The following is a 72089-nucleotide window of genomic DNA, read 5'->3' as shown; positions in this document are numbered from 1 at the left end:
GTCTTGACTTTTTCTTTGACAATATTTTGATTCTGAACTCTCTCTTAAAGTTCTGTATTACTATTACATATATAGTACATATGTGTCTAATATTATGCATTTGTACATGTGTATGTATGTGTATGTGTGTGGATGTATATATATGTATGCATATATGTACATATAAACGCAAGTGCTTCAGTAATCTACTAACCTAGGACCCTGTTATTTAGTATTAGTTTGTTTATTATGTTTGTTTGCTTATCTTGCACTTCTCTATATAAGTATGCAGTGTAAATTTAATACATGAAAAAAGGACAGCATGATGTTATTTAAGAGAAATATCCATGATCCTATACCAGCACCAAGACAAAGAAGGGTTCTTGTCAACATTTTTTTTCCATTGGGCTAATAAATTTCCAATACACCCTTTTACTGACTTTTTAAAAATTATCATTATTTACATTTTAGATAGGAAAGAATTTGACAGAAACAGATAATGAGTAAATGACTAATGAAAATTGCAAATGAGTGAGGAGCTAATTGCACTGAGATTCAAAAGAGGCCTAAAGCACTGGAATCAAGTGCCAGGATGCAGAAGTAGGTTTTGCTGTTTGGAGGGTAAACAGACCTTGCTCTGAATGAAGCAAAGAAGGGGGAATCGTGAAGATAGAACAATTTTGCGGGGGGTGGGAGGGGGGAGTGGGTGTTGGCAAAAGACTGTGAAAGTTTATGAGGTTTAGCTGTTCCTCACTCTTAAAAGGAGCAAAGTGATTTTCCACTGGAGCGAAACATTAAGGCTTTGGGCAGTAGTTCTTTACTTTGACTACACATTGGAATCACCTCTAGAGTTTTAAAACTACTGATAATGGGTTCCCATTCTCAGACTTACAAATTTCATTCATCTATGTTGTGTCCTGAGCATTGAGATTTATAAAAGTTTCCTTCCCAGGTGATTGTGAGGTGGAGCCAAGGTTGAGAGGCACTGGCAAAGGAGGCTGAAATAAAGTTTGAAAATCAATTTATGCATAAAGAGATAAGAGGCCATTTGTGGTAGATACGGGATTGCTGGGCAAAGTGAAAACCTAATTAAAACTGGACATGTCACTTTGTAGCATTTCTAACCAGCATAATGGTCTAACACTTTAAACAATGTTGACACGTAGTCACACAACTAAAGAATGAAAACTGGGGGATTAATAGTCTTAGAACCTGGAAATAAATTACAACCTACTTCTCCAAATATCTGTATACCCAAGGTAAAAGTGACTACATGAATTGTCCAAAAACTTTTCTTTGGTAATATAGATTTTACCTAACCCATATCTGTTTCACAACAAAGTCTTCATGTGAACCACAATTTTATCCATGCACTGAATACTTCAAAGTAAAGTTAATGTATGTGGCCAAATTGAACTTAATGCTAACACTCTAGATCTGAGGAACAATTTATCTCACATCTGACAGCTTTGATGTCCTAATCTCCTTCCAGTTTGAAGGCAAATTAAAAATAAGATTTTAATTACTATGTTATTGACCTAATGGCATTTTTGGGTTTTTTTTTTCTATAAAAACAAAAGCAAATTCTTTGATGTGCTAGAAAATATTTGTGCTAGAAATTTCTGTGCCTTTAATCACTGCTCTCGTAGAACTATATTTGCATGGTTATAGGCAGCATCATACAAAAGAAAAAAATCATGAATCTTCAGTGACTTAAATTATTTTATTATAATTTTTTTAAATACCTAAGACTTGGTATAGGTTTCTTATGATAATAGCTCTTTTATGATTAAAAAAAATATTTGGACAAGTTAAATATAATCAAATCAAACAATGAAATCTCAAATTAATATTAAATAATAAATAACATTACAAATAATATTTTACTGATAGCAAATGCCCTTTTCAACAAAAATATTAATGCCTTTATGGGAAACACTTTCCAACCTCTGGCATTTCTTTTTACCTTTGTAAGCTTCATCTCTACCACCAAATCTAGGACTGCTGCAAAAACCTTTATATAGTGCTTCGTTTAAACATAAAATCAGCCTGTGTTCTTTTCTCATTAGCCTACAATAACCAAGTAATAATAGGCTTAAACCAATGAGATACTAGGCACAAATAAGACGGGCCTCAAGAGGGGCACCTGGGTGGCCTAGTCGGTTAAGCATCTGACTTTGGCTGAGGTCATGATCTTGTGTTTCATGAGTTCAAGCCCCGCATCAGACTCTGTGCTGACAGCTCAGAGCCTGAAGACTGCTTTGAATTCTGTGTCTCCCTCTCTCTCTACCCCTCCCCTGCTTGCTCTCTCTCTCTCAAAAATAAACAAAACATTATAAAAATAAAATAAGATGGACCTCAAGAGGTTATTTTAGTTCTCAGTTGTAAGGTAGCCATTCAGATATTGGAGACTACAATAATAATGAATTTTTGTTAGGTTATAATTGAAAAGAAAAAAAAATTTATGGTGAACTCACATAATCCTAAGATACACCCTTTGATTCTGTTTTAGAAATAATAATATAATTAGCCACATGAAGAGGTACTAAACTGAGTTATTGTTCTATAAATCATGGATAATCAAAGACAGTAGCATTTTATGTGTACAGGTTACCTATGTAAACCTTAAACAGTTGGCTATCTCTATAGCTCAGTTCCTTCTAATACCAAACACAAATAACATTATTATCAATTCTGGCTTCCTGCTGTGAGGGTCAACAGATGTGTCATAAACACAACGCTGTATTTTTTTTTTACAAGAACAGATTTGAGTTTTGATCTCATGAAGACCTTCCCCTTGTTAACCTTAGAAAAGTTGAAAAATAAATTTCTAAATGTAATAGATGTCAGAAATTCACATAATTTTTTAGATAAAAGAAAGCACAGAAGAACATCTCAGAATGAAAAGATAATTACACAGTAGCTAAATGAAATGTTAAATGCAGTAACTAAAAATGAACTTAATAAAAGATCATTATTAATTGTTTTATTCTTAATTTGGCTGCCACTTTAATGTTAAAATCCCTAACTGGAAGAGATGGGTATATTAGTAACTTATGTCTACACTATTTTTACTTTATATACATAGTGAAGATGTCCTCACTTAGCAGGAAAACCATTCAACCATCTCAATCAAAGATTAAATATTCATTCAAAATATGGTTTAAAAAACATATTTGAAACCTCAAAAAAATTGCATAACCATTTTATACTAGGCATAAGTGGGGTTTCCACAATTGTTTGGCAATGGCTATTGCCCAGACTCCAGAATAAATATCTACCAACCTAAGTTAATGAAACATTGTGAATAGTTTTGTAAAATTTTCAGTATTATCCATAAATTTTGTCATCTAATATAATCTGCACTTACCCTTGCAAAACTGAAGTTAGAGTTGCTCACTATATACCAATTATCTGTTAGGGAGAAAACAAACAAACCAAGAAAATTAAATCTACTAAAATGTTTCTATTACGTTTACTGTTCCTTATCTTAGAAATAGATTAAGCTAACCAGTAACAATATCAGAAATAGGTATTACAATTCTCTTTGAAATTTCACCTGCCTTGTTTAATACTTCATGTGTACTGATATGTGCTTTTAACTTTGAAGTTACTAGATCATTATAATGTTAACTGAAATGCCAAGTGTGACTCTTAAAAGAGACAGAAAATCATTTCTGAAGTGCATTTACCTATGGGTATTTTAAATGACTTTAATAAGCTATGAAAATATGAAATAGATACGTGTTTTAAAAAATCATGACTATTCACTGTCCATATCTCTTTGTTTCACATGACCTTTTTTCTTTTTTTGCTTACTTTGCTATTCTTTGTTTTAAATATATTGACGTTTTAAGAATTCTTGTCTCCCCTATCATCAACAATTATATCACTTGATATATTTGCATTTACTCAGAATAATCCAGTTGGATTCTAATGCCCTCCAGATTTATGGTTTGGCACATGTTCTGGATATGATATTCATCTTCCCCTTTCATTTTGTTTATTACAACTATAGATAAGCTCCTCTGAAAACTATTTCATGAATTGTTGCCAAATACCTATCCTTAGAAAGAGAAGAAGGATCTAAGATCAGTGTTATGAACAAAGTAACTGAAAACTACAAATTAGGAATACATTTCTTATGTTACTCCTCTAAAAAGCAGGATTTTCAGAGATCTACGAGAGTGTCAGTAGTTGGTGAAGTGGTTTTAAAGCACAGCTATGAAGTTTGATATATCTGGGTTTGAATTAATTATGTGTCATTGAAAAACATATTGAAATTTTCAGGGCTTCATTTCCTTATATAATACTGCCAATCCCTTGAGTTAGTGTAAGAATTAAATGAGATAGCATATGAAAGCACTGAGCAGAATGATTAACGTATAGTGAGTACTCAAAAATATTTAACCGTTATGTCTCTGGTTTTCTATAGCCATGTGTCAAAACAAAACAACAACAACAAAAAACCTTTAAGTGAGAAAGATATACATGCCTACACACCCCTTTTCCCTCCATGCCTCTACCCCATTATACCAAACAAACAAATATTATAAACATTTACATACCCAAAGAGGGACCTCAGAAAGAGTGAAAAACAAACTGTATTGCCAAAAAGCCACAAAGATTAGAATAGAAAATCGATAAAGCACATTCAGTTCTGATATGTAGGAAACTTGGAAACTATCACTCTGTCCTCACTATTAAAAAAAAAAAAAGTTGGACAAGTTGAAAATCAGTAAGTTTCTTGGATCCATCAAAGAATTGAGGTTGCAGGGCAAATTGAAACCCCCAAATCCAGATAGACAGACTGGTCTACCCCTGTGATCTGCTTACCTGGAACAGAAACTGCTGGACGCCATAAGTGGTAAGACTGCTTACTTCACTAGTAAATGTGATGAATTTCCAAAGGCAGAGTGTAGACTAGTCTAGTGTAAGAGTTTGGAACATCTAGGGCCAAAAACATAGGTGGAGTCTACATAATTTCTCAATCTTTTCCTCCAGAAACCACAGGGTGGGGGGTAGGGGAGAATAAAACAGCCAAAACAGAACATCCAAGAACCATGAGACAATATCAAAAGGTGTAAAGGAAGTGAAATTGGATGAACAGAAAGAACTAAAGACAAAAAGGAACAGAAATAGTTGAGATAATAATGACTGAGAGCTTTCCCAAACTAAGGACAGACTGAGGAAGTTTAGAGAACATGACATAATAAAAACCAAATAAACACACCTAGGGATATCACATCCAGACTTCAAAGAATCAAACAAAGGGAAAAATCTTAAAGAAAGCCAGAGGGTGAGAAAACATCACATCATATCCGTATTGGAACAAAGATAAGAAACCACATAAGTAAGGATGAGTTGAGTGACGTGTCTAAAGTATTGAAAGGAAAAAAAAGAAAGAAACTACAAACCTAGAATTTCCCTTCAAAAAATATGGACAAATGACTGTCTCAAGCAAATGAGAACTGTGGAAATCCATTGCCAGTTTGCACAGCAAGGCATATTAAAACAAGCCCATTAGGCAAAAGGTAGGTGAAAAGGTCTGAAGATAAATCTACCCAGAGAAAAGAGGATGGTCAGAGGAAGCATAAGTGAAGCTAAATTAAAATATGTACTCTTTCTTATTCTTGAATGATCCAAAAGATAACTGTTTAAAGTAATAACACTGACAATGTAGTGAGTGAATATAGGATATGGATAAATTAATTGAATGCTAGCAATATCACAAGGGATGGGAGAAAGGATGGGAATACTTGGTTACAAAGTCTTTCACTATTCACAAAGGGAAATCGTGGCATTTGAGAGTACACTTAAATTATTTTTAGGTGTTATTGTAAACTATAAGGCAATCATTAAATAAAAAAAATAATTATAATCGTTATGCTAAAAGAAGAGATAAAATAGAGCTGCAAAAAGTGCTCAATTGAAACATAGGAAGTCAAAATAAAAGGAGATAAAAAAATAAATAGCAAATATAAACAAAAGTTACTAAGATGTTAGATTTAAATCTAACTATATCAATAATGTGAAATTTGAATGGTATAAATATTCAATTAAAAGATAAGGAATATTGGATTGGATTTTTTTAAAATGTGTGTTGTCTGCAAGAAAGTAATTTTATAAATATATGTATTAATATCTTTATTTTTAAATGTAACTTTTAGGTTAAAAGTAAAGGTATGGAGGGGTGCCTGGGTGGCTCAGTTGGTTAAGCATCTAACGCTTGATTTCAGCTCAGGTCATCATCTCATTGTTCATGGGATTGAGCCTTGCATCCAGCTCTGTGCTGACATTGTGGAGCCTGCTTGCGATTCTCTCTTCCTCTCCTCTGACCCTTCCCCCCTCTCTCTCTCTCACTGTTAAAATAAAATATTTTTTTTAAAATAAAAGTATGGAGAAAGATATATCATAAAAAACCCAATCAAAACAACACTGGGATGGCTGCATTCATTTGAAGAACAGTTAAAAACAAGATTATCAGAGATAAAGGAAAACAAGATTTTAAAAAAGAAGGGCATCGAAAGAAGTCATAACAATTCTAAATGTGTAAGCACCTAACAACAGAGCATCAAAATACATGAGGCAAAAATCTAGTAGAACTGAAGGAAAAATAGACAAATCTGCTGTTATACTGGGAGACTTCAACAACTCTCTGTCAGAAATTGATAGTTTAAGTAGGCAAAAAATTAGTAAGGAAATGGATGAACTGAACAGCAATCAAATTGATCTAACTGATAATCATGTAATACTTCATCTAACAATAGCAGAATTCATGTTCTTCTCAAGCACAGATGCAATATTCACCAATAGATTACATTTGAGCCATAAAACATACTTTATTAATTTAAAGGGATAGAGATTATGCAAAGTATATTCTCAGATCATTGTAATATATCATATTAATGCATTAAAAATGGAAGAACATATGATCACATTAGAAGATGCAGAAAAAGCATTTAAAAATTTTATTACTCAGTCATGATATAAACCAGCCCTGCAAGAAACTTTAAGGGGGACTCTTTGAGTGGAGAAAAAACAACAAAACAAAAAAAGATCCAAAGCAGCAAAGACTAGAAAGGACCAAAGAATATCACCAGAAACACCAACTCTACAGGCAACACAATGGCACTAAATTTATATCTTTCAATAATCACTCTAACTGTAAATTGACTAAATGCTCCAATCAAAGGACATAGGGTGTCAGAATAGATAAAAAAAAAAAAAACATAACCTACCTATATACTGCCTAAAAGAAACTCTTTTTATATCTAAAGACACTACAGATTGAAAGTAAGGGGATGGAGACCCATCTATCATGTTATGTATGTCAAAAGAAAGCTGGAGTAGCCACACTTATATCAGACAAACTAGATTTTAAAACAGACTATAACAAGAGATGACGAAGGGCATTATATCATAATTAACATGTCTATCCACCAAGAACATCTAACAATTGTAAATATTTATGCCCCCAACATGAAACACCCAAATAATAAGTCAATCACAAACATAAACTCATTGATAATAATACAATAATAGTAGGGGACTTTTACAGTCCATTTACAACAATGGCCAAATCTTCTAAGCAGAAAATCAACAAAGAAATAATGGCTTTGAATGACACACTGGACCAGTGGACTTAACAGATATACTCAGAACATTTCATCCTAAAGCAGCAGAATACATATTCTCAAGTGCACATGAAACATTCTCCAGAATAGATCACATACTGGGTCACAAATCAGCCCTCAACAAGTACAAAAAGGTTGATATCATACCATGAGTATTTTCAGACCACAACACTATGAAACTTGAAATCAACCACAAGAAAAAATTTGGAAGGACCACAAATAATTTGGAGATTAAAGAACATCATAGTAAAGAATGAATGCGTTAACCAAGAAATTAAAGAGTAAATAAAAAATACATGGAAGTCAATGAAAATGATAACATGACAGCCCAAAACCTCTGGGATGCAACGAAGGTGGTCATAAGAGGGAAGTATATAGCAATCCAGGCCTTCCTAAAGAAGGAAGAAATGTCTCAAATATACAATCTAACCTTACACCTAAAAAAGCTGGAAAAAGAACAGCAAATAAAGCCAAAAAGCAGCAGAAGATGGGAAATAATAAAGATTAGAACAGCAAACAATGATATTGAATTAAAAAAAAAAAGCAATGGATCAATGAAACTAGGAGCTGGTTCTTTGAAAGAATTAACAAAATTGATAAACCCCTAGCCAGATTTATCCAAAAGAAAAAGTATATGATCCAAATAAATAAAATCAGAAATGAAAGAGTAGAGATCACAACCAACACTGCAGAAATACAAACAATAATAAGAAAATATTATGAGCAATCATATGCCAATGAATTGGGCAGTTTGGAACAAATGGATAAATTCCTAGAAATATATAAACTACCAAAACTGAAACAGGAAGAAATAGAAAATTTGAACAGACTCCTAACCAATAAAGACATTGAATCAGTAATCACAAATCTTCCAACAGAGTCCAGGGCTGGTTGACTTCCCAGGGAATTCTACCAATTATATAGTTGGTTGAATGTCCGACTTTGGCTCTGGTCATGATCTTGAGGTTCATGGGTTCAAGCCCCTCATTGGGCTCTGTGCTGACAGCTCCAAGCCTGGAGCCTGCTTTGGATTCTGTGTTTCCCTCTCTCTTGGAAGTCCTATCTAGTACAAAAAGACAGGGAAAAAAAAGCACATAGCTACAAAAGAAGAAACAAACCTGGTTTTATTTGCAAATGACATGATTGTCCTTACAGAAAACGTCAAAAAATATAGAAAACCTAGCAAGCAAGTATAATATGGTCATATGCATATGAGGTCAGTATACAAAAGTCAATTGCTTTTTTTAATGTTCTCAGAACAATTGGAATATGAAATTTAAAAAACAGTTTATAGTAAAATGAAAAAATTGAATTCTTAGGTATAAATCTAACATAAAATGTATAGGATCTGTACACAGAAAACTACGAATAATGGGTCTCCTGGGTGGCTCAATTGGTTAAGCATTTGACTCTTTTTATTTAGGCTCAGATCATGATCTCAGTTTGTGAGATCAAGTCCTGCGTTGGGCTCTGTCCTGATGGTACACATGGAGCCTGCTTGGGTTTCTCTCCCCCACTTTCTCTGCCCCTTCTCCATGCATTCACTCTCTCTCAAAATAAAAAAAAAAAAGAATAATAAGCATTAAAAAAAAGAAAGCTACAAATATTGATGAAAAAAATTAAAGAACATTTATGTAAATGACATTATGTAAATGGAGAGATTTTCTATATGCATAGATTGAGAGACTCAACATTTTGAAGATGTGAAACTTCTTGATATTAGAGATTCAATACAATACCAGTCAAAATCCTAGCAAGCTTTCTTTTATAGATGTCAACAAACTGATTTGAAAATTTATATGGAAAGACAAAGAATGTAGAATTCCCAACAGTGTTTAAAACAAACAAACAAAAAATTTGGAGGGCTCACTCTAATTTTGAAACAATAAAAATTAAGAATAATCATGACAGAGTGTTACTGGTTAATTAACAGACATACAGATCAGTAGAACAGAATAAAGAACCCAGAAACAGGTCCATACAAATGTAGGTAACCAAGTGTTGACAGATACAAAGCCTCAATGGAGAAAGTTGAATCTTTTAAACGAAAGATCCTAGAGCAATTGGATGTGAACATGCAAAAATTGAGCTAAAACATAAACCTTACATCTTTCAAAATAATTCTTTCAAAGTGGATTATAGGTCTAACATAGGTTCTAGAAGAAAACATAGGGAAAAACTTGAGTGACCTTGGGTACCGGGGTCAATTTTTAGATACTACACTAAAACTACAACCTATGAAAGAAAAATTTGAGAAGTTGGACTTTATTCCAGACTTGCTCTATGAAAGACACTTGGAGAAATATTTGTAAATGACACATCTAATAAAGGACTTGTATCCAGAATATACAAATATTTCTTAAAACTTAACAACAGGACATGAAAATTCAATTTTTAAAAATGAGCAAAAGATCTCAATAAATATTTCACCAGATAAACAGATGACAAGTAATCATATTACGAGTTGCCCAACACCATCAGGGAAATGTAAAGTAAAACAATACTGAGATAATTATACAATTCTTAGAATGGTTAGAATTCAAAAATTGGAAAAACCAATTGCTGGTGAGGATGTGGAGCAGCAGGAACATTTATTCGTTGCTGGTGGGGATACAAAATGGCACAGCCACTTTGGAAGACAGTTGGGGAGTTTCTTACAAACCCCACATAGTCTTACGATACAATTCAGCAGTCTTACTACTAGGTGTTTATCCAACTGATTTGAAATAATCGAATCCACACAAAACACTGCACACAAATGTTTACAGTAAGTCTACTTATGATCACCAAAAAAAAAAAAAAAAAAAAAGAGGAAGCAGCCAAGATATTCTTCATAAAGTGAGTGAATAAAAAAAACTGTAATACATACATATAATTGAATATTATTAGTGTTAAAAAGGAATGAACCATCAATTCAGACAATGACATGGATGAATCTTAAATAAATACTAAGTGAAAGAAGCTAGTGTAAAAATGCTGCATATTGTATGTTTCCATTTATAAGGCAAAATGATGTGGAAGGAAAGTCATCACTGGTTGCTAGGAGTTTGCAGAAGGGGTAGTTTTTGAAGAGTTGAAATTCTGCATTTTTCAAGAGCTATGAAACTATTCTGTATAATACAAAGTGGTATATTACGCATTTGTCAAAATCCACCAAACTCTATAGCACAAAGTGTGAGCCTTAATATAAGCAATTTTGAAAAATTCTGACATTTGGGGATCCCATAATGAAATTCAGACTGTGACAAAATATTCCAACTGTATTATAATTGTATGACATCACCTCATTGAAGAGGGGAAAATAAGTGTTAACCCAAATAACTCTCGAAATCCACAGAGACCATAAGACTAAAGACAACAGGAGCTGTACATAGGCACTGCCCTCTAGTTAGCAAAGTTGTTTCTTCCTGGTGTGTGAGTTAACAACTCTGGAACCACTGCAGTTGTATTTTGGGATCTAATAAATCAGTAAGTGGATGGAAGATGGTGGGAGCCAAGTTTCTCACTGTTGGAGTCATATGCTAAATATAAGCAAGGAGCAAAAGCTGGAATGAGTCATGTGATACTGGCTTACAGTTGGCAACATTAGTGTCAATGGTTAGTATAATATAGATACAGATGGACAAGTATAGAAATAGTTATAAGTACGTGTACTTATACATGGGTTAATACATACACACACAATCTCAAATCTAAGAGATCCTAGAAATAACACTCAAGTACCAAGGAGCCCACCTATTGCCCAGATCTTGGTTTCTAATACTGCTCCAATAAAAGAAATCAGGGCTTCTTGGATAAATGGCTTATTATAATACTGGAACAAGAAAGATACAAGATGACCCTGGAGGTAGTGTTAAAAATTAAGAAAGTATTCAGAAAAATAAGCTATTGAGAAAATGTCAAAAGGACACAGATGCTGGCAGAAAGAAATCCAATGGCCAACATTGGAATAATTTGAGCAGCGAAATATATATAGTATTGGATTATAATAAAAAAATATAAAATAAATATGCCCAAGTTCATGCTGCAGAAATGACTGAATAAATAAATGGGAAAATAAGTAGATTTCTCAGGTAAAATAATTCCAAATAATTTATATTGGTATTTCCCCTCATGGAGGTGGCATAACTTTTCATTTCTAAGTATGGGCTATACACATTGACCTCCTAAGAATACAGTATGAAAAGCTAGTGAGAGGGATTTTATAAGTGGAATGACTTAATACCTCAACCAGCTAATGATGGTTAGCATCAATTGTGATAACTCATGTTCATAAAATGTATCTGTCATATAATGTCATAAAAATAGCACTTTACCTCTGTGGTCTTCCTCCCAAAAACTCCTAACTCCTGTCTAATCATGAGAAAATACCAGACAAGTCCCAGTTAGAGGACATCCTACAAATACCTGGCCAGCACTTCTTAAAATACTTGAGCTAATCAAAATCAAGGCAAGTCAGAAAAACTGTCATAACTGAGAGGAGCCCAAGGAGACATAATGATGAAATGTGATATGGTATCCTGAATGAGATCCTGAAACAGAAAACGAACATTAAGTAAAAACTAAGGAAATATGAATACAGTATGGACCTTAGTTAATAATGTATCGATACAGGTTCATTAGTTGTGTGATATACATCATACTAATATAAGATCTTAACAACATCAAGCTCGATATAAGGTATATCTAAATTCTATAAATTATTTCTGTAACTTTTCTCTGAATCTAAAAGTTTTCTAAAATAAAAGAGCATATTATCAAAGCAACGATAAACAACTGGTGTCACCTCTGAAAAAGCTATCTGGTTTATGTTTGTCTCGAAAGTACAGGACACAAATAATGCACAGCCTCTGATCTGAAATTCTCTTTCTAAAATTAACTGATAACTAGTCATAGTAATTATAAAGGCATAATTTTGTGATTTTTTTCCATTGAGATTTTTACTGGAATAAAGCCTGGGGAGCAAATAAACACTCTTTTATTCAATAATAAATACTGAGAGTTTCTGGGACTTTTATCTCTTCAGAATAGAAGCATCATTACCACTTCAAATTGATAATAGTTTCCCATTTTTCTCTCTCCTTTTTTCCCAAGGATTTATTCATGGTGCAACTAGTGTTACATTCTCTTCTTTAGGCACACTGAGGAGCTCTTTCCATTACAGTATATCAAGTATGTAGTTCAATGCTCAATAAATTTGTTCAAGTATAGCTTGTAATAAAGGGAAAGTAGAATGAATTTTATTAACCATCAGATATGTATTTTTTCTAAGAAATCTGGAGTAGAGAGCCAATTTGGAAGGCACACATAAATCTTATAAATGTATTGGTGGAGAACCAGTGAGCAATGCTATCAAACACTGTATTTCTTATAATTTGATGATCTTTAAGTAGATGGGTGTGCAGAGTGTCTGGAATGATATCCTGAATATTATTCTCACAGTTCTTAATATCATTCTCAAGGCTATTCACATATGGAGTCGTTAGAAAACATTATAAAATTGTTTAATATCTCTCATTTAATATTAGAGATTGTCTTTAGAATTTCAACATTTCACTGAACTCTACATATTTTAGTAAAATAAAAAAAGCAATCTTTAGTATAATCAAAATGTCCTGATTAATTACCAGTGATTGATAAAAGCCCTGGCTTAGCTTGATTAAATATAACTATTAATAAAGAATAGAACAATGAACTCAGGACTAATGTGTTCTGATACTGCACTGTAGATATGTCAGAAACAGCTTGAAGGCCACATTTCTACCAACAGTCATAGGGAGGAAAGACTTTTAAATAAAAGCACAATTGAACTGCAGAAAATGTTTGAATACGAATAATTATCTGGAGTGCTTTTTGCTAAGATATTCCAGTAGATTATTGTACTATGCTAAGATCCACCAGTCATTTTTAAAATAATTGTAAGCATTTCAATAAAATTTAATGCTGCAAATATTTTTGAGCATCAGAATAATCTATAATTGTTGCCCTTGCTGGGTTAGGCATGTGTTAGGCTATACATATATTTTCTGTGTGTGTGTGTGTGTGTGTGTGTGTGTGTGTGTGTGTGTGTGTATGTAAATCTGTAATTAAATTTATCTTAAGTAGAAAAGCAAACAATGATGTTGTGCCTCTGTTCATGCAATCTGCAAATTATTAAGTGCCAGGCATCATTCTAGGTTCTTGGAATACATCAATGAATAGAACAGACAAAAATCTCCATCTAGGTTCCCCATGAAATTTATATTCGAGTAGTAATTTGTAAGAATAAAGGAGCAGTGGGGGGGGGTGGAATACTACAAATGATGTATCTCATAAATAAGTACTTCATATTGTATATTAGAAGATGATAAGAGCTGTCAGAAGATTTTTAAAAAGAGGGGCAGGATAAGGGAGACCTGAAATGTAAGGGAGTGGGAGAATGGGTTAACATTTTTAACTTTTTTTTTCCTAGTGAGTGTCATTAAATTTAAACAAATATCTGAAGAAAAGAAGAAAACTAGCAATATGGATATCTGATATAGAGGAGTCCTGGACAGTAGGAACAGCCAGTACCATGGCACTGTCAAAACACTGCTATGTGCTCCAGGACGAGTAGAGAAGCGAGTAAAGTTTTAGCAGAGTGAGCAAGGTGGAATATATTAGGATATCATTCTAGGTTGAAAGTAATAGAGGTCATGCATGACTTTAGAGGGGATTTATCTATCTATCTATCTATCTATCTATCTGTCTGTCTGTCAGTCAGTCAGTCAGTCAAAAGGTCTCACATGTTTATTACTGAACCAACCTACTGGTGCAAAAGCATCATAACAGAGAAAAGCCATTTCCCTGATAAAACAGATCTACTGGTCAGGCAGTAGGGAGGCAATGCAATACGAACACAGGACTTTCAGGCCGCATAAATGTGTGCCATCTCATGTGTGGTCCCTTACAGCCCCAGCGTCGTTGTTCTCCAATGCTGCCTCTTGGAGTTGTATCTGATTTTATTACCAGTGTTCATCCAAATCCACTGGGGAATGGGACGATTCTGCTTTTGTTTCTTGGCCAGGAATCACTGGATCTTGGAAGTCTTGTGAGAAGACCTGGCAAGAAACAGTCAGCAGCACACACCGCAATGGCAGAGAAGAGGAGCGATTTTAGAGGGAATTTAAAGAAGTTTGCATTTTACTCTGATTTAAATGGGAAAACATGGAAGTGTTCAGAGCAAAGGAATGACAGTTCACATGGAATGTCACTCCATCCTAACAGCAAGCAAAAACCTGAACAAACTGGCAAATCAACAACTTATCTTAGTTCTGTCAGGGATGTGAGGTCACAAGGCAAACTACTACCCCCCCAAATTGGAGTTACAGGGCAGATGAACACAGAGCAGCACAACTGAACAGAACAGAAACGTTCAAGCTGAAAGCTCTACAGGAGCTAGTACTGGCGGGAAAATCTAGACTATAACTGACAAATTTCTAGAGAGTCAGTGTAGACAAGTCTGAGGATAAAAACGGCAGGATGGCAGTCTTAGGGAGTAGGGAGGCAAACTTACATGAATTTTAGCTCCAGTAGCTCTACTAGGTATTCACAGGGAATATGGGAGAAAAAAAGTCCCTTCAGCCTTCTAACAGGGGGAGGCGAAAATAACCATTTTGAAATACATCAGAGCATTCTGGTCTCAAGAGAAACTAATTTATCAGACCCTAACCTATTGTAGTTTTATCAGAACTTAATCTACTGAGGGGAAGGAAAATATCCAACTCCAGCCCCTCTAGCCATCCTGTCCCACTTAAAGCGAGTAGGGGACAGAGAAACACTTGTGAAGTTTACAACTCCGGGGCTGAGGCTTACTAACAGACTGAAACACAATCCAGGACTGTAGAACAGACTATAGAACTCCTCCCCATACCTTACTATTACATTATTAAAGGCCTATTTATCATGTACCTTTTCCCCAGTACATCATTTCTGGCCCTCAACAACAAATTCCAATGCCTATGAAAATGCAAAACAAAACAAAACAAAACAACAGCAACAACAAAAGCCACTCAGAAATGGCATGAATGCTAGCCTCACCAGACCAGAAATTTAAAACCATGGTGATTAATACTAAGGTCTAAAAGTAGACAGCATGTAAGAACTGCTGGGTAATGTAAGCATAAAGATGGAATTCTAATTAAAAATCAAAAAGAAATGCTAGGCATAAAAACATTCTGACAGGTATGAACACATGTGATGGGCTCGTCAATAGACTGGACATGGCTGAGGAAAGGATCTCTGAGCTCGAAAATACGCCAAAAGAAACTTCCAAAACTGAAAACGAAAGAGAAAGAAACAAGACTGGGGGAAAAACAAAAGCAAAAACAAACCATGGCAGAATATCCAGGAACTGTGGGGCAACTACAAAAGATATAACACATAGATAATGAGAATACCAGAAGAAGAAGAGAGAAAGAAATAGAAGAAATATTTGAAGCAATAATGGCTGAGCATTTCCCCCAAATTAACGCCATGCACTAAGCCACAAATCTAGAAATCTCAGAGAATACCAAGCAGGACAAATAGCAAAATTAAACTACACACCTAGGCCTGTTGTATTCAAACTGTGGGAAATGAAAGAACAGAAGAAATCTTGAAAGAAACCAGGGTATGTGTGGGGAGGGCACCTTATATACAGAGAGGAGCAAATATAAAAATTATACCTGACTTCTCAGAAAAGGAATAGGAAGAAAGGTTTAGATGAGGTCAGAATTTTAATTTCAGGTTTATTAGGTTTAATATGTCTGTTAAACTCCAAACGGAGATGTTAAATAGCACAAATAGCTATCTGTAGATTAGGAGAGAGGTCTGGGCTTGAAATATGCATTTAGGCATCAATGTCATGTGGACATTAAAGCCATTAGAGTGGATGAGATCACCAAGGTAGTGTTAATAAAAAAAAAAAAAAAGAAAGCTGATCTCTGGGGCAATCCAACATGAAGAGTTCTTAGTAAAGATAAGCAGCTAAGGAGTGTAAAGAGTGACCTATGAAGCAGAAAGAAAATCAAGAGGCTTCCTGTATTAAAAACAATTTAAATAGAGTTTACAGGGAAGAGAGGCACAGTTGCTAACATGTGGCTAATAAGGTAATTAAGGTAGGAACTGAGAATTGACCATTGGATTTAACAAGATGAAAGTTATTGCTGATCTCATGGAGAGAAGTTTGATGGAACGATGCAGAATAATTCTAACTGGATTGAGACTAAAAGAGAAATATATATATATATATTTATATATATGGAGAGAATATATATATACTTTATACATATATATAAAAGAGAAATATATATATATATATATATATATATATATATATATATGTATATGGAGAGAGAGAGAGTATAAATAATTTACCCAAGGAATTTTGCTGCCAAGGAGAACAAAGTACTTTAGTGGTAACTGATGGGTAAGTAGAGTCAGGATTTTTTTTTTAATGTGGGATAAATATTAGCATTCTAAGAAAAGGTAAAAAAATTGATAATATGGGAGATTACGGAAATGATGGTCAGAGGAGATATATGTAAATTAACCCAGCTGTTCTAAGACCTACATCTAAACCCTCCATCGCTTAACACATTAGGAGTTTGTTACTCACTCAAAAGTTTCATGAGGGGGGGGGGGGCGCCTGGGTGGCTTAGTCGGTTAAGCGTCCTACTTCAGCTCAGGTCACGATCTCGCGGTCTGCGAGTTCGAGCCCCGCGTCGGGCTCTGGGCTGACAGCTCAGAGCCTGGAGCCTACTTCCGATTCTGTGTCTCCCTCTCTCTCTCTGCCCCTCCCCCGTTCATGCTCTGTCTCTCTCTGTCTCAAAAATAAAAATAAATTTTAAAAAAAATTAAAAAAAAAAAGTTTCATGAGGGTCTCCAGTAGGTTGTTTTCTATGTAAAGTTTTCAAGGGACAAAGGCTTCTTCAATACTGAGCTTCAATCTGTCCCCTAAGACCTGAGAGTTCCTTTTTTGCCCCCTTGACTAGTTATTGGAAGGACAGCATGGAGAAGATACATTTTTTTTCTTAATCACTTGCCCAGAGTGACACATATTTCTTTCACTCACATACGATTAGTAAGAATAATATCCTTTATCTAGGTACAAGGGGAACTGAAAAGTGCAACCCCAGGATGAGTAAGTTTCTAATGATCAAAATTGTTTACTGTAGAAAGAAAGGATGTATCTTTTGTGATCTGTCAGCCCTCTGTCCCATAAGATGGAATCTAGTGTTGAAATGGAGGGATTGGCTTTACATAGGGGAAAGTTATCATCACAGAATAAAAATGGGAGACTTTGGGGGTACCTGGATGGCTCAGTTGGTTAAGCCTCCAACTTCGGCTCAAGTCATGATCTCACAATTTATGAGTTAGAGCCCCACATCGGGCTTTCTGCTGTCAGCACTTAACCCACTTCAGAGCCTGCTTTGGATCCTCTGTCACCCTCTCTCTTTCTGCCCCTTCCCTACTTGTTCTCTCTCTCCCTCTCTCTCTCTCTCTCAAAATCAATAAATAAACTTAAAAAAAGGAGACTGTGGTATATAGGTTTTCAGAAATGGGAAGTGAATGGACTAGACCATATCATATGATTGCCTGGTAAGATTAATGGCCCATTTGAATTTCATGTAAATTTATAATAAGAACAATTAACAAGGTTATATGTCCTATCAAGCCATATTCATCTATAGAGATGTATGTCAGGGAATCAGTGATGAGTTGAAATTAACTAGACTTAAGCAAATGTGATAAAACATAAAAGGTATAAAGGAACAAAGGGTATGTGCAAAGCATGATTGTAATGATTGGCCATAAAATTTTATTTCATTTTATTTTTTAAAAGTTTGTTTGTTTGTTTGTTTGTTTATAGAGCACAAGCAGGGGAGGGGAAGAGAGAGAGAGAGAGAGAGAGAGAATATCCCAAACTGGCTCTGTGTTGTCAGTGCAGAGCCCAACTCAGGGCTCTATCTCATGAACCATGAGATCATGACCTGAGCTGAAATCAAGAGTCAGATGCTTAACTGACTGAGCCACCTAGGTGCCCTTTGACCATAATTCTTTTTAAGTTTATTTATTTATTTATTTAGAGAGAGAGAGAGAGTAATTAAGCAGGGGAGAAACAGAGAGAGAGGGAGACAGAGAAAAACCCAAGCAGGCTCCACACCATCAGCACCGAGCCCAATGTGGGGCTCGAACTCAGGAGCCATGAGATCATGAATGGAGCTGAAACTAAGAGTTGGGCACTTAACCTACTGAGCCACCCAGGTGCCCCACTGACCATAAAATTTTAAACGGAAGAAAGAGGACATTAAGAGGATGAGGGACAGTGAAAAATTGATAGGATTAATGGATTGGAGGGTGGAAAATGTACATACAGAGCCCTAGGAAGGGAAAAAACAAAAACAAAAACAAAAACAAAAAAAGTAAAGCAAAACAAAACAGGAGGCAGTGGTCACAGAACGAGCTGTACAAAATTGATGTTTCAGAGAGAGTGCGATTATTAGTAACAGGTATATCTACAGAGTAAGTGGCTGAGGTAGGGTGGAGGACAAGATTATTGGATGCAGATAATTTTAAGGAAGTTGAGGCCAGATGGGTAGAGCATTATCTACAATTTAATTGAAATCACCAAGAGTTAGGATAGAGGTAATTGAAGAGGGACAGCTAGGAAATGACTCATGGAGAAATGAGTAGGAATGATCCAGCGTTTGAGAGATAACAGCTACAATTGCAGGATATGAGGTTATAAAATCGAATAGTATGAAATACAAAGCTTGGGGGTTTTAGTGGAATTGAAGGAAAATGCTCTGAAACATGAGAAGAAAACTCAAAGACATCTACCTCATTACCATTTCTAGCGGTACAAGGTCTATAAGAGGGAAAAATAATTTTATAGGCTACAGAAGAAAGCATACAGGGAAAAACTCATCATAATTTAGGAACTGGGGTCAAAAATTAATGACCTATATAGGAGGATTATATTTTTTCAAGATAAAGAAAGTTACAAAGAAGTTGTTTTAATTGAACCATGCTGTTATAAGAAACACAAAGGCAAAGACAATGGGATGTACATAATGTGTAATTGACCATAAACTGAACTGAATAGTCCCAAATCATCATAAGGCAGTGTCACTTACTTACTAGCCCTCCTCCCCATTTTCACCAGGAAAATAAAACTTCTTCCAAAATAGAACTTAAGCCATCCTTTTTTGGGGGGCGGGCGGGGAGCAGGGACTATGGGCTTATACAAAGGCTGAAAGTCAGTGATCAACTGACTTCCAAACTGGCATTGTGGCACAATTTTCTTTGCAACGTTTAATGTATTTCATTCTGATTGTGCATATCAAGGAAGGATTCTTGGAAGAGGAACACGTAAATTCCATTCTTTAACATGAAAAGTTTGTTTTGTTTCATTTTTTTAAGTTTTAACTTTTATTTAAATTCCAGTTAGTTAATATACAGTGTAATATTAGTTTCAGGACTACAGTGTAGTGATTCAACACTTCCATACAACACCTGGTACTTCTCACAAGTGTGCTCCTTAATCCCCATCACCTATCTAACCCGTCTCCCACCCACCTTTCCTCTGGTAACCATCAGTTTGTTCTCTATAGTTAAGGGTCTGTTTCTTGGTTTGTCTTTCTGTCTCTTTTTTAAACCTTTTTTCCTTTGTTCTGTTTCTTAAATTCCACATATGAGTGACATCATATGGTATTTGTCTTTCTCTGAGTTATTTCCCTTAGAATAATTTATTTCGCTTAGCTCCATCCATGTCATTGCAAATGGCAAGATGTTTTGTTTCATTTTTTGAGAATGGACAAAAAAATATTTTGACTGATATCTCCATATGTTAGGTGACAAATCAGAGCTATAATCCTCAAATAATTCCTAGCTTACAAGTAATTTGTCCCCACTCACTCTTGACTGAGAATGTCATTATTTTCTATATATGTCCACCTACATATATTTTTGGAGGAAGGAAAAGCTGTAATATTTCATTTCTCTTTTAAATAAAAAATTAAGTCAAATTATAACATACATGCCAAAAAGAATGCCACATCATAACTGAACAGTTTGAAGAGTGAATACATCCTTGTATCCACCATCTAGACAAACAAACCAAAAGATTATCAGCACCCTAGAAACTTTCCTTGAGTTCTATACCAGTCATTACTATTTCTCCTTAAAGGCAGACACTGTTTTGACTTCTTTCCCCAACATTAGACTTTTGAACTTTGTATAGAGTTATACAATACAAATAGGCATAATTCTAAGATGGCTCTCAAGATTCCCTCTCCCTGATATATATGACCTGTATATCCCCTCTTTCTGGGTATAGGAAGAACTTGTGAATATAATGGGACCTCCTTCCTGAGGTTAAGTTACTAATTAGTTGACTTTGAGTTATGTAAGTGAGAGATTAGCTTTGGTGAGCCTGACTTAACCAAGTGAGCCCTTCAGAGTAATGGGACCCTTCCTGAGAGAGTTTCAAAGCCATATATGTTCTCCTACTTGAAGAAATAACCTGTCATCTTATGAGAGTTTCAAAGCCATATATGTTCTCCTACTTGAAGAAATAACCTGTCATCTTGGACCTGAGAATAACTTCCAGGACCTAAGAGCACGCTGTGGCCAGCTACCAGCAAGAAAACATAGACCTCAATCCTGCAATTGCAAGGAACTGAATTCTGCTAACAGCTTCAATGAGTTTTGAAGAGGACCTCAAGCCTCAGATGAGACTGCAATGCCAACAGACACCTTGATCAAACCTAGTGAGACCATGAGCAGAGGAAATAGCTACTCATTCCTGGAATCCTGACCCATGGAAACCATGAGATAATTAACGTACATTATGTTAAGCCGCTAAATTTGTGCTAAATTGATACACAGCAATAGAAAACTAAAAAAAAAAAAAAAAGAATATTCCTTGTTGTTTCATGGAGTAATAGTTTATTCATTTTTAATTCTCTGTACTATGCCACTGTATGATATAAAAATATTTCAGATTATTCACTCTATTATTCCAAGCTTTTGGCCATTACAGATAGTTACATGATGAACATTCTTGCTGTGTTTTCTGTGCACATGCTCTATTGAGTAGGACTGGAATTGTGACTCTAGAGCATGTATCTGCTCAGCTCTAACAGACACAAACAGTTTTCCAAAACAGTTGTATCGGGGCGCCTGGGTGGCGCAGTCGGTTAAGCGTCCGACTTAACCAGGTCACGATCTCGCGGTCTGTGAGTTCGAGCCCCGCGTCAGGCTCTGGGCTGATGGCTAGGAGCCTGGAGCCTGTTTCCGATTCTGTGTCCCCCTCTCTCTCTGCCCCTCACCCGTTCATGCTCTGTCTCTCTCTGTCCCAAAAATAAATAAAAAACGTTGAAAAAAAAAAATTTTAAAAACAGTTGTATCAACTTAGAATCCCAAAAACAGAGTGAAAAGTTTCACTCCCTCCATATGCTTACCACTAATTGACATGGATCTTGTAATTTTGTTTGTTTGCTTGGTTTTTTAGAGTTTAAATATCCTGGTGGGTGTGCAGAAGGATCTGATAGCAATTGCTACTCCCCACATTGTGAACCATCTTCCCCTTAGTCTTCTGTTTGGGTCTGTGCACTGACTCGTAAATTGTATTCAAATCATGCTGCTGTTTTTAAGTGAGCTGGCTAGAAGTAAGGATTTGACTTATGTGGCAAAGGATGGGAAGATTATCCCTTTAAAATCAGCAGGCAGCTATAATTATAAATCTATGAAAAAGGCAACATGTTCCTTTAATCAGTTAGACTCCTTCTTTTTACTTCTGACCACTTCTCCAGAGGCGCTCCTGAGCCCCATGGTTCACCCTTAGTTTCAACTCCTACACAGTGTAAGCACAGCTGTTATGCACAGACATTACCAGAAATTTTAGCTCGTCTTAATATAAACTTACCAGAATTCCAGTAGTAAATGAAATAAAATTTTTGCTATTATATCCTTTGAACATTTTATCTTTTGTGACAGTTGATTCCAATAGAAAAAAAGTAGAAAAACCATGAACCCTAAAAGAATGTAGTATTCTAACCTTTATTTCATTAATAGTAGAATCACTATAATATATTAATAAAGTAATGCTTTCTCTCAGAAGAAAGACATATTCATTTTTAAAGATCTTTTTCCTGGATTGTTCTTATTTACCTTTTGATTGCAAGGGTATATCTAACATAAATTATGAGAAAGAATTATACAAACTGCATAATTTCCCTGATGTGCTCACTCTGGATCTTATCACCCTACATGTATGCCTTGTTTTAAGCAGATTCCATGTATAATAAATTCTATGATTTAAAATTTTTTTAATGTTTATTTATTTTTGAGACAGAGAGAGACAGAGTGTGAGTGGGGGAGGGGCAGAGAGAAAGGGAGACACAGAATCCAAAGCAGGCTCCAGGCTCTGAGCTGTCAGCACAAAGCCCGATGCAGGACTCGAACTTGTCAACCTCGAGATCATGACCTGAGCTAAAGTCAGATGCTCAACCGACTGAGCCACCCAGACGTCCCATAAATTCTCTGATTAAAAAAAAAAAAAAAAAGATTTACCTGGGAGTCCCTTACATAGTAAGCTGTCCAAAGTTTTAAAAATTATTACATTTTTATAATACTAATTAACACTTTTTTAGGCACACAGCTAGAGTATAAAGAAACATACACTTGTCATGTGCAAGTAGAAACAAATCAGAAGATTTTATTTCCATGAAGCATTTCAAGCCTATAAAAGAGTATAATATAGCATAATAAATAGCAGCACATCCATCATTCAAATTTACAAATGTTAACATTGTGTCATATTTGAGTCAGAAATATTTACCCAGTAAATAAAAATTACAGATGTTTATATACTCCTCTCCATCCCTAAGAGAGACCCTCTAGCCTGAACTAGTTGTATCTCATTCCTGTGATTTTTTAAAATCCCGGATGCAACTTCAAAGTCATCTATTTCATGATAATTACCTCAGATAATAATAATAATAATAATAATAATAATAATAATAGTAGTAATAATAATAATAAAACTAAAATTAATGGGGACGGGCAGGATGGAAGCTGAAATGACCTCCAGAAATCCCTGAGAATTGGTAAGTCACCTGACTGGAAGTCTGTCAGGGAGATAAACAAAGAAAAGCGGGATCTTCACCCAGCTCTACCATAAACCAACCAGCTGTGGGAAGACACAACACAAGTAGCCTGCCTGTTTGTGGAGCAGTTGTCCAGAAGTGCTTATTGTTTATTTATCTGTTTGGGTTTGGTGGGAGCACATTTGACACATAATGTTACATTGGTTTCAGGTATACAACTTGGTGATTTCACAAGTACAGCTACCATCTGTCCTGCTACATAGCTATTACAGTACCATTGGCTGTATTCCTTATGCTCTTTTTGTTCACATGACTCACTCACCCAGAACTGGAAGCCTCTACCTCCTTCTCCCCTTCACCCATTTTGCCAGGCTACTTATCCCCCTTCCCCATGACAACCATCAGTTTGTTCTCTGTATTTATAGGTCTGAATCTGCTTTCAGTTTGTTTATATGTTCGGGGTTTATATTTTGCTTTTTAAAAAGATTCCACTTATAAGTGGAATCATATCATATTTGTCTTTATCAGTCTGACTTGTTTCATTTCGCATAATATCCTACAGGTCCATCCATGATCCATGCTGTTGCAAATGGCACAATCCCATCCTTTTCCATGGCTAAGTTATATTCCAGTGTGTGTGTGTGTGTGTGTGTGTGTGTGTGTGTGTGTACATCTTATTATATTTGTCTGTTGATGGAAACTTAGGTTTCTTTCCTATCTTGGCTATTGTAAATAATGCTACAATAAACATAGGGGGACATACATTGTTCCAAATTAGCATCTCCAGAAGTGTTTTTTTGCTACAGAATTTTTTAATTCCAATGTAGTTAACTACTACAATTACAATTACTACTATAACTAATATTATATTAGTTTGGGGTGTACAATATAGTGGTCCAACAATTTCATACATCACCCAAGTGCACTCCTGAATCCCCATCACCTATTTCACCCATCTACTGCAATACTTAATACTACAATAGTATTTTAGGAGTTAAATTGTAAATGCCTGTAAATTGAGCCCTTTTCTTTTGTGTACCACAATTCCTAAGACTCCCTTTGTCTTACACCAACCCATTTTATTATTTGAGCTTAATTCCTCCTAGTTAAGCCATTTTAGTTAGGTTTCTGCTAACCAAACTATTTACATTCTGTGGGCCTTTGTAAGTTGAATCCAGTGTGTTCCTTGGTCACAGTATCTTGAGAACTATATACAGAGGGTCTGCCTTCTTTACCACCATATCTCCAGTTCTCAGAGTAGTCTTTGACATGGGTAAATCAATAAATGATGAAAGAAAATGATCTATTTCCCCCAAAAAAATCTCAATACAAGGAAATAAAATTTAACATGCTACATTACTTGCATTCCTTGAATAGGCTATTCTATTACTTGCTAAATAATTGGTTTGAAAACCAATAATCCTTGGGATGACAATAGTCTTTAGCCCTTTGGGAAATTATGACTAAATCTTTACATATGCACATAGTTGAGTGTGTCTTCAGAAGCCTCTAGTTACATGTACAAAACAAGTAAATAGAAATTACTTATTATGCCCATTTTTGTAAGCTATATAATGAGTACATTTGAGCAATATTTCTAGCATAAAGCATAGTAGCTGTCTTTATATAATTAAACATTTCAGAGAACTTTATAATAAGTGGAAATATTTTCAAATGAAAATAAATGTTATCAAATTCAGTCTTTTATGAGACATGATGAGTCCATAACATTTATTATTATTGAACTTATTTTTGTTCCCTTCCAAATCTGTCATTAAACCCTAGAAGAAACATTTTATTCCTAGCAGCTTCAGATAATAAACTTCTGCCTTCGTATTTTCCCACCCAAACTCCAAGATTTCCTTATACTCTAGGCATTTCCTTCTCCTATGGCAGTAATTCTCAAACTTCAGGGTATAATTAACTAAAAGGCAGACTAAAACACAGATTACAGGACTGTAGCCTGAGAGTTTCTGATTCAGTAGGTCTTGTGTGTAGCCCAAGGCAATAGAGACTGACTCCATTTTTAATATCCATTTCTGAACAGCTTTCAAACCCCATCAGTCCTTTTACTCCTTCTGCCCTACATCTGGACAAGCTGTTGAATGTTCAGAAAGCCTATGTGTTCCCTCTTTGGTACTGGTGGGAAGTGCAATGAAGCAACACCAGTTGCAATCTCACCCTCTAACCGCCATAAGAACCCATGCCAGTCTCCTTTCCCTGTTTCCCAAACCATTTTTGAATCTGCTTGAGAGTCTACCATGATGTCAGAAATACTATCATGTGAGTTACAAACTTTTCAAATGTTCTGTGGAGGGGGGAGGGGGCATCCATCATCCGTAGTAATATATAAACAAAATTTGGGATGGGACTCCAACCCATATCTGTAAGGTGATCCTGACACCCAAGAATTTAAATTTCTAGACAATTTCCAAGGTATAGTTATGCCACTGATCCAGGTTCCACCTTTCAGAACCCTTGCTCTAAGGAGTCCCACCCATTCACAGTTGACCCATTCTATAGACTGCTTCTAAATCTCTCTTCCAGAAAACTTCTATTCCATTTCATTCTGTAATTATTTCCTTAGTAGTATCCTGTATCCGCAACTAAAGTTCAATCTCATGATGAGTAGATACTATATGTCATTTTTTTAAAATTTGCTTTACCTCATAGTATAGTATTAGTTTAATAGAAGTATTCACTTGTTTCTTCATTCCATGTAGGTACTAAGATTAGTGATTTAAATATCAGGCCCCTAGTTCCATTGTGTGTATACAACCCCCCCCCACACACACACAATAATTATAATCTAACCATTGCATTAGATATGTCATACAAGCTCATCTAATTTTTTGCTGAATTTCTGCAAGTATATTGTTTTCAGCCCATTTTACAGATAAGTGCTTGGAGAATCAAGAGTTTAAGTGGAAGATATAATAGTTAAACCCAGATCTGTGTGACCCTAATTCCTTTTCTTTAGTTATATTTCATACTGTAGTCAGAATATATTATGGCCTAGCAACAGACTCGTCATATAAAAAGGTAAGTAAATAATTTTTATAAAGCAGATTTGTGGTAGAGAGTAGTGGGAAATAAGTGTTTTTTTTCTTTTTCTTTTAAAGTTACTATAAATTCACAGAATGTGGCAAAAATCATTCAGAAAGATCCCATGTACCCTTCACCAAGTTTCCCCCAACAATAACAAATTTGTTACTGTAGTACAATAACAATTCAAGAAATTGACATCAACAAAGTACATGAAAGTTTTATAAGATTACTCCAGATTGTGATTGTGTGTATGACTGTTTGTGTGTTTGTAGGTCTGAGCAGCTTGGTTACACATGCAGATTCATGAGACCACTACCATAATAAAATTGTCACATTGCCACAAATAACTCTTGTGTTACCTTTCATAGTTACACTGGTGTCCAGAGTGGCTCTATCATTTTACATTCTCATGAGTAGTGTATGATAGATCCAAATTCTCTGCATCCTCTCCAACATTTGATATCGTTACTTTTATATTGTATTAGCTGTTGTAATAATATGTGTATTCCATATGTAATAATATGATATTTCCTTATGGTTTTGATTTTCATTGCTCTAATCGTTAATAATGTTAAATATATTTCCATATGCTCATCTGTCATTTATGTATTCTCTTTGGTGAAATATCTGTTCATTCATTTAGCCCGTTTTCTTTTTGGATTGTTTCTTACTGTTGAGTTTTGACTTTTTTTTTTTTAATATATATATTCAGGATAGGATAGGATTCATTTGTCATATATGCTGTTTGCAGGTATTTTCTTCCAGTCTGTAGCTTGTTATCTCAGCTTCTTAAATGGGTCTGTGACAGAGCAATTATTTTAAGTTTTTATTAAGTCCAATTTATTTTTTTTTCCTCTATAGATCATGCTTTGTGTTTCAAATGTAAGAACTCTTTACCAAGTTCTAGGTCCCAAAGATTTTCTCCTGTTTTATTCTAAAAGGCTTATAGTTTCACATTTCACATCTAAATGATCTATTTTAAATGATTTTTCTATAATGTTTGAAGTTATTTTTGTTGAGGTTAATTTTTTAGCCTATGGAGGTCTAATTAGTCCAACACCATTTCTTTCTTTCTTTCCTTCCTTCTTTCTTTCCTCCCTCCCTCTCTCCTTCCTTGCTTCCTTACTGCCTTTCAAATATTGTTTTTTAAGTATAATTAACATATAATATCTTATTAATAGCAATTCGGTATTTTTATACACTAAAAAAATTATCCCTATGATAAATCTAGTTTAATCTATCACTATATAGTTATCATAATATAATTGTAATATAATTGAAATATTATAATAAAAGAATTGCATAAAATAATGTGATAAAATATTATAATGAAAAATATTTTTGCATATATAGTTCATATCATTTTACATATATGTTTTTCATTATACGCTTTAGGTCCATCCATGTTGTCACAAATGACAAGATTTAATTTTTTTTCTAAGGCTGAATAATACTGCATTTTAATATATCACATCTTCATTATCCATTCATCTATTAATTGTCACATAGGTTACTTCCATATCTTGGCTATTGTAAATAAAGCAGTGAACATACAATTACATATATCTTTTGAAATTGGTGTTTTTTTATTGTCTTGGGATGACTATCCAGAAGTGAAATTGCTGTATTGTATAATAGTTCTATTTTTAAGTTTTTGAGCAACCGCCATACTGCTTTCCATAGTGGATGAACCAATTTGTATTCCCACCAGTAGTACATAAGAGTTCCTTTTACTATACATCCTTGCCAACATTTATTTCTGGTCTTTTAGATAATAGCCATTTTAACAGGTGTGAGGTCATATCTCACTGTGGTTTTGATTTGCATTTTCCTGATGATTACTGTTGTTGAGCATCTCTTCATATGCTTGTTGGCCATCTGTGTGTCTTTGGAAAAATGTCTGTTCCTCAAACATAAATAGGTTGTTTGTTTGTGTTTGTATAAAGTTGTAGAAGTTCTTTATATATTTTATTTTATTTTATTTTATTATTATTTTTTAATTTTTTTAACGTTTATTTATTTTTGAGACAGAGAGAGACAGAGCATGAACAGGGGAGGGGCAGAGAGAGAGGGAGACACAGAATGTGAAACGGGCTCCAGGCTCTGAGCTGTCAGCACAGAGCCTGATGCGGGGCTCGAACTCACGGACCGTGAGATCATGACCTGAGCCGAAGTCGGACGCTTAACCGACTGAGCCACCCAGGTGCCCCAACTTTATATATTTTAGATATTAACCCCTTATTGGATGTATTATTTGCAAATATCTTCTCTTGTTCAGTTGGTTCCCTTTTTGTTTTGTTGATGGTTTTCTTTGCCATGCAAAAGCTTTTTATTTCAATGTAATCCCATTTGTTTAACTTTTGTTGCCCTTGACTGAGACAGGTCCAAAAAAGCTTACCAAATATTCACCACCTATAGTTTCTTTTAGTAGTTTTATGGCTTCAAGCCTTACATTCAAGTCTGCAATCCATTTTAAATTTACTTTTGTGCATGGTATAAGTTAGTTGGTTATTTTTTTTCAACACCGTTTATTGAAGAGACTGTCGTTTCCTCATTGTATATTTTTGCCTTCTTTGTTATAGATTAATTGACTGCATATATGTAGTTTTATTTCTAGGCTTTCTAGCTTATTCCATTGATCTATGTGTCTGGGTTTTTTTTGTTTTTTGGTGTTTGTTTGTTTGTTTGTTTGTTTTTGCTAACACCATACTGTTTTGATTACTAGAACATCCTAGTAGAGTTTGAAATGAGGGAGCATGAGACCTCCAGCTTTGTTCTTTTTCAAGATTGCCTTAACTATTTGAATATTTTGTGGTTTTATACAAATTTTAGGATTCTTTATTCTAGTTCTGTGAAAATCCAACATCATTTCCTTAAAAAAATATTCTTCTTGCATTTGATTGTCTTTGTAGTTTTGTCAAAATTCAGTTGTTGATATTTCTGTGGGGTTATTTCTGGGTTCTATATTCTGTTGCAATGATTTGTTTATTCCCGCTACTAATACCACAATCTTGATTACTGTAGTTTTATGGCAAGGCTTAAAGTCAGGTAGAGTGTTTCTACTCTCATTTTCCCACATTTTACCCAAAATTTCCATATTGTTTTTCTCATTCAAACTGTTTTAGCCATTCATTTTAGAATAAAATTGTTTATATCTACAAAAAATCTTGCTGAGATTTTGATAGAAATTGAATTTAAATTGAGTATACATAAAGTAGATCACAAATCAATTTGGGTAGATTTAACATTTTTATGAGTCTTCCAACCCATGAACACACTATGTCTCTCCATTTTTTAAAGCAATTTTTTAAATTTCATAATCATTTTGTAGTTTCCACCATATAGATCCTATGTATTCTGTTAAGCTTATACCTAATTATTCCATTTTTGGGGTACAATTGTAAATGATTTTGTGCTTTTAATATAGAAATATAATTGACTTATTTTATCTCTACAACACTGATCATTTGTATTGCTGTAGACAAGAATTATTTACATTGCTATCAGCTTTACACAACTTAATGTTTATCACAACAGTGTTATAAAAAAGAATCATCACTTAGAAGTACAGAGGTGCACATCATACTATTTTTAATTTTTAAATTAATTAATTTTATTTTATTTACTTATTATTTAATCATGATAAGTGTCCCTTTAATTCCCATCCTCCATTTCTTCCATCTCTCTACCCTCCTCTCCTCTAGTAATCATCAGTTTGTTCTCTGTAGTTGAGAGTCTGTTTCTTGGGTTGCCTCTCTCTCTTTTATTCCCTCTGCTTATTTGTTTTGTTTCTTAAATGTCACATATGAATGAGATCATATGGTATATTTATCTTTCTCTAATTTCACTTAGCATTATACTCTCAAGCTCTATCCATGTTGTTACAAATGGCAAGATTTCATTCTTTTTTATGGCTGAATGATATTCCCTCATATATATATACCACACTGTCTTTATCCATTCATCTACTGATGGACACTTAGGCTGCTTCATAGTTTGACTATTGTAAATAATGCTGCAATAAACGTAAGGGTGCATGTATCCCTTTGAATTAGTGTTCTTGTATTTAGGGGGTAAATATTCAGTAGTGCAATTCCTGGATCATAGGGTAGTTAATATTAATTAATTAATGGGTTGTAATATTAATTACTACCCATAGTAGAGTCTGGAACAGCATGCCAACATCAAGCACATTAGTATTTTTAAACAAAAATTTAATATACCCATCGAATATAATAAAGTTAGCAAATAACCTCACTTAAATTTAGAATAAATTTTGCTATCAAATGGAATATTTTGAACTTTGTTTTCCAGAGCTTTTTAGATTCCATGAGTGTAGGAAAGGGTTTATGTACCTCTATGGGCTATCTCATGCCATAAATATTTTGTTTATTTTTACATGTTCTTATTTTGTTATACATTTAAATATTTATATCACTTATTTATACTTGACTTTTATAATGAACTAAGATTTTAATGAAGATTACAAACTAGATTTTTTTGTATTCTTTGTGATGAAACAATCAAATGTTATTGCTTGGTTAAACAATTCAAAATCAGAAATCATGACCTCCCAAAACCTTAGGGAGAGACTGATCTTAGCAGTGAGCAATGCAGCTGTACACACTTGTAATTCAAAGGCACTGAGGCAAAAACTGTCAAACATTACTAAAATTGACAAGGATACATGGTTCATTAGTCTAGGAACTGATGCATTATAAACCAGTCAGTGATCAGCTTAATAATTTGAATTAAGTTGCACATTTATGAAAAAAACTATACTAGCTATTGTAATTAATTTTCAAATCATGCTTGGAAGAGAGGTACATGCAATTTTGGACATTTATCACCAGGTCAAATCTAATACCTATCAGAGCAAAATAATCAATAATCAAATTTAAAATACTATTGTTTTCACTGAAGATTTCTTACTATTTTCTCAGTATTGATTGTTAAGGCTCACCTGTGTCAAAAAGCCAATTCTTTGTTCATTGACATAGAATTAACTTAGAAATGATTCCCCATTCAGAATAGCTAAATAAGACAAAAAAACAAATTTCACCTGTAGTTGGAAATGTATTGCATCTCCAAGAGTTATTTTTCCTGACTTACTAAATTCAATCATGCATGCAAAATATTTTTATTATTTACAGTTGACATTGTTATTCTAACAAGGATTGTTCCAAAGTTCCTTACCCAGTAAAGATTCTGTATAAGAAATCACTTATAGTTCTTCATTTCATTTTTAACATGATAATTATATGGTTGTGTGGGAAGGAATGTACGTGTGTGAATAAAATGGAACTTACTGGTACAGAAAATTTTACCTGGAGGTGGAGTGCTAACATAAACCTAAAGTGCATGGAAATGTCTCAGAGGTTGGACAATTGGTGGTGAAAATAGATACTGCATCAGGGAAAAATGATAAAACTATTGCCTTTACTAACGCAGAAAGTAGGCCATGTTCCCACCAACCCTACTATTTGCTCTAGGGAAACATATTAACAAAATTTACAATGATGATATGTGATCATTGTTTTAGTAAAATTCTACAAGGGCGGGATGAAGTCAAATAAGAATTACATAAATTGACAGAGATGGAAGGAGAAACAGTACAGATAAAAGAAATTGCTTGCAGCTGTTTGTTTTCATTTTGTCATAAATTTGTTATCATTGAATTGAAGAAGAAAGAGATGTGTATAGCATAAAGACCAATACGTGTACTCTTTTCTAAGCTCAAAAATTATGACAAGAAGAGAAGTTTGGCTGTGATTATTTGCAGAAGAGATTTGGATGAAGAGAAGAAAAGGAAAGAAAAATGGAAGCTGATTAAGTTTTGGGGGATTTGATTGTCAAAAGAAACATAAGCCCTGCCTTCAAAAAATCCTCTGTTACTGCCTCTAAAGCAATCCCAGCCTCTGAAACTATACCAGCAGAATGCAGACTGTGAAAGCTATGGTTTGCTGAGCTACTTTTGATCATAAAGAGTAGAAGGATATTCTAACAGAAGGAAGAACACAATAGAGGGAACCAGAATATCTTGATGTAGCTATGAAACACAACACAGTCACTTCAGACCAGGACTCTGTATCTAGATTGTTTCATGGGAGAAAAATAAACTCTTGTCTGAGCCAATATTCTTTAGGGGGTGCTCTTCTTATGGTTCATATCATGTACCCTAAAAGTGAAAAATGAAACAACTGCTAAATTGTATTAAATGATCTGTTTAAGATGATCTGAGCATTATAAAACAGATAGCTTGATGAAAAGAAAAGAAAGAATAGTAATTAACTGAAGCAGGAACATTTGTTCCTGACTAAAATAGGATGGATTGTGGCAGATTAATGCTTCCACAGGTAAACTAAAAATTTAAGTAAATGAAAGAAAGAAGGAATGAGGCACTTGAGAACTGCAGAAGTAAGCCCAATTTGAAATGACAAGATCACACAGTCAGGAGAACCATTCCATGTGGAGTATTTACTGCTTCTGGGTGCTAGACAGGAGGCTAAGAAGCTGAATCACTGATAAAAGAGGTAAATATCTGACTTTAAACACCAGCAGAGTTTTTGGCAATTTTGTTAGTATAAGTTTTCAAAAATTAGAGAGTTGACCAGCTAGAAACTGTGCAAATTGAAATGGATATTCAACCTGTTTTCTCATTAAGACATTTATAAAATTCAAAAGCTACTCAGAACAAGAGACTGAGAAATTGGAGACTTCTTTGAAAAGCAGAACAGAGACTTGCTTCTGCCTAGGATGTAGAAAGCTGAAAAGAATATCACTCATTCTGAAAATACCAGATAATCTACAAAACCATGGCTGTTCTTGAACCTTTTAGAGAACTCAGGTCACAAGCCAAATAATCTAATATCTAAGGAAAGTCGGGAGCTTCCAAGAAGAGAAAGAGCATGAGCACTAGATCACCTATGTTGAAACATGGGCGAAAAGATCAGCCAGATATACAAGTGAGTAAGAATTCAGGTTAAAAATTGTAACTAATTGCTAAGATCTGGATATTGCCTAGCATGGGAATCTAAATCCCAAGGAGTCACAGATACAGGAGGAAATTGGACCAATTACAGACTCAGTTCCATGGATCTCTATTAGGCACTCACAATAAAGATCATGGTCAAGACACTGGTGCAGTCCTGGAGGAAAGAAATGACTATAGCTGCAGGAAAGATAGAAACTCTAACTCAGATTGTTCTCTCTTAAGTGACAACTGATTAGGCTCTTAGAGGAAAACCAGCAGAAACTATTGCCCTCATGGAACAGGTGAATACCCTTTGTAGCTAGGGAGTGGAAAAAGGAACCAAACCCTTTACCCATGAAGGAAGAACGGGAGCAATTCTGAGCCCAGACCATTAGAGGTCTTCTACTGCTGGCACAGGGACAGATCACATCATTGAAAAAGGTCCATACCCAAGACTCTGGTATACAGACCCAGGCCAAAACTAAGGTAGTTCTGGGACAACAGAAAACACTCCACACCCAAACACCAGACTGCCAAATACTGAGTAAAAAGCGATAGCAGTCTACTGCTATGTGCAGGCAAAAATGTGAGCGAGTCTCTCCCTAAGGCATAAGAGCAGAGAAATGGACTAAATATGAGGTGAGAGGAGAAACACTGGGAAAAAAACCTTCCCCTTAAGCACATGGTAATCAAGTAAGAATTTACACTGTTTAAAAGACTGACCATAACATAGGTGCATAAAAATCCAAAGTCAACTCAACTCTTGACTATGCTGACTCAACCCTCCTCTCCCGTCAATGCATTAGCATAAGAACTATAACAATTTTTCGGTATAAATACTATTTACCTGATTTTGTTATCCTACATATGATATTCAGCACTGAGTCAAATATTTAAAGACACGCTTTAAAAAAAGGCAAGGAGGGGCGCCTGGATGGCTCAGTCAGTTGAGCCGACTTCGGCTCAGGTCATGATCTCACGGTCTGTGAGTTTGAGCCCCGCATCGGGCTCTGTGCTGACAGCTCAGAGCCTGGAGCCTGTTTCAGATTCTGTGTCTCCCTCGCTCTCTGACCCTCCCCCATTCATGCTCTGTCTCTGTCTCAAAAATGAATAAAACGTTAAAAAAAATTTAAAATAAATAAATAAATAAAGGCAAGGAAAAATTATCCACTGTCAAGAGAGAAAGCAAATCCAAAGGCCCAAACTCAGATACGACAAAGATGTTAGTTTGGAATATTCAAAATAGCTATAAGTAATGTATAAAAGACTCTAGTATGAATAATGGCTAAAATAAATGATCATATGGGGAATTTCAACATGATACATTTAAAAACAAAAACAAAAACAAATTAAAAATAAACATCTAGAATGTAATATTCAATTTATTGAAAAGCAACACTAAATAAATATCACATATCAGAAAACAAACTAAGAATTACAACAAATTTTCAGAAATTCTGCAAACTTGAAGACAATAGGAGGCATTAAAATATTTTTTAATGTTTATTTGTTTTTGAGAGAGAGAGCATGAGCGGGGGAGGGAAAGAGAGAACAGAGGACCCAAAGCAGGCTCTGCACTGACAGCAGAGAGCCTGATACAGGGCTCAAACTCTTGAACTATGAGGTCGTGACCTGAGCCTGAGTCTGATGATCCAGGGACTGAGCCACCCAGGTGCCCTGATAGGAGGACTTTTAAAAGGCTAGAAGGTAAAAACTGTCTTCTCCAAATTCAGTAACTTTTTGAAAATGGGTTTCAAAAAGAAGGAAAAATAAAATCATTTTAGATAAGAACTAGAGAATTCATTGCCAGGAAATCTGCACTACAAGAAATTTTAAAAGAAATTATCAGGCATACCAATATAGTACCAGGAGAAACGTGGATCTACATAAACATATGAATAGCTCCAGATAAATTTTAAATAACTGTAAATATAAAATGTTCTTCTTCCTTTTTAATTACTCAAATGGCTGTCTAAAGCCTAAAGAGTAGCAATCTATTGTGAGTTTATGGCATATGTAAACATAAAATGAGTAACAATAGCAAAAGAAGTCCATTCCTGAAAAATCTCTTAGCCAGCTAGGAATAGAAAGCGTATGAAAAATAACACACCGCTGCCCTTGTATCTGACATGAAAGTCTGACTACTTCTCCCCTCACATCACGCATAAAGAAAGATATCTGGTCTCATCATTTCTATACAACAACCTACAGAATATCTTTGCTGGTATAAGAAGGTGATTCAAAGAAACTAAAGTTATACATATTTGAAAGGAAGAAAGATAATTGTCTCTATTCACATATGACATGAACTTTTATGTAAAAATCTCCAATAATCTACAAAATGCTTCCAGAACTAATCGGTGACTTTGGCAACGGTGCAGTATACAAGGTTACTATTACTAGCAATAAACAATTGGGAATTGAAATAAAAACCAGTAGCTTCTACTGTAGCACCAAAAATATGAACTACATAGATATAAGCTTTACAAAATGCATGCAAGATCATATGATGGAAACTACACTCACTGTTGAAAGAAACAAGATTTAAATTAATAGAAATTCTCAATATTTAGATATCAATTGGTAAGTGTATAAACTGGACACAATCTCACTCAAAATATCAGCAAGATGTTTTGTAAAATCAATAAGCTGAACTAAAATGTATATGGAGGGGCACCTGTGTGGATCAATCAGTTAAGCATCTGAGCTTGGCCCAGGTCATGATCTCGCAGTTCATGAGTTCCAGCCCTGCATCCAGCTCTCTGCTGTCAGCGCAGAGCCTGCTTCGGGTCCTTTGTCCACCCCCTATCTCTGCCCCTCCCTTGCTCTCTCCCTCTCTCCTTCTCTCTCTGTCTCTCAAAAATAAGCATTAAAAAATAAAATGTATATGGAAAATCAAAGGAAATAAAATAGACAAAATAATTTTTAAAAATAACGAAGTTGAAGGGTTCACGGTACTTGATTTCAAAACATATAATAAAGCTACAGTAATCAACAAATTGCCATAACTATCAACAAATGGATCAGTGGAACAGAATAGAAAGCCCAGAAATAGATCCAACCTTATAGTCAGATAAATTTTTTAAAAGGCAACAGAAAATCCAATAGGAAAGAGATACTTTGAACAAATGGTGTTGTTGATATACATAGGGGTGTGAGGGAAAGAATTTGACTCCTGCCTCACGTTATATGCAAAAATTAACTTCAGATACACCATAGATCAAAACATACAAGCAACAATTATAATGCTTCCAGAAGAAAACATGTGAAAATATTTTCATGGCTTTGGGTAGGCAAGATTTTCTCAGGACATAAAACACAATACACAGAAAACAAATCTAGGAATCAAAACTAGACCAAAACAAAACAAATAATAGATGTAACTTTTCAATTTCTAAAGGCAATATTATTGAACTACTTTTAAGATGAATCTCTTAACCGAACGGTGAAAGGGAATATTTTATTGATTTTAATTTTCTAATCACTCAATTCAGGTAAACTAACTCAGTATTTTCCAGTGTGGTCTTTAAACCAATTACATAAGCTATATGACTCAATTCCCTAGGTCCAGGACAGTATTACTGAAACAATCTCAGATGATTCACACAGGAAATCTGCACTTTAGCTAGCATCTCAGGTGACTCCTAATACACCTTAATTTGAAATTACTCTAGATAAGATCCATATTCTGCACACCAGTTGAATTTACCCTGTCTCAGAAAAACTGAGATTCACCTTATAATGTAGTTGTTGCTTACATCTGTTCTCCCACTTTTGTATTAACTATCTTTTCTTCCCTTATTTCTATGGCATACAGTGCCCTAACTCTCTAACTCTATAGCCCCATAACCCTATCTCCTTCAAGTAATCCCTTATTCCTTGTTTTGGAAGTACTCACTGCGTTGTACTACAAATTAAAGAATAAGTATTAATGCCAGTATTGACTTTTACAATAATTCCAAATATGTTCATTTTTATCTATTGTGCAAGAAGAAAATCCAAATGTTTGTTCTCCCTGGATAGCTCTGCGCAGTGCCTGGAAGAGAACCCTCTCACAACAATCCCTTCTTACACTTGGTTCACATTTCTGCCTGCATCATTCAATATTGTTTGTCCAGTGAAAAAAATAATGAATGTGAGAATAATGATAACAGATTTACATAAATCTGACCATTTACAAAGTAATTCCATGTTTATCTTGGATTCTCCCAAGAAGCCTAGGGTTGAAAGAAATCATTATTTATAGATGAGGAAACTGAGTCATGGAAAAATTAAGAATTGGAATAGATATCAACTCATTCCTGCCACCTGCTATTCGAGTGGGTCACAAGACTGGTAGATGGGAGGTGGCAGAAGTGAGGCTTAATATTTGGAGCTACATCTCTTCCAATAATCTGCACTGCATCTTGGGCTTTTGTAATGAATTTTCTCTTTCAGAGCTACCCTTGATGTGTTATTTGAGTTCATTTATAAGGAGTATTAGAGAAAGACAAATATTTTTACCCATTAGCACCTTCACGAAGAACCTTCAGGGAAATGAAAAGTCATAATGTGAGGCACATTGGGAAGGGAAATGAATGTTATAATATTTTTCTTGCACTTTGTTAACAAATTTTAAATTTCAATATTAGAATGGTTTTCTTGGTCTCCAACTTATTCAATCATGGTCTTAATTAGTGCTGAATATGACCAGTATCTTCGTCTAAAAGCAAACACAAAAACTCTTCTGGTAAAACAGCAGTATCATAGAAAGGATGCTCAGAGATTTCACTGTGATATTAACAACACATTGCAAGAAAATAGTCTTCTGGAACTCAACTGTACAAAGTAGACATATCCCTGTTTGTAACTACTGTCATGCATACAGGTGGTCATCCAAGGATATAGAAATCATACCAGACCTACTCATCTCTGGAAATACAACAAATTAAGAAGCATTTGTTACCCTTAACCTTGTAGCTATGGAATTTGATTTTAAGTATCATAATGCCTTGTTGTATGGAATTTTGTTTTTAAGATCGTTTTAATCCTGGGATCTTTATTTGTTGCTCTTGTACAAGGGACAGCAGCTTCCAATCTTAGATGGAGTGAACTAAACACCTTACATAAAAGGACAGGTGTTTCCACTTCCCTGTTAATGACTCTCTAAGTGTGGATGATGATGATCCTTATCAGTCATTACTAAATTTACTTCACAGAAATTAAGAATTAAATTACAGTTTCAAGGCTCATTAGGTCTTGTTAAATTTGTTGAATTGCCCACGTGTGTATGTCTTGTCCTCCATGGGATATCTGTAAAGCAGGTGTTTCAATTCATTTTAAGTTGGTTGCTTTCTATTCTGCCCAAAGATTATTATACAATTGTGTTTGAAATTCCAGGTTGGGTTCTTATATTTGAAGATCAGACTTCAAATAGTCATATTTGACTATCAAGTTTAGCATAAAGAGGAATAATATGGAAATGGTCGCTTATGGGAGCTTTTAAAAAGGAGTATTGAATGTGAAATTCAAGGGCAGAATAGGGACCATATTCCAAATTTTATCTTTCTCCCTTGTCTCAATATTGTGATGCCAAATAATTCCAAATACAAGTGCAAGTGGAAAGATCTTTTACATTTTTATCCATGCCTATGGGGATGTGTCTTCTAATGCACTCCAAGTACAACTTATTTCTCTTTGTTTGAATGCAGGGTATATTAAATCAGATAAAATTACTGCTGTTGTAGAAGTCCTTTCTGCCCTCGTTGTCTGTATACTCTCGTTGGTGAGAGGAAAATGCCCCAGACAATGTCACCTTCAATTGAATGTTCTTCTGTGAAAACTTAAACCAAATCAAACAAACTGTATATTTTGGGGTGCAGAAAAGAACTAGATTTGGAAGCAGTTCAAATAATTGTCTGGGCTTTTTAAAGCAAATGTTTATACTTGTAAATCAACCACTTTAATATGATAAGAGAATTACATAATATTTGGAAGATCAATTAATATACCTAAACTGTTAACTCATAATATATCATGAGATGCTGTAGTTGTACTAAATTTACATTGGAATTTTAGAAACACAATGAAGTCTCACATCAGATGTCTTACAGAGGCATCCTGAGGCAATGCAATGTCACAAAAATGGAGAAGATATTGAAAATGGATTTCAGCTTCTTTGATCCAGGTTTAGTTTCTTCTCCACCAGATAATAGTGCCTGCATTTAAGAATGAAAAGAAATACCTTCCCTGACATTGACATTGATGATGATGATGGTAGCAGTAGTAGTAATAATACCTGAAGCCAGTAGCAACTATAAAATTACTCAAGGACTACTTGTTATCCCCAGGACAGAGTTTTCTTAGATCCATGAAACCAAAAATAGGAAAGTTTGTGAAATAAATGAGGGTTTTTAATGGTCAAAAACCAAGCCCGTCGCAGATTTGCTCAAGAAGCTAGTGTTTTGCACCCCACCTTTAATACCTGGGGCAATAGTACAGCAGTATATTCTGTCATCTGGTGATACACCCGCACTCTCAAGGCAAATCAATATTCAAATCCTTGAAGAGTTTCCAAGAAAGAACTATTTACAGTGGTATCACTGAAACAAAGACAACTGACTCTCCCAAATTATATATACCTTCCCACACAGACAGTGACTAAAAGAGATGCAAGAATGTAAATTCTTGATGCCTTCTCAATACAACCCTGAAAGGCCAATACAGTGGAATAATTGTGATCTAATAATTTATGAGAGAGTAGTGAATAATCATTCAGAATATAGGCTTCAAAGTCAGACATCTCAATTGCAGGCATACCACTTTTCTCAATATTTGGATTCTAAATATGTCAAAAAAACAAATGCAAGTAAAAAGAGTTTTAACTTTGTGTGACCTTGAAGAACCTCCTACTCAACTGTAAGATTCAAAAGGATAATATAGTGGTAAACAGGTTAGGATTTGTTAAGAGGGAAAAATAGGGTTGTGTTTATCACCTGCTGGCATAGGACATGCCACAGATTAAGCACTCAAAAGATATAAACTATTATTATGGTTATTAATCTTACTGTTGTTAAGAGTTTCTTAGAGTGGTGCCTGGGTGGGTCAGTCAGGTAAGCCTCAGGCTTTTGCTCAGGTCTTGATCTCCTGTTTCATGGGTTTGAGCCCTACTCCAGGCTCTGTGCTGACAGCTTGGAGCCAGGAGGCTGCTTTGGATTCTATGTCTCCTTCTCTCTCTCTCTCTCCCCCTCCTCTGCTCATGCTCTGTCTCCCTTAAAAATAAACATTTGAAAAAAAATTTTTAAAAAGTTTCTTAGAGGTATGGCACATGTACCATTTATTCTGCAAACTTTGTGTTGTAACAATAAATGTTATATAAATGGAATTCTGAACCATTAAGTCCTCCAGTACAATTACAGTTAAAACATAGAAACAACATTAATCAGTAGACTCCATTGCACTTTTAATAGGCAAAAAGATAACTTTAAAAATTAGCATGTAAGCATTTTAAATTACTGCCTAGAATGCTTCCATGTTTCAAGACCCTCTAAATTCTTTCCAGATTCTTTGCTAATGTTTAGTGTCATGTCAGAGGAGATTTTAATGGCAATAATTCATAGCATAATTTTGCAAATGACAAAAATTTCTGACTTCAGTTTGACTAAAAAGCATTGATTCAGAAGAGAACCCAGATTTTTCCAGACACCAATATATTTGAAATGCCAGCCTGGCTTTTATTTTTAATCCAGTGGATACATTTTCTCTGCACTATTATTGCACCCTCTATTATTTTCTGTACTAAGGCAGCAAAAGACACCAAAATAGAAGCCTTATAAAATTCATGATTTAATATTGCCTTAAGATGCAGTAATTTTGCTGATGAAACTTTTTTTTCCCTTGAGGTCTGTTGAAATTCAAAACCCATAATGAATTGGGATTACAGTACCTAATAATCATGTTTTAAAATATGCATTGGAATTCAGCTTATAACTCTCAAAAAAATTTACCAAAGGATACATCGTTTATAAAATATCATTATATGGTAGTCTACACATTCAAATACATTTTTAATTCTAAATTTTTCTACAGCTTTCCTTTTGCTCTGTGTTTTCTAAATATACTCTCCGTATATTTTCTAAATATACATATAAAGATATACAAAATAACAATCAGAGAAGGTTAAGATTATATCAAAATAAATCACACTAGCAAGCCATTCAATAATTTAATATTACCTCATGTTGACTGGTGATGCATTTTTATCCATTATTTAAATATAGCTAATTCAAATAGAAATATAAATTTATAAATACCACAATTAATGGAAGAACATAAAATCATGTGTAAATGTTTTAATATCCTCCATTTGTTCTTCATATAAATAAAATGATCTATTTCCTTCATTAGTTTTACAACATTGAAGTCATTTTCATATGGAAATTACACAAGTTAACTCCCTTTTTACAAAAACAAAGTAAAAGATGCTTGTATTTCTATAAAAGAATAAAAAAAATACCAATTAAATTGTGTGTTTAAAAGGGTGTGTTTTTCTAATAACAATTATTTTGCATTGTAAAGCATCCATGAATCTCTGCATTTGAATAAATATATCAAATTAAGTCACCTACTGCCTGCTGTATACCTTTAAAAAAATACAATTACATTGTCCTATCTTATTCTCCACAAGCAATAGAATCTCATCCTCCAAATAAATAATATACTGGTATAAACATAACCACACAGATCTCTTGTAAATTATCTCCATTTATTTTTTAATACCCTGACTATAGAAACGTTTTCACCATAATATTTTAGGGTATTTTTCAGATAAACTTTAAGCAAGTACACAAACCTATAATTGGCTATATTTGCATAAGTTTTAGTTTTTCTTTAATTTCTTTAATATTTCTTTTAATTTTTATTGGTTATTTTTAAACCAATTTTAAAATTATTGCTACTGTTTTATGACGTCCTTGTTAAGAATTTCAAAATAAGTTACAGTTTTTCTTTATTTTATCTAGTTTAATTGTACCACAACTTTCCTCCCTGGGAAGCGCCCTTTGAAGACCCTTAGAACGTGAATGTGAATCCATCAGGAGCTGTTCTGTCATTTAGGTTTAGTTGATGGCACCTGATGGAATAACATGCTAAGGTTGCTTGTAAATGGTTCCAAGGCATTGATTTGAACTATAAATTCCTTTGTAGTTTAGATTCTGACCATTTAAAAAAATTTTAAGATTTTTATTTATTTTTAAGAGACAGAGGGTGAGCGTGTGAGGGGCAGAGAGAGTGAGAGAGAGAGACAGACAGAGAGACAGAATCCAAAGCAGGCTCCAGGCTCTGAGCTGTCAGCCCAGCTCGAACCCACAAACCATGAGATCATGATCTGAGCTGAAGTCCTTCACTTAACCAACTGGGCCACCCAGACACCCCTAGATTCTAACCATTTTACGGAATCCTTCCTAAAATTCCAGTCAAGAAAATAGCAATCAGGGTCATTCTTTTCCAGGATTCTGTGATTTAATCCAGAGAGGTCTTATACAGAATATCATTTGCTCCAATGAGGACAAATTTCTGGGTATTAAGTGAATGGACCAATTAAGTCTTGTGGGCTTTCACTTACCGAGAGCGGTATGTGGGAAAGTGATTGGACCACCACTCTACTCTTCTTCCTATCAAAACCACAAAAACAACCAAACCAAAATCTCAGTATACTTTTTGGCAATATTTTGGGTTTTGTTTTTACAAAACATATGACAATGAATAGATTTAGAATTATTGTCAGCATATATTTTTGAAATAATATTAAATGTTAGTACCATTGGAAAGTCCAATATCTTAGGAGAAAGTTTGGGAACTGCTTCTATCTCCCCTTCGTTCCCTATTCAACTAGCCTTTAATATTTTTAGTTTACCCTATAAACTAAAGCTGATCCTCTACTGTTGTTTTCTATTCTATTCAAGTGATGTGTTTAGCTAGCCAATATAACCTGTTAACACATTGAATTTCCTAGCAGCGACTCAGTAGCTGTCACAGTAATCAACATGGGAACACCTAAATGCTATAGATGGCTTCCTATTGATTGCTATAAAAACACACAAATAAAATGTGAACTCTAAAAATCTATTTACAACCATAGATGCGGTCCTTAAGTACAGTTTGCTGATTTTCAGCTGCCTTTGCTTGAGCAACTCTCTTTCAAGGACATCCAATAACAGCAACATTATAATAAAGCCTACAATTACAGGGTGTTCAGGAAACACCTATCCTTTAATTTAAAAACTAAATAAATAAATAACACTTTCTTGACAATAAACTAATAAACCCACTTGACTAGACTTTATATTCAGGTTATATTCCACTGCATAGTTAATGTTCATATGATAAAGCCACCATTTTGAGGACACAATGGCAAATTGAAAAACCCACTGGAGTGATGTGTCTTAAATTGAATTTCTCTTCTGACACTTGAGTCTTAGTTTTTCTTATCTGTAACATGGAAATGCTAGTTCTTTCCATTCCTAGAATTACAACATTCAGAGAGTTTCAGAAGTCTATGACAGCTTAAAGGTTATTTACTCTGTCGTAGACTCTAAGTGTAAAGTTCTCTTTTGGCCAGAAAAAGCGTGGACACAGGATTACAGCGAGAGATGGCTAATGTCCGGGAAAAGACAAGAGTCCCAAATAAGCGTCCTTGCCCCATTTTTATTAGGATCAGACGGCTTACAAGCATGGCGATGGACGTGCACAAAGAGACAATGAATCTGTGAGCATTAACTTGTGGATGTGAAAGAAGGGAGTCTTGAAGATATTCGTGGTTAGAGGTTTGGGTTAATACAAAACAAAATCCAGGCGCCGGGCAGTCGGGAGGAGGGTTGTTTACATTGGACATGAGGTAGCACCTCTGTTTATCTTACCTAGTCTCAGGGATGAGACAAGTAGGGGAATAACCTCAGGGTTGACAAGGCACCTTTTCTTTTGTTAATCATCTCCACTCTGGGCTGCTTTGCCTGCAGCGCAGCGGTCAATAGTCCAATTCACCAATTTACCTAACCTGGCCCTATCCTCCAGTGAAAGCACCTTTTCTGCTGTAGTACTAATTGGGGGTGCTTCCACCCTGAATATCTAATCTTGTTTATTTCATATACCTATGTATTGGGCACCTTTGCACTGTTTCTATTTTAGGCCTTTGCCTCTCTCTCTCTCTCTCTCTATTCTGGGGGCTCTGCACCCCCTATCTATTTTGGGGTGCCTTTGTACCTCCCTATTCCTGGTGCCTTTGTATCTCCCTATTCTTGGGGTGCCAATCTGATTTATCCAAACTCGAGTGTGAGCATTTTATGACTTCATATTTCTTTATGCCTTGTCAACCCATTGGTGTAAGCCCCGGGGGATTCCTAGGTTTATCCCCCACATTACTCTAGTATCTTCATTTTACATTTGAAAACTGAAGGCCAATAGCTGGGCCCAACGGTAGTCTGAACATTACTCCTGAGAGAGAAATGACAAGGATGATATTCACAAATTTAATAGCTGCGAAAGCAGCCCACCAATCAGGCAGAATTAATGGCAGCTAACTAGAACACCTGCTTGCTATACACAACCAATCATGCCTCTCCTAGTATCAGTTGGGTAATGTATTGGTTTGCCAGGGCTTGTAACAAAGCACCACAAACTGAGTAGCTTAAACAACAGACATTTATTGTCTTCACAGTTCTGGTAACTAAAACTTCAAGATCAAGGTGTCAGTAGGTGATGGTACTTTATGAGTAGTGAGAGGAAGAATCTGTTCCATGACTCTTTCCCAGGTTCTGGTAATTTGCTGGGTATCTTTGGCATTTCTTGGTTTGTGGAAAAATTCAAATAAGGTCACATCCTAAGGTATACTGGAGGTTTGAACTTCAACATATGAATGGAATGGGAGCACATTTAAACCCATAGTAAGTAGACTAAAAATGTAGTAGATAAGGATGATGCAGCATGGATTACCAATGCTCCATTGGTAAACTTAAGTGCTCCTGAAAATATTCAGTAATTTGTCTCTCATAGTGCCATTGATTTTCTAGTAATTCTTTTTCTCTAGAGAAGTGTATAGAAAAATGTTACCAGGAATAAATTGGTATGTACTTTTAAACAATTTGTAATAATAATAGAATTGATATCTTCATGACCAAAACTTGGAAAATCTATCAGACGCTGTGAAAAACCAAGGTTTTGGTAACATCTAACATGTTACATCCTGGTACTGTACCAGCCAATAAAATGAACACATTAAGTCAGGATTGTATCACTAAGAGTTTGGCAAGGATTTGCAACAGCTAAATATTTCTCAAGACTGAAGAACAACAGTGACAATTCAGAAAGAAACAAGTAAAGATAATGCAATAAAATTTCTGACAGACACCAAACCACAAGTTATATGCACACATACATACATATGTACATGAGCATCATAAGAAGTGACACTTGTATCCTAAATTCCCCCTGAGAAAGGGAACATTCTGATTTGATCTCATAAAGACACTCATGGCCCGCCCAATCCAGACATCCAGGAGAGACCTTAACTACAAACTCGAGGTCTTAATGTCAGTCCTGAGGTTTCCATAGTACAAAGCTGAGATGCACTTTATTTCCTTGAGGTTTATGAGGGTAAGATGTTATAAATATGTAGTCAAGTAATAGATAAGCCTGATACTTTAGGGCTGTAGCTGTGGACATTTGCTTCAGAGCAAAAGTGCTTGGGGCATAATTTTATTGAGGGGCTGTATTTCATCACAATATCCTTCCACTCTAGCTTATAATAGTAAATACAGTGGAGCTCACTTAAAAATTTCTTAAAGACTGTCTTTGGAGAGAAAGAGAGTTCTTGTTTGCCAATAGTACCATTGGCTTTTTTCTTTTTACTACTTTTTCCATTGAATAAGTAATGATGACCAGAGAATATTAGCACTTTGGAAGTAACATTAACTCCTTCAGGCTATTGGAGTATCCAAATGAGTCACTTTAAACCAGAAAGGTGTTGCAGGATTTTTTTTTTACCTCTAATGTATGTCATACTTGATCAGTATATGGCAACATTTGCATCATTTACATTCAAATAATTTTGTTAAACATTCTTTTCTTTTTGGCATCTTTCACTTTTAATATATCTCGGTAATTACTAATGAAATTTAACTAAGTAATTTAACTACTAAATGTAACTCCCTAAAGGATGTTTTTTGTTCTGACTTCATGAAACAAAACTCTCCACTCTGATTCCATTGAAATTTATAAATAAAGATTTGGGAACATAGAACAGCACTCAGGTAATGATTTGAGCTATATTTACAGATTCAACTAAGGAAAATCTCAGGTCTATGTGGATTCACTCTACTGTAGCATTTGTCTGAAAGCAGATCTGTAGATATAGTAATGCTTATTTTAATACAGCACAGGCTATCATAAAAGCCACTTTAGTCTATCATTCTTGAAAGGGATAGGAGAGAGACAAGTTGATTATACATCATTTAGAGAAATAATTATAATAGGATAATAGCTAACATGCATTTGATATCCAAAATGTCAGGTACCATGCAGTATACTTTCTACAGATGGTCATAGTAGTATTTACAAAAATCTTACATAGTAGAGGATATTATCCCCATTGTAGAGAAGAGAAAACTGAAGTTCAGACAGGGAAGTAAAAAGCATCTTTTTTTTTAAAGTTTATTTATTTATTTTGAGAGAGAGAGCAAGTGGGGTAGGGCAGAAAGAGGGGGGAGAGAGAGAATCCCAAGCAGGCTTCGCACTGTCAGTGCAGAACCGATGTGGGGCTCGAACTCACAAACTGTGAGATCATGAGCTAAGCTGAATTCAAGTATTGGACGCTTAACTGAGTCACCCAGGCGCCCCTAGAAAGCATCTTTTGAGCTGCATAGCTACAGTTTATATTTTTAAAAATCAAGATAAGAAATCTCAAAAATCATTTTTTTTTTTTTTTTTTTTTTTTTTTTTATGAAGTTTATTGACAAATTGGTTTCCATACAACACCCAGTGCTCATCCCAAAAGGTGCCCTCCTCACTACCCATCACCCACCCGCCCCTCCCTCCCACCCCCCATCAACCCTCAGTTTGTTCTCAGTTTTTAACAGTCTCTTATGCTTTGGCTCTCTCCCACTCTAACGTCTTTTTTTTTTTTCTCCCTTCCCCTCCCCCATGGGTTCCTGTTGAGTTTCTCAGGATCCACATAAGAGTGAAACCATATGGTATCTGTCTTTCTCTGTATGGCTTATTTCACTTAGCATCACACTCTCCAGTTCCATCCACGTTGCTACAAAAGGCCATATTTCATTTTTTCTCATTGCCACGTAGTATTCCATTGTGTATATAAACCACAATTTCTTTATCCATTCATCAGTTGATGGACATTTAGGCTCTTTCCATAATTTGGCTATTGTTGAGAGTGCTGCTATGAACATTGGGGTACAAGTGCCCCTATGCATCAGTACTCCTGTATCCCTTGGGTAGATTCCTAGCAGTGCTATTGCTGGGTCATAGGGTAGGTCTATTTTTAATTTTCTGAGGAACCTCCACACTGTTTTCCAGAGCGGCTGCACCAATTTGCATTCCCACCAACAGTGCAAGAGGGTTCCCGTTTCTCCACATCCTCTCCAGCATCTATAGTCTCCTGATTTGTTCATTTTGGCCACTCTGACTGGCGTGAGGTGATACCTGAGTGTGGTTTTGATTTGTATTTCCCTGATAAGGAGCGACGCTGAACATCTTTTCATGTGCCTGTTGGCCATCTGGATGTCTTCTTTAGAGAAGTGTCTATTCATGTTTTCTGCCCATTTCTTCACTGGGTTATTTGTTTTTCGGGTGTGGAGTTTGGTGAGCTCTTTATAGATTTTAGATACTAGCCCTTTGTCCGATATGTCATTTGCAAATATCTTTTCCCATTCCGTTGGTTGTCTTTTAGTTTTGTTGGTTGTTTCCTTTGCTGTGCAGAAGCTTTTTATCTTCATAAGGTCCCAGTAATTCACTTTTGCTTTTAATTCCCTTGCCTTTGGGGATGTGTCGAGTAAGAGATTGCTACGGCTGAGGTCAGAGAGGTCTTTTCCTGCTTTCTCCTCTAAGGTTCTGATGGTTTCCTGTCTCACATTTAGGTCCTTTATCCATTTTGAGTTTATTTTTGTAAATGGTGTGAGAAAGTGGTCTAGTTTCAACCTTCTGCATGTTGCTGTCCAGTTCTCCCAGCACCATTTGTTAAAGAGGCTGTCTTTTTTCCATTGGATGTTCTTTCCTGCTTTGTCAAAGATGAGTTGGCCATATGTTTGTGGGTCTAGTTCTGGGGTTTCTATTCTATTCCATTGGTCTGTGTGTCTGTTTTTGTGCCAATACCATGCTGTCTTGATGATGACAGCTTTGTAGTAGAGGCTGAAGTCTGGGATTGTGATGCCTCCTGCTTTGGTCTTCTTCTTCAAAATTCCTTTGGCTATTCGGGGCCTTTTGTGGTTCCATATGAATTTTAGGATTGCTTGTTCTAGTTTCGAGAAGAATGCTGGTGCAATTTTGATTGGGATTGCATTGAATGTGTAGATAGCTTTGGGTAGTATTGACATTTTGACAATATTTATTTTTCCAATCCATGAGCAGGGAATGTCTTTCCATTTCTTTAAATCTTCTTCAATTGCCTTCATGAGCTTTCTATAGTTTTCAGCATACAGATCCTTTACATCTTTGGTTAGATTTATTCCTAGGTATTTTATGCTTTTTGGTGCAATTGTGAATGGGATCAGATTCTTTATTTGTCTTTCTGTTGCTTCATTGTTAGTGTATAAGAATGCAACTGATTTCTGTACATTGATTTTGTATCCTGCAACTTTGCTGAATTCATGTATCAGTTCTAGCAGACTTTTGGTGGAGTCTATCGGATTTTCCATGTATAATATCATGTCATCTGCAAAAAGCGAAAGCTTGACTTCATCTTTGCCAATTTTGATGCCTTTGATTTCCTTTTGTTGTCTGATTGCTGATGCTAGAACTTCCAGCACTATGTTAAATAACAACGGTGAGAGTGGGCATCCCTGTCGTGTTCCTGATCTCAGGGAAAAAGCTCTCAGTTTTTCCCCGTTGAGGATGATGTTAGCTGTGGGCTTTTCATAAATGGCTTTTATGATCTTTAAGTATGTTCCTTCTATCCCGACTTTCTCAAGGGTTTTTATTAAGAAAGGGTGCTGGATTTTATCAAAGGCCTTTTCTGCATCGATTGACAGGATCATATGGTTCTTCTCTTTTTTTTTGTTAATGTGATGTATCACGTTGATTGATTTGCGAATGTTGAACCAGCCCTGCATCCCAGGAATGAATCCCACTTGATCATGGTGAATAATTCTTTTTATATGCTGTTGAATTCGATTTGCTAGTATCTTATTGAGAATTTTTGCATCCATATTCATCAGGGATATTGGCCTGTAGTTCTCTTTTTTTACTGGGTCTCTGTCTGGTTTAGGAATCAAAGTAATACCGGCTTCATAGAATGAGTCTGGAAGTTTTCCTTCCCTTTCTATTTCTTGGAATAGCTTGAGAAGGATAGGTATTATCTCTGCTTTAAACGTCTGGTAGAACTCCCCTGGGAAGCCATCTGGTCCTGGACTCTTATTTGTTGGGAGATTTTTGATAACCGATTCAATTTCTTCGCTGGTTATGGGTCTGTTCAAGCTTTCTATTTCCTCCTGATTGAGTTTTGGAAGAGTGTGGGTGTTCAGGAATTTGTCCATTTCTTCCAGGTTGTCCAATTTGTTGGCATATAATTTTTCATAGTATTCCCTGATAATTGTTTGTATCTCTGAGGGATTGGTTGTAATCATTCCATTTTCATTCATGATTTTATCTATTTGGGTCATCTCCCTTTTCTTTTTGAGAAGCCTGGCTAGAGGTTTGTCAATTTTGTTTATTTTTTCAAAAAACCAACTCTTGGTTTCGTTGATCTGCTCTACAGTTTTTTTAGATTCTATATTGTTTATTTCTGCTCTGATCTTTATTATTTCTCTTCTTCTGCTGGGTTTAGGCTGCCTTTGCTGTTCTGCTTCTATTTCCTTTAGGTGTGCTGTTAGATTTTGTATTTGGGATTTTTCTTGTTTCTTGAGATAGGCCTGGATTGCGATGTATTTTCCTCTCAGGACTGCCTTCGCTGCGTCCCAAAGCGTTTGGATTGTTGTATTTTCATTTTCGTTTGTTTCCATATATTTTTTGATTTCTTCTCTAATTGTCTGGTTGACCCACTCATTCGTGAGTAGGGTGTTCTTTAACCTCCATGCTTTTGGAGGTTTTCCAGACTTTTTCCTGTGGTTGACTTCAAGCTTCATAGCATTGTGGTCTGAAAGTATGCATGGTATAATTTCAATTCTTGTAAACTTATGAAGGGCTGATTTGTGACCCAGTATATGATCTATCTTGGAGAATGTTCCATGTGCACTCGAGAAGAAAGTATATTCTGTTGCTTTGGGATGCAGAGTTCTAAATATATCTGTCAAGTCCATCTGATCCAGTGTCTCATTCAGGGCCCTTGTTTCTTTATTGACCGTGTGTCTAGATGATCTATCCATTTCTGTAAGTGGGGTGTTAAAGTCCCCAGCAATTACCACATTCTTATCAATAAGGTTGCTTATGTTTATGAGTAATTGTTTTATATATTTGGGGGCTCCGGTATTCGGCGCATAGACATTTATAATTGTTAGCTCTTCCTGATGGATAGACCCTGTAACTATTATATAATGTCCTTCTTCATCTCTTGTTACAGCCTTTAATTTAAAGTCTAGTTTGTCTGATATAAGTATGGCTACTCCAGCTTTCTTCTGGCTTCCAGTAGCATGATAAATAGTTCTCCATCCCCTCACTCTCAATCTAAAGGTGTCCTCAGGTCTAAAATGAGTCTCTTGTAGACAGCAAATAGATGGGTCTTGTTTTTTTATCCATTCTGATACCCTATGTCTTTTGGTTGGCGCATTTAATCCATTTACATTCAGTGTTATTATAGAAAGATACGGGTTTAGAGTCATTGTGATGTCTGTATGTTTTATGCTTGTAGTGATGTCTCTGGTACTTTGTCTCACAGGGTCCCCCTTAGGATCTCTTGTAGGGCTGGTTTAGTGGTGACAAATTCCTTCAGTTTTTGTTTGTTTGGGAAGACCTTTATCTCTCCTTCTATTCTAAATGACAGACTTGCTGGATAAAGGATTCTCGGCTGCATATTTTTGCTGTCTAGCACCCTGAAAATCTCGTGCCAATTCTTTCTGGCCTGCCAAGTTTCAAAAGAGAGATCAGTCACGAGTCTTATAGGTCTCCCTTTATATGTGAGGGCACGTTTACCCCTTGCTGCTTTCAGAATTTTCTCTTTATCCTTGTATTTTGCCAGTTTCACTATGATATGTCGTGCAGAAGATCGATTCAAGTTACGTCTGAAGGGGGTTCTCTGTGCCTCTTGGATTTCAATGCCTTTTTCCTTCCCCAGTTCAGGGAAGTTCTCAGCTATGATTTCTTCAAGTACCCCTTCAGCACCTTTCCCTCTCTCTTCCTCCTCTGGGATACCAATTATGCGTAAATTATTTCTTTTTAGTGTATCACTTAGTTCTCTAATTTTCCCCTCATACTCCTGGATTTTTTTATCTCTCTTTTTCTCAGCTTCCTCTTTTTCCATAACTTTATCTTCTAGTTCACCTATTCTCTCCTCTGCCTCTTCCATCCGAGCTGTGGTGGTTTGCATTTTGTTTTCCATTTCCTTTAAAGCGTTTTTCAGCTCCTCGTGCCTGTTCATTAGTCCCCTGATGTCTGTAGCAAGAGATTCTCTGCTGTCCTGTATGCTGTTTTCCAGCCCAGCGATTAATTTTATGACTATTATTCTAAATTCACTTTCTGTTATATTATTTAAATCCTTTTTGATCAGCTCATTAGCTGTTGTTATTTCCTGGAGATTCTTCTGGGGGGAATTCTTCCGCTTGGTCATTTTGGATAGTCCCTGGTGTGGTGAGGGCCTGCAGGGCACTTCCCCTGTGCTGTGGTGTATAACTGGAGTTGGTGGGCGGGGCCGCAGTCCGACCTGATGTCTGCCCCCAGCCCACCGCTGGGGCCACAGTCAGACTGGTGTGTGCCTTCTCTTCCCCTCTCCTAGGGGCGGGATTCACTGTGGGGTGGCGTGGCCCGTCTGGGCTACTTGCACACTGCCAGGCTTGTGATGCTGGGGATCTGGCGTATTAGCTGGGGTGGGAAGGCAAGGTGCACGGCGGCAGGGGGGGCAGGCTTAGCTCGCTTCTCCTTAGGTGATCCACTTCAGGAGGGGCCCTGTGCAGCCGGAGGGAGTCAGATCGCTGCCGGAGGTTTGGCTCCGCAGAAGCACAGAGTTGGGTGTTCGCGCGGAGCGAGCAATTTCCCTGGCCGGAGCCGGTTCCCTTTGGGATTTTGGCTGGGGGATGGGCGGGGGAGATGGAGCTGGAGAGCGCCTTTGTTCCCCGCCAAACTGAGCTCTGTCGTCCGGGGGCTCCGCAGCTCACCCTCCCTTTGTCCTCCAGCCTTCCCGCTTTCTGAGCAGAGCTGTTAACTTATGACCTCCCAGACGCTAAGTCGCGCTTGCTGTCGGAACACAGTCCGTCAGGCCCCTCCGCTTTTGCAAGCCGGACTCGGGGGCTCTGCTTGGCCGGCGAGCCGCCCCTCCGCCCCGGCTCCCTCCCGCCAGTCCGTGGAGCGCGCACCGCCTCGCCGCCCTTCCTACCCTCTTCCGTGGGCCTCTCGTCTGCACTTGGGTCCGGTGACTCTGTTCTGCTAATCCTCTGGCGGTTTTCTGGGTTCTCAAAAATCATTTTTTAAGGAAGTACTTTATTTGTTGTTATATTGGAAGTACTGAAGTGCAATGGAAATAAAATGGTTTAGGAAATAAATACAAGCTTGTTTTTTACACCTGTGCTAACACTAATGGCAAAGAGGAAAGCAGAAAATTCATGCCAGTTTGAGGTTTTTCTTAAAAGAAACATTTTCTGAAAGGAAAAAAAAAAATCCCTGATGGCTTTCTTTATGTCAAATGTCTTATAATGAAAGACATGAAAGAAATATTTTCTAAGGGAAGTTTTTTAAAAAGTCACTGAACGGGGCGCCTGGGTGGCTCGGACGGTTAAGCGTCCGACTTCAGCTCAGGTCATGATCTCACAGTTTGTGAGTTCGAGCCCCGCGTCGGGCTCTGTGCTGACAGCTTGGAGCCTGTTTTGGATTCTGTGTCTCCCTCTCTCTCTGCCCCTCCCCTGTTCATGCTCTGTCTCTCTCTCAAAAATAAATAAACGTTAAAAAAAATTTTTTTTTAATAAAAAGTCACTGAACAATTATTCTTTGTAGTCTTCTCATCTGTAATAAAAGAAAAAATAGAAAAAAATGTACTATAAAATAAATACAAAATATTCCTTAATGATAATAAGGCGAACAATTACACTTATTTATATTTCCCCATGGAGAGAGAACCTTCTAACAATTCAACCTGAAAGATCATCACAGACTCTCATTCTAAATAAAAAGGCTGCTATGACCTTTTGTAAAAGACTACATTTGAGACATATATCTGAGTGCATATATCTGTAAGATTTTCTTTCTCTTTAATGAGACAACAAGTGGACAAAATGATAAAATCCTCAGGCTCCATGGTCCCTGGCCAACGTCATATAGGACATTTATTTTAGTTCATTGGTGATATCAAAATCTCTGTTTTTGTTTGTTTTTTGTTTTCTTTGTGTTTTGGTTTGTTTGTTTGTTTTTACAGCCACTCTCAAGAGAGCACCTGCCCCAACAATGTGCAGGAGCAGTTAAGGATGATCCTAAGATCCTGAAGACAGTGCCCAATGCCCTGATCATAATCCTGCTTTCTTTTTAGTCCTGCAACTTGCTCCATCAACAAAGGCCCCACATACCAATAAAATTAAAGAAAATTCTTTTTTCTCTCCTTTCCTGTCATAATTTTTTCACAGCTTAATGATGTGCTCTTTATCAAGCCTTTCTTTTCCATTTTGTCAGATTCTCTATCACTATTATGTGGGCTGTTTTTTGTTACATTTCTGTGCCATGAAGCAATGTCGGTCACTGGCTATTTACAACATTATTTGGCTGCATACATACTAAAAAAAGCTTTTTTAATGTTTAATTTTTGAGAGAGTGTCAGCGGCAGGGGGCAGAGAGAGAGGGAGACATGGAATCCAAAGCAGGCTCCAGGCTCTGAGCTGTCAGCACAGAGCCTGACGCGGGGCTTGAACTCACAAACTGTGAGATCATGACCTGAGCCAAAGTCAGTCGCTCAACCAGCTGAGCCACCCAGGTGCCCCTGGTTGCTTATATACTAAATGTTATTTTTAATGTATTGCTATGTCTAAGTGACTTTCTTTCCTTCCTTCCTTTTCGTTTGCCAAAATATGGCATTGTTTTCTTGTCATTCATTAGTTTTGCCTATTTGTTTTCTTCTAAGATTCTAAGCAAAGTCAAATACAAATAATGAGAAACATGAAAATGAAGAATTTTTAGAAGTTTATAACTTATAAATTGTAGAAGTTATATATAACATTTATAACTTATAAATTTTAGAAATTATATATAACATAACTTATAAATTATATGTTAAGTATAACTTATATAATTATATATAAGAAGTTAAATATAACATAAATTTTAGAAGTTATAATTTTAAAAGGTAGAGGAAATAGCACAAATCCCATTGTATGGATTACACATGTTCTGATAAAATAATTAATTTTACCCAGTGTTTAAGTATTTAAATTGCTAAATTCTGAGGAATTTTTAACCCCATGAAACCCTCATTAAATATGGCAAGAGAAATAACAGTTAAATTTTATGATGTGAAAGATGACAAACACTTCATCCAGGAAGTGAAGTATAGAGCAGTGGTTAAAAAACAAGGCTCTGGAGTTATGGATATATGGACTTGATTTCTATTTCTAAAACTTTTTTTAATGTTTATTTATTTTTGAGAGAGAGAGAGAGACAGAGCATGAACAGGGGAGGAGCAGAGAGATAGGGAGACACAGAATCCAAAGCAGGTTCCACGCTCCAAGCTCTCAGGACAGAGCCGAATGCAGAGCTTGAACTCACAAACCATGAGATCATGACCTGAGCTGAAGTCGGAGGTTTAACTGACTGAGCCACACAGACACCCCGATTTCTATTTCTATTTGTATTAACTATATGTCTCTGGCTAATACTTTGTAAGCCTTGGTTTATTTACTTATAAAATGAGTATAATGATGACCCCTATATCATTGGGTTATTGATATGACTGCATAAGAAAAAAAAAGAAAGAAACTGGACAGAGAAATGTCCAGAGAAAAATACTTTGCAATTATTAATAATTAACATTATCAGTCAGAACTGAAGTATTATTAAGAAACCATGGAATTATTAGACAATTATGATCCTAAATTCATAGGTTAGGTAATCCTACAATAACAAAAGAAGTAGGAGGAGAAGGAAAAAGAGAAGCAGAAACAGGAGACACAGAAGGAGAAGCAGGGAGAGGGGAAGAGAGAGAGACAAGGAGGAGGAGAGAGAAGAGAAGGTTTATCGCCCACATGTTGTGCATGTCTTTTCTATTCAACATCATCGTGGCTTTGGGACCCCGGCCCTCAGAACAAGCTCTCTCTGGAATGTTTGCTTTTGTGGCAGAAAGGGAAAAGACAGACATAACAAACACCTGCTGACTTTAGGCTTTGTCTTGAATGGAATCTTGACATGTTAATGCTAAGTCTTAACCTAGCCTAACAGTGGGTGAAACAGGATCCAAGAGCTCCAGAAACTTTGCATTTAGAAAGATTCAAATCCTAAGTGTTATAAACTGGGTGACAAAATAATCAACCTAGATCAATACCCTGAATTACCACCTAAGCCAAAACAAAACAAAGCAATTTTCTTTTGAAGGAAAGTAGCTACACATTAAAAAAAAGTCATAAAGTCCTGGCTCAAAATTCTGATTTTCTAGGCCACTCGCCTGTTTTTACACATCAGTAGAAGATACGTATGTAATTTCATCATTGAAATTAAGGTTTCTAAGAGCATTTATTTTGATGAGATATTAATCGATGCACCCAAGGAAATTTTCTGAAGCAAAATTCAACCTTATGAAATAATATATTTGCTTGGCATTTCTACTATGAACCCAGAAATGTTTTTAATGTTAGAAGAGGCCTGCACAGTGTCCCCCCTCACCAATACATACATGTATTTCCCCAAAGATAATAGTCCAGAACATAAAGTCAACAATGTCAGTCCATGAACCTGAGAAAGCCTGAGAAGTCCTCAATGTTAAATGTTTATTTCCAACAAGAGATACTACTCTCCTTCCTAAAATCACCATTAAAAGATGTGGGGAAATCCACATGTCAAATCTCCACAAGTTCAGTTAAAAAGAGAGGGAAAAAAAAACACACAAAATAAACATGCCCCTATCTCTTTGATTACCTTATGTTAACCTCCTTTGCTAGCTAAATTTTCTGAAGGGTTCTTCCTGTCTCCCTCTATTCTCTGATTTCTCCCTCTAATTCATGCCTCACCTTCCTGCAATCTGCCCTCTTGTCCCACATTTGCGCAATACTTAAGCCATTTGAAACGTGTGAAATATTATACAACCGGTTTTGCTCAAAAGACTTTTTTTCTTGACCACCTGTAACTATTTTAAATGTGTATTTATTTATTTTGAGAGAAAGAGAGAGAGAGAAAGAGCGTTAGCATGGGGAGGGACAGAGAGAGAGGGAAAGAAAGAATCCCAAGCAAGCTCCATGCGGACAGCGTGGGGCTCAAACTCACGAACCATGAGATCTTGGCCTGAGCTGAAATCAAGATTCAGACACTTAATTGATGCAGCCACTCAGGTGCCCCTCTTGACTACCTTTCAAAATCTTAGTGAAAACAGGATGCAAATTGAATAATTCAATAGCAGATGGCTACTGGATTGAATATTTTGTTAATTTATTGCTGACCTTAGAATGAACAATTTCAGTGGCTACCCTGCTTTTCACAACACACAAGTGCTGTGTTATACTGAGGACACACAATCTGCCTTAAAACCTTCTTGTTCCTTGGCTTTCGACATACCACTTTTTCTTGATTTGCCTTACAACTCACTCAACACTCCACAACTATTTTTTTAACCCGGTGGCTACTCTTATTCTAGACATTTCTTAATTGCTGGTATAAATCAAGATATTATTTTTGCTTTCTTCTTACTCTACACAGTGTCTTCTGAGTCAGCCCATCATTTCTTCCACTCTAAATTTGTCTTTATTTCTTCCTCACAGTGAATGGTATTACTAACCACTTTTGTGCCTAAATCAGAAACAGAAGTTTCACTCTTAATACTCTTGCTTCTTCCCTCTACTTTATCTCATTGCATTCCAGCAGTCACTGACCCCTCTTTCTCCTACCTCTAAATGTATCTGCAAGCAATCCTTTCCCTTGCCTTCATCCATAGTGCTGCTCCCAGTTTGCATTATTTCTTACCCAGGTCTTCATAATATATTTTATCAAGTGATTTATGAGTGAAAAGAATCAAACATCTCCAGGAGTGTGAGCACACTTATGAAAACCTGGCTGGCATTCTCTGTAATGCCAGATACAATGAGACTTCTCACATTTCTTCTGGGTTACTATATATACAAGCATGTATCGTGCAAGCAAACTGCTTATGCCTAGCCTAAGTATCAAACCTGAGTGAATGTGAATAAATAGGTAATAACCATCAACCAATTTATTATGTTCTTATTTATAGTCCCACAAGCAGTGCAGGTCAATGGAGTCACACAGAAATGGGAAATAGGAAACCAGCATACATTGACATCCACTAAATGTTGGACAATCCTAGATACTTTACATATATTATCTTACAACACTATACAGTTTTTAAGGGCAGGAATTGTGTTCTGTTCTAAAGCCCCAGTACTATTTTTATGACAAAATAGGTATTCAATAATATCTACTTATTAATTAAAAGATGTTTTATTGCGATATGTGGTAGGTTCTACTACCATGACAGTTTAACAAATGAACAAATCAATATTTGGAACAGTCTAGAATAATTTTAATTCATTTGTTCAATTTTTTAAACTGAACCACCTCTGAGGATACATGACTTATACAAATAAGACAAACTAAACGTGTTACTCTCACAAAATTTTAAATCTAATGAAGGAGACAGACAAAACAGGAAAAAGATGGATGGGTAGATAATTGCAGTAGCCTGTTTTAGTCACTATTCTTCTAAGGTGACCCAAAAATCCAAAGAATAGTCAATATCATCCATTCAGCAAACATTTGTTGGTACCTATAGAAATAACTTAGCTATTTTTTCAGATGCCCATAATCTCGATGAATAAAATAAAGCAGGATCATGTGACAGAATGGAGGGAAGTGGGACAACGTTAGATGTAGTCAGGAAAGGACAATCTGAGGCAACATTTGTGGAAGAGTGAGAAAGAGTAATCCATGTGAAAATATGGGGGACAGGGGGCACTAGGGGGAGAAAAAATAAGTGCAGAAGCCCACAAAACAGAAGAATGGCATCCCCAGTGGGTACGAATAGAATGTGGAGTCTGATTCCGAGGGCCCTATTGTTTCAGATCAATTCAGTAGCCACAGGAAATTTAGCTTGAAATTTTATCTTCTTGGAAATGGCTTTACAGGCATTTTGCATATTGGAGTTGTAAATGTCAAAATGGTACTTTAGTGAAGCAAATGTACATGGCAGATAAAGGGTAAATTATGTCCAATTTCAATTTTTTAAACTTAGAGATTAAAATAATTTAGGTATATGTGTGTGAATTTGTGTGTATGGATGTACATGTATTTCTTTACCACAGAAACATGTAAAAGGTCTTGTGTCTATAAATAAATTGTGTCTATAAATAAATAAATTCTTAAAGATAAGTTTCAAAGCCTATATTGTCTTGTAAAAGTCATCTGGATTTAGAAATCCTATGTTATTTTAACATCCCCTAGTGGTTCTTTGATAAAATTGGGGGTTTTCTTGGCAAATTTAAACTGTAAGTCTAAGGAAGCATATTTTCTTCTCAAAATAAAGAGTCTGTTCCATTTGTTCCAAGTAGGAAAAAAAAATAAAAAGATAAAATGTTTATCCTTATGACATAAGATACTAACCTCTTAAAAGATCTAAAGCAACTTTCCTTCAAACTACACCATAGCTGACAATAGCTTCAAAAGTGAGAAAATAGAAGTTGCCATCTAAATACCATCACTCATGGACTTCCCTCCGATACCAAATGGAAAACAGCTACATAACAGACTAGATTTTCCTCTTAGGAAAGTTTATAAGAGTGGGGAAAAAAAAGTTAAAAATCTCTCAGTAACATGAATTTGGAGATTTTTCATCCACAGACAGTGTTTTTCTCCTCCAAATAATTATATGAAATCAGTAAGAGAGGCATTGTTTGTCTTCTTTCCCAATTTACATTTGCAGGACCTTTGGTACAAAGTCACTAAGTCACAGAGAAAGTCTGGGGCTGAGCCAAGACTTTCAGGTATCCTGTTTGCTAACCTCTTGTTACTTACACTCAACCAGCTCTCAATTTTTTTTTTCCTTCTGAATACTTATCATACGTCTTTCAGAATCTACCAGCTAATTGACTTCATATTTATGATACTCAGTGGGTTTATGTACCTTTGTCTCGTGTGGTGCTTGAAGATACATAGTTAGGGCGGTCCTCCCCACTTTGTGTGCTAGTGAAAGGGAGCTCTGTAATCTGCAGCCTTACTACGAAAGAGAGCTGAGAAATCTCGTGTCCAGTCTCATATACATTGGAATATTTAATTCCAAGTATTTTCATTCTGTCCTCACATTCATGGGATCTGTAGCCACTTGCTTACAATGTTGACTATAAGTTCATATCCTATTCTCGCTAACATATAAAGAGACAGTTTTTAAAAAATTTAAAAACTTTTGAGCAAACCCAAACAACCAGTTATGTAATCTGTCTACACATGTTCAAATGGCTAGATTATAGAAGACACTAAAAATGTTAGTGGCATGATTTACAGTATATCTCCTGCCCTGTTAAGGAGGACAAGATAGAAATGTTACATGTTCAGAGCTTCAGGAAGATAGGTAGGTATTTAGCTGGGGAAAAAAAGCTAATTTCTCTCACCCTTAGTGGTAGAAAGAGTGGGCATTTCGTTCAGCCGATTTGGTTTTATGCACTCTTATGCTCAAGCTGAAATATATAAATGTACAATAATAAAGTAATGATAACAGTCATGTTCCATTTTCCTTTTCTATCTTAATAGCTCCAGGTAGGTAATTTTACTGTGTATATAAATCATTAGTCTTCAGCAGCCACCCTGTTCTCTAGTTATTCTTAGGCTCCAAAGCAGTTTTATTTTGCTAAGAGCCATTTCCGATTGTCTCTGGAGTAATGGCAGGGGTGAGGGAGAATTCAAATTAGCTTCAAGGTACATTTAGTTCTATTACTCAGGAATAATACCCCCATGACATATAGACCATTCCCTAGTCAAATACTAATTTACAATTGTCCTGCATCAGTATAACCAGCATGTACTGCTAGATCTTTTCTAAGTTTGATTTCAGTGGTGGAAACTGAGCATTTAAAAAAAATTTTTTTTAATGCTTACTTATTTCTGAGACAGAGAGAGACAGAGCATGAACAGGGGAGGGTCAGAGAGAGAGGGAGACACAGAATCGGAAGTAGGCTCCAGGCTCCGAGCTGTCAGCAAAGAGCCCTGTGCAGGGCTCAAACTCACGGACTGTGAGATCATGATATGAGCCGAAGTCGGAAGCTCAACTGACTGAGCCACTCAGGAGCCCCTGAAACTGAGCATTTTGGATGATTCCAAGCTTCCTAGTGAAAAACAAAACAACAAACAACAGTAATGTTTCCCCATAATTTAAAAAGATAACCAAGAAAAGGCATCAGGGAGGAATCCACAAGGAGAGTCTATGTAATAAATAGAATTCCCCAAATTGAGCCAAACAAAATGTCCAATGAACTTCAAGGATTTAATAGATTTACTAAACCACTTCAGTCAGAAAAGTTATGAAAATAAAATTAATTATAATCAATAGACCCTTTAAAGATTCTGGGCCTAGGGGCGCCTGGGTGGCGCAGTCGGTTAAGCGTCCGACTTCAGCCAGGTCACGATCTCGCGGTCCGTGAGTTCGAGCCCCGCGTCAGGCTCTGGGCTGATGGCTCAGAGCCTGGAGCCTGTTTCCGATTCTGTGTCTCCCTCTCTCTCTGCCCCTCCCCCGTTCATGCTCTGTCTCTCTCTGTCCCAAAAATAAATAAACGTTGAAAAAAAAAAAAATTTAAAAAAAAAAAAAAAGATTCTGGGCCTAAATTCATGTTAAGAATTCCTGGCTTACTAAGGTTTAATATCAGTGTTTTCAAAACTTTTATGCTCTTACACATGTGTGTTGCAAGTATTTAGGTTACAATTAAGTCCGTAATAGTTGTGGGGGTTTTTTTGAAGGAATAATGGAATAAATAGAATAAAGGAATAGTGTACTGTTCTTTTCAGGACTTTCTTGATCTTTGCTTATTTTTGCTATATAAAAGTGCATAATTATAATGTGAAGGTAAGTAGGGAGAAGGGGAATTCTATGCTCTTCTATTTTCCTCCCAGAACTAAAAAATAATATAATGCTACAGTGTAAGCAAGAAGAATTAAATAATACAACTTTTATGTTTGGCACATAATAGGCACTTGATAAATATTTACTGAATTGATACCATAGCTCCTAGTGGTCAAAAGGTGAGAATTAAAGTGACAAAAGGAATAGGAAGATAAAGCAAGGGAATAAGCATCCATAAAGTAGGTCCAAATTGCCTCACTTCAATTAGTCCCTAGTTAGCGCAAGTTAAAAAAAAAAGTAGTCCTTCTTTTGGCTGGCCCTCAATCTTTGGTGCCCTCTGAATGTCTCTTAATAGTTCCAGTTCCACCAGTAGATGGAAGCTTTTGTAGAGCAAGTGCTTGATGTGCTTAACTTCGTACACTGTTCAATTTGCGGGTCTATCAGTTACTCTTTTAAGTTTTGGTTTTTTTATTTATTTTGAGGTTGAGAGAGAAAGAGAGGTGGGGAGGAGAAGACAGAGAGAGAGAGAGAAAATCGCAAGCAGGCTCAAACTCATGAACCACAAGCTCATGACCTGAGCTGAAATCAAGAGTTGGACCCTTAACTGACATAGCCACCCAGGCACCCCAGTTATTCTTTTAGAAGTCATCATAGAGAGTGTTTTAGTGACTGAGGTAACTTTTGTACCTCTCACATTTTGTCTGGGCTCATGAAATCCTGCCTATATCTGGAGAGCTTGTTAATTCATGAGTGGAAAGAGGTGGGAGGGTGAGGGTGTGCCAGGCAGTTAAGGAATGTGGTGTTTTGATATTGTGTCCAGATGCAATCACATCACCACTATCATTTGACTGACTTTTGGAATCCTCCTAGAAATTCAGGGTAAACCTGAGCCTAGCCTTTCAGAGATACGCTGAGCCTTGTATGAAGAATTGGTGGTCATGCTCCTGAGGAATCCATTCAGTTTCCCTACCCCTGACCATCTTGTTTGCCCACCTTGTTCCCCTTTCCTCTAGGACTTGTGGCCTGCTTCCAGCATGGGTCACAACTGAGAACAATTGATGTTTGATCTAACACATTCCTCTGCCAATGCTTCTACTCCCTGAGGAGGTGTTAAGTGGTTGTAATTTGCATTCTTGAAATCTACTGTATCTTAAAATGTTCCTTTTTGAAATTTTTTGGCTCCCTCACTGATGCCTATGGTTTGGATGAGGAGAAAAACAACCAGTAATTAATAGCATGCCCTTTCACTAGAAATGACAGATCCTTCTCACCAAACTTGTGTTTTATTTCATAATTAAATTTTCCTCTCATAAACAAGACTCCAGTTAACAAGGCTCCAGTTTGTAAGTTTCAATCAAAGGGCATTGTACCTGCCTCAGAAGGATTAAAGATAACCCTTACATGGCAATGGCAATGGCTTCTCTCATCTCCATCCAACTTTTTTGTTGTCTACCAAGATCCCTCCACTAGACAAGATTACAGTCTCCAACTCAGTGGGAAAATGAAAGATATACAAGAGTACATCTTAGAACAAACATACTTTTTAAAAACTATTTATAGCTCTTTCCTTCTGCCCAGTATATAAAGCAATGGCACACATATATAATAAAGTATTAAATTACATAAATTCACTTTCAACAATCACGCTGTAATATGTATTTTGCATGAAATTTCTTGATATCCAAAATACATTGGATATCAAGGAACATATTATCTAGATTTTACAAAAGATATCAAGGAAAATATCTAGATTTTACAAAAAAATTAAAGCTTAAAAGATAAAGTAATCTGCTTAATATTATCCCAGCTAATTAATACAGGACGAAAGGTTCGAATCTAGTTTCAATGCTTTCAAAGGTCATAATGTTAAACAAAATAAAACCTTATCTTCCAACTTTAATTCTTAAGTATACACTTTAACATCGCCTTGGGAAGAAGGCAAAATTTGGTCTACAAGAAAAAATTATAGATTTGGTAAAGGCCTTTTCCTTAATAATAAAAATAGTAATTATTATTACTATTATTATAACGGAGGGGAATGTAATGATTAAGAATTAATCCCAGCTGTTATTTGGGAATAAAATAAAAGTTTCCCAGTTGTCTATTTTATGCTTCCTAGGAGGTGAGAGGAAATGAAATGTTCCCACAGATGCTTCGTTCACTCTGGTGGCATTTTGCCATATTCACTGTCATCATCTAGAGGGCCAGGCCCTCAAATAGGAGTTCCACTTTGACTCTGGCCAATCACTTCTTCAAGGAGAGAAAAGTCTTGCACTCAGGGCTGCTAATAAAACCTGTCCTTACATTTCCATCATGCTTTCTTATTTTGTTTGCCCTCCTGATTCCTTGGTGTGTTTCAAGATTCACAAGGAAGGTTCAGGGTATCACAGTGGTCAGAGAAAGAGCTGTTTCTCTAGCCTGTTCAATCAGCTTAATGAACTCTGGGCCACCCAGCTCAGGCTGATGCTATCATATCCAAGAAAGACTCTGGGTAGAATTATCAACTCCTAAAGTAAGGGCAGACTTTATTTATCATCTTGCTAAGTTTTAATTAACAGAGGAGGAAACTAAGGACCTGAGAATTAATGGTTTGTGAGATTCTAATCCTAGGTTTTTGGACTCTCAGACAAATGCTCTTTCCATCACACCAACTGTCTAAAACAAACATCCAAACCCAGACTAACTTAGAGGGTTTTTTTTTTTTCATGAAAACACACACACACACACACACACACACACACACACAATCTTTTAAACCATGAGCTGCAGTAGGCAGGCACAGCACTTACTATTGTGTTCTTAGCATAGGTTCAAGCACCAAAATCTAGCTAAAAGTTAGACTCCAAAAGAAGGACCTCAACCCCTCAGATCTGCGTTTTTTTTATCTGCGTGTTTGAGGAAGTGTCAACCCCTCTAGGTTCAAGCACCTAAATCTAGCTAAAAGTTAGACTCCAAAAGAGGGACCTCAACCCCTCAGATCTGCGTTTTTTTTATCTGCGTGTTTGAGGAAGTGTCAACCCCTCTGATGGCATGATCAGGAGCTGGAGTTCAAGTTTTGTGGTTTCACCTGTATAACCTGTTAGACCTCTGCCATTAACTGAGCACTCAAGATGCATCATTCCTGTCCCTGCTATACTCTGGGGCTATGGTCAGAGACTTGAGCCCTGGAAACTTCAGGACCTGAGCAGCCAGGGGCTTCCGGTTCTCATCTGCCACCTCAGCATCCTACCTGCCTTAAGCATCTGACCTTGGAGCATCTACTTTCCTTGGAGTAGATTTCAGTGATCTGCAGGAGGCTAACTCTTTCTCTGGGAAGCTATCCTATGGAGGAGGTCTCCATCAAGTAAGCCCTTACCTCACACAACACACACTTATCATCAATAACTATGGAACAAACATCCAGCAGTGTTAGGAAAACTGGCAGGGTTATTTGACTCTGAATATAAGTGGCCTCAATATTTTTTAGACACTGATATTCATGTTTGGCATTTCACTTAAATTAAGTACCAGAAGTACCACAATTACATCTTTTTGTTTTTTAGAATCTTCTTAGGAATGAAATCTGTACCTAAATGTCTTTTTAATTTGGATTTCCTATGAATCCAAATGTCTTACTATGTGGTGCTACCACTAAAACTCTTTAATGCAGCTCCCAGTGTTAATTTTGGGCTTCGTTTCAAGGAGTACTGTCTTGGGGCAACAGTTGTCACTCCTGCCTGCATATTAGAATCATCAGGGAGGTTTTAAAAATCCAAATGTCCAAGGTACATCCTAGGAGATATATATATATATATATATATATATATATATATATACATATATATATATATGTGTGTGTGTGTGTATACATATGTATATATATATATAAAATACACACATGCCTGCATCTGTGTATTTCTTGCTAATAAAATAGAGAATGTATTTATTTTTTTAATTTTTTAATGTTTATTTTTGAAAGAGAGAGTTAGCAGAGAGAGAGGGAGACACAGAATCCGAAGCAGGCTCCAGGCTCTGAGCTGTCAGCACAGAGCCCAGTGTGGGGCACAAACTCACGAACTGTAAGATCATGACCTGAGCCAAACTCAGATGCTTAACCAACTGAGCCACCCAAGTGTCCCTAAAATAGAGTAGTTAAAAATTTGTACATTGTCAATCACAAATGTGTCTATTGCAGAGAAGCAAGTAGCAATTTATTTTTCTGCAAGCAGTCAATATATTCAGTTTATACTTTTCAATGCTAATTTAGAGTTATTTGCATTGTCCTGATGGAAATCCAGTACCCAAATATTTTGGGATCACCTCTATTTAAATATTGTAACAAGGGACTTACCTCCAAATTTCACATAAATCAATTCTTGAATGTTTTCTGCTGTTACATGATACCAGGGAAGCTGATTTAGATAAAAATAGATGCTAGCCAATGAATTTGCTCGCTGCTGCTTAAAAAGACATATATCAGCAGCCACAAAGGCAGTATCATCAAATCATGGGAATTGATCGATTATTTCAGACCACTATGCTGCAGACTCAAGTTTGAAGGTACACAAATGGAAATATATTCTCTTTGGAGCTAATTCAGGTTTTCTCTTCTGAAGTTATTTCTTTGGGTTGTACCACAAGGAGTTGATTATTCATCAGTTACTGAATCAAATACTTGTAAAGTCTATACTTTGTGTTAGGCCTTTTATATGCAATGTTTGTGTTTAAATAAATAAAGAAAAGGCATTTGTATTTTATATAAAACACAGGATCTAGCAAAGGAACTCATAGCTATTTTCATAAATATGTTTCTGCTTCTACTAAGATGCTAAAGCTTCAGTATGAGGAAGACACTAAGATGATTCTGTATTAACTTGAAGTCTCACTGTTGCCCTGGAGACACCCAGTCACAAGTGAAGATAAAAGAGGAGTATGTCATAATCTCTATCAATGGGGTAACTTTGCACCTGAACTCTATCCATGTATGTGAATAACCATCTGATGAAAGCTGCTAACTGCATAACATTTGAAGGAATTGCAAAACTCATATTTTAGGGGTGTGAAAAAGCAAGAAGTTTGTTGGTTAAGATTTTTTCCAAAAAGGACAATCTGACACAGAGGGATGGCTTAGAATTGATTGAATTAAAAGCAGCTTGGTTTTTAACTTTATTTGAAAAACAATGCACTTAATTAAGTCATCAGCACCTTCTCAGCCTACATTTCTACAAAAAGCAAGAAAGATTCTCACAGTGATTAAATTCTCTGAAGTGTCAAAATATGTAATACCAGTGTCTCAAGCAGGGAATTCAAAAATTAGGGTAAACAGATCTGATTTGGGGCAAGGAGGATTTATTAAATTAAATTGTAATTTTTAACTATGCTATATAATTTATTCTTACTTTGGATGTCTTTAATCATAATAATAACTAAAATTCATGAACATAAACTTTTGAGAGAATACATGTTACGACTGTGCCATCCAGATAAGGAAAACCATAAAACAGAACATTTAGGTAATTTGATATGTATCGCATAGCCAATAAGTGGTGGGTCCAAAAAGAGGGAGTTGATCAAGCTCTCACCTATAAAAATTATCTAGGAAGGGTAATAAATGACATGAGTCACATTCTAGCAGTGCTAGAATGGCAATGTACTTTTTTTTTTCTTTTAAATAAGTTCTTTTAATGGTCCATTTTCTGAAGTGAGTTAAGATTCTTAGGGGATCTCATGACTCTTGTGATAACCATCACCACATTCAGTTTGTTAATTCTCTTAGATTACAATCTATATATTTTATGGCAATAGAGAATACCATCTCATGACTGTAATGAAAGATGGGTATTTCCTAAGATTTAAAATACTCTAAAGGATACTTCTGTTTTAACGGGATAAAGACTGCATACTTTAGAAGCTATGTGTGAGCATTACAGAAAAAAATATAAATATTTGTCCTAAAAGGTTTTCCTTACCCTTAGCTCATGCTACCAGTCTCCCTACCCAACCTCTTCCCAGACCTGTTGCCCTTCGTTTTTCACATGTGCAGGTGAAGACGGTGAAGACTTCCAGATGAATTTAGTGGTCATGTAAGGAATTGCCTGATCAATAGAGGCAAAAAGTGGTAGCTACTAGTTTTAAGGTGTGAAGAGGAAGCAGAGCATATGGCAACCACTTTTCACCGTTTTCATGCACCAAATGAAGAACAGGATGCAGACTCAGAGAAAAAGTTCAATGTACATGTATGTTTCTATGCATCTGTAACTCACAGTGGCCTGTTCTCAACCAACTATAGGGACATAAGGGGTGGAGCTCAGGAAGAAATCAAATTGATTTGTTTTTGTTTTGATTTGTTGTTCTGAAAGGATTCTTCTGCAACTGATACTTTTTGTCTCCTCAGAGCCTTAAAAGTGGCTCAATCAAAGTACTAGTCCCTCTTATGAGTCTGAGAGGGAGGTTAAGAAAGGTTTAAGTAGGAGGAGTGTACGCAGTCTCAGAGCATTGCTTCCCGAACGTTAAGATGCCCACAGATGCCCTGGAATCTGGTTAAAAATGCAGTTTCTGGGTTAGTAGGTCTGAATTGGGGCCTGAGACTCCTCCTTTCTTTTTTTTTTATTTTATTTTTGTAACGTTTATTTATTTTTGAGACACAGAGAGAGACAGCATGAGCTGGGGAGTAGCAGAAAGAGAAGGAGACACAGAATCCGAAGCAGGCTCCAGGCTCTGAGCTGTCAGCACAGAGCCCGATGCGGGGCCTGAACTCACAGACCGTGAGATCATGACCTGAGCTGAAGTCGGATGCTTAACTGACTGAGCCACCCAGGCGCCCCTCAGACTCCTCCTTTCTCACAAGTTCCTGACCATAGCAATGCTGCTGGTATTTGGATACTGACTGGTTCAGTTTTAGAGCATAAGATGACCTGGAACACATGGCAAGTGACCAAAATATGTCCCAAAAACAAGCATTGCATTTTTGGGTAAAAAAAAAAAAAAAAGGAAGCTGGCCACAGGATGAGCAATCCCCCCAAAAGAGATTTGTGTCATTTGTTAATATCCGGTGTTGCCTTTCTGCATTTTAATGTTTATCTATTTATTTGAGTGAGAGATCTCAAGAGTGTGCACAAGTGGGGGAGGGGCAGAGAGCAAAAATACCAAGCGGGCACAAGTGCCTTTTCTTTCTTTCTTATTCAAGTCAACCAGTTATCAACATGTGTACTATCTATTTTCTCATAATTATGGGTTTTCCAAGACCAATTGCGTATCCCATACTGGCTTTCCCAAAATAGTGCATTCCTGAGCCTCAATCCTGCTATTCTGCCAATGTGTCCACACAGAAAATATAAATACATTTATAACATGAGCCCCATGAATATATAACTAGGAAGAAAAGTTTTGAGAGAGAAATAACTATATTTGAAAACAAACAGATACACATATGTGTATGTGAGATACACACACACACGCACACACACACACACACACACAGTCACACACACACTATTATAGACTAAGACACCAGGCACCTCCAGTTCAGGGTTGTCTCTATCAACCAACCATATAACAACCTCGGCAAGTCTTTGAACATCTTTAGACCTTAACTTTCTTTATACGTAAAGTGAAGGATCTGAGATATGTTGTCTTTAAGTTTCCTTCCAGATACAAAATTCTATGGATAAAGAACAAGTGAATATCTTTTAAAAGACTTCTCTTTTGAGTTTGTCTCTCTTTCTCTAAGGAGACAAATACTGTTACTTTCTGTCCCGCAGGGCAGCCTGACCCCACTCTCTCATCAGTAGCAGAACATTTATTAAAAACAAAAATGCTGACAGTGACTTTGAGGCCTGATTTAGTTTGTGTTTTCAAGATACAAATGCTCCCCATCAGTCCTTTTAATTGAAAGTAAATGGTATTAGGAAAGTGATTACGACAGGGGAAGGGGAAGGGTGGCCCTGCTTATGGTCTTTAGCCATAAATAGCGTTTCTTTAAAGGGCCCATTCAATAGAGAGATGCCTGGTGGGCAGAAAACAAGCAGAAATAAGATATTAGCTTCTATTGTTTAGTGAGTGAGTGAGTCCCTTGCTGCCTCATTTACCCAAATAATAAAATAGAAAATAAGTTTAAATTCCTTTAAGAAAAATACCACTACTGTCAGAAACTCTGTATTCTCCCTAAACATTACCAGGTTATCTGCCACAGGTACCTTTTACTCTTATATGAAATTAAGACTCATTGAGCATATGTGAGGCACAGTGCTGGATGTTGGGGTTATACAGATGAATAAATAGCATTTCCTGTCTGGCAGGAATTCATTTATAGCTGTGACAGAGACAGAAAAATAAAGGGAAAATGACATTTATTTGGTGTTTGCCACATGCCAGCCACTGCTGGACCAGGTATATATATATTAGGTTATTTTGGCTTCACTGCAGCAACTCAGCGGAGTAGGTATATGTGTCCTCTTGCCCAGAAAGGAACTTGAAACTCAAGAGAGATTATACAACAGGCCTGGTAATAGTGAGTACAGCTAGGACTTGCACTCACGCTTTTCTGACTTCCAGACTTTCACTTGCTCCAGACAGCTCCGCTCATCCAAACAGATTAATTGTAATACTCCATGAAACTGAGCGCAATGAAGCCAAGAAAGAAATAAAACTAAATCTGCTTTGAGAACACATAGAAGACTTGACATCATAGAAAATATGTGAGCTATGCCTCAAGGGATGAGGATTTTGCCTGGAGGAAAAGGGCACTCTGGGCAACAGAAACAGTATCATTTATTCAGCTTCGGGGGACGACAAAGGCTCCCAGTAGACCATGGGAATGGCTGACAAAAATGTGTTCAGCTTTATAAAACGTTTTTTGGGGGCTCTTGGGTCGCCACTTGGTTAAGCATCCAACTTTGGCTCAGGTCATCATCTTACAGCTCGTGAGTTCGAGCCCTGTGTTGGTCTCTGAGCTGATATCTCGGAGCCTGAAGCCTGCTTCTGATTCTGTATCTCCCTCTCTCTTTGCCCCTCCCCCACTCACACTCTGTGTGTGTGTGTGTGTGTGTGTGTGTGTGTGTGTGTGTGTGTTTCTCAAAAATAAATAAACCTTAAAAATAAATGAAAAATAAAACATTTTTTGCCCGCTTGACAGTGACATTTTTGCTTAGTCACCCTGGCTGCTATAACAAAATACCATAAACTGGGTGGCTTATAAACAACAGAAATTTATTTCTCACACTTCTGGAGGCTGGAAGTTTGAGATCCAAGTGCCAGCAGAGCAGAGTTCTGGTATGAGCCCTCTTCCCGGTTGCAGACTCGCAAATTCTCCTTGGGTCCTCACAGGGTGGACGGCAGAGCAAAGGAAGCAAGCTCTCTTAGAATTATAAGAATACCTTCATGATTTCATCTAATCCTAATTTATTTCCCCAACGCATCACTTCTTAATACTATCACATGGGGAGAGGGGGTAGAATTTCAACATAGCAATTTGGGGAAAGGGAATATAAATATTCAGTCTATAATACCTTTAAAGAGTAAATGTGTATGTGTTTAGCAAAATACAGGTTTAAGAGGCAACATAATTTTGAAAGACCATAAGACTTACTTTACAAAATGTATCTAATCATTTAATAAATGCTTAACCTTGTTCAACTCATGACAGTTTAATGAAATCTTGCATTTGTCTAAGAGTTTGCCATTTCAAAATACTTCTTTATTATAGTCAGAACCAGGAGACGATCATTCCAGGTACCTTAACACCTCTAATCTCAAGGTTCTTACCAACTCAG

The 72089-nt window shown here is 36.2% G+C and overlaps 1 pseudogene; it reads right to left on the bottom strand.

Moving 5' to 3' along the window:
- Positions 1 to 14541: 14541 nt before the first annotated feature.
- Positions 14542 to 24091, bottom strand: LOC124514285 (60S ribosomal protein L39-like; annotated as a pseudogene).
- Between the last annotated feature and the right edge of the window lie 47998 nt (positions 24092 to 72089).

The sequence above is a fragment of the Lynx rufus genome, unplaced genomic scaffold (genome assembly GCF_022079265.1).
Source record: "Lynx rufus isolate CCGP_SWC_20201006 ecotype Redwood Valley unplaced genomic scaffold, mLynRuf1.p SCAF_2, whole genome shotgun sequence".
In the NCBI taxonomy this organism is placed as follows: domain Eukaryota; kingdom Metazoa; phylum Chordata; class Mammalia; order Carnivora; family Felidae; genus Lynx; species Lynx rufus.
Note: the sequence above shows the minus strand (reverse complement) of the source record. Positions and strands in the feature narration are given on the sequence as shown.